Genomic DNA, 72,089 nt, shown 5'->3' on the forward strand with positions numbered 1-72,089 from the left:
TCAGGGTCTCAATGTTAACCTTAAGCTCTGCCTACAAAAATTCTGTCTATCCAATGAGAAACGTTATATTTTTCGTGGTGGGGCAATGTTTTTAAAGTTTGCAACGTAACAGAGACACGAAAAAGTCTCACGCTAAAACTTGCAGCTGGTGTGGTCCTTTTAGTGTTATTGTAAGATCTATACTGTTCTTCTGGAGGGCTCTATCTTTTAACATGGGCTGGGGGGTGGTCCTGACGTAACAGAGACGCGAAAAAGTCTCACGCTAAAACCTGCGGCTGGGGTGGTCCTAGCGGTTAGCTGGCGACGTGGGTGTCCGTCCCTTATCGTAGGACCTTCCAGCTTAACACGGTTCTGCTCTCGGCTTCTGTTCTCGTTTCTCCCCTCGGAACTGCATCTGTCTCACGGTGGGAAGGTATGACATGCATTTAGGCATTCTTGTGTTAGTCTGTGGTATTCCATTTGCTCACTCGTTACTCGTATTACTTTGGTTGATTTAATGTCACGATTTATTCGGAGCTATGTGACATACTACTGGATTTGCTTATCATGTCAGGGTTTTCATGGAAGGTGTTGGATTTGCCAGACACCTTACAAGCTGTGTTAAAAAAGTAGCCACAGAATAGACAGGTTACTGTTAGGGATTCTTGTGCGTGTGTTGTTTCATGAACTGAGTGAGGAATACATTAAAAAGTTAATTCTCTCAGTGCCTACACGATGTAAAGCTATGAGTAAAGTATGTGGAGGACCGACCAAGTATTAAGTGGTGACAGTAGATTCAAATGAAGTAAAGGTGTATGTAAAAACACTAAAAACTACTAGTATTACGCCGTAAAACTAATATTCAGTGTTTCTTCCGAGATTAACACTCGTAGTTCAACAGAAAAAAACAGATGAGAGGACGATTGCACTACTACCCGGATCCTTAAGAAAAAGTTGAAATTTAAATAACTAATTTTTTAGAAATCAGAGAATAAAATAAAATTGATGTACATTATTGTGTTTTGCTTCCTATAGAAACCGAGGGAAATCAAGACAAATTACCTAACTTATTGAATGATTATAACAAAAGTATTGAACTATAGAAGATGATGCAATAAATAATTCCACACTGCATGTATGTGAGTGCGACAGACTTGCCTGCTTAGAGATCTCAGTAAGTCTTCGATAACTGTAAAGGCTGATGCTGCCTCACTGCAAAGCTGAAAGCCTATCGAGTATCGCCCAGGTTTGTGACTGGATTCAGGATTTTCTAAAAGATAGAACTCAGTGCGTTGTTTTTAAAGGGACAATCGACGAATGTAAAGATAATTTCGCCGGCCGCGGTGGCCATGCGGTTCTAGGCGCTTCAGTCCGGAACCGCGAGACTGCTACGGTCGCAGGTTCGAATCCTGCCTCGGGCATGGATGTGTGTGATGTCCTTAGGTTAGTTAGGTTTAAGTAGTTCTAAGTTCTAGGGGACTGATGACCTCAGATGTCAAGTCCCATAGTGCTCAGAGCCATTTTTTTTAGAGATAATTTCTGGAGTACCCCAGCGGAGTTTTACGGGGCTATATACAGGGTACTTTAGACAGTGATTCCTTGGTAATGTTAGAAGAGATCTCTTCTACTGCAAGTTATTACCTTTCCATATTTTGAGAGGTGGTATTATGTACTAAAATTAAAGTGAAGTTCTCACAGCTCATAAAAAAAGTCCAATAACTATGGGCTCTAAAACGCATGCCTTAAGAGCTACAACCTGACTTCAAATAATTAATGCAAAAGAATGGCCCTGAATAAGAAGCAATCCTGACAATAACCGATACATTTCATTAAGCACTAACCTCATAAAAATCTTCATTACGCGAACTGGCTCAAATGGCTCTGAGCACTATGGGACTTAACTTCTGAGATTACGCGAACTAATGCAATACAGCGAGCGTCAATACTGCCTGCTAAATAAAAGATTCTAATTTAGTAAAGCCCCTACCTACTAATAGGCATGTGGTTAGCAAAGGAAAGATTTTGTTACAAACCAAATAATGTATTTTTTTACCTTAAGAATGTGTCATTCAGTTAAAACACGAATATAAATCGTCATTGACATCCAGTACAAAGATATATAATCATGAATAATTTTCAATTTCCAAGTCGGATACTCCCACATCGTTAGCCTAGGCCAACAGTTCAGACCTCTACCCTCCATCAATGCTAGCTTCTCACATTTAACATCCGTCACTGCTGGCTGTTCACCTCCAACTGCCCAACAGTACTTCCATCGCTGCTAGTGACTAACTTCCAACTGCCCAACACTACTGACGGTTAATTTCCAACATCGAGTCCAACCAGCCACAGAGTCTCTTACAAAGATTAGGTTATATTAGTGGTGTTTAACGTCCCGTCGACAACGAGGTCATTAGAGACGGAGCGCAAGCTCGGGTTAGGGAAGGATGGGGAAGGAAATCGGCCGTGCCCTTTCAAAGGAACTATCCCGGCATTTGCCTGAAACGATTGAGGGAAATCAAGGAAAACCTAAATCAGGATGGCCGGAGACGGGATTGAACCGTCGTCCTCCCGAATGTGAGTCCAGTGTGCTAACCACTGCGCCACCTCGCTCGGTCTCTCTTACAAAGTAAGCGCAGTCAGAGATCCAATGCAAAGCGCTGCCAAAACATAAGCAGCCCACTTACAATATGTACGTAAGCATCGTGTCTGATCACCTGCATCTATTCATGTCCACTGTGCATTCCGACGGACGTGCAATTCCAGCAGGACAACGCGATACCCCACACGTCCAGAATTGCTACAGAGTGGCTTCAGGAACGCTCTTACGAGTTTAAACACTTCCGCTGGCTACGAAACTTCCCATACATGATCATTATTGAGAATATACGGGATGCCTTGCAACGTGTTGTTCAGAGGAGCTCTCCACTCCTCGTACTCTTACGGATTTATGAACAGTCCTGTGGGAGTCATGGTGTCAATTCCTTTCAGACATTAGTCGAGTCCATGCCACATAGTGTTGCGGCACTTCTGCGTCCTCACGAGGGCCCTACACAATATTAGGCAGGTGTACCAGTTTCTTTGGATCTCCAGTGTAGTTTTCATGGGTAAAGTCTGGTCCCCTTATTGTGCTTTAACAAACGGTATAACTGTTGAGGGCTAAGAACACATTTTGCTACACTGTGTACCATACACAGTAGAGGAACAGCTCGGAGATATTTTATCAGTATGACTACGCTCCGTGTCGTAATGCAGCATGTGTATGACAATCCTTTGTGGAGTATAACATTCCTGAATGGGGCTGATCTGCCCAGTAGAACACCTTTGGAATGAGTTGGAATGCCGACTTCGCTCCAGATCCCAGCGTGCAACATGATTACCTTCTCTGGTGGTTTCGGCTCTTGAGGAATAATGGGTCGATATTCCTCCACAGACACTCAGACACCACATTGAACGTGTCGGCAGCAGAGTTCAAGCTGTCATGAAGATTAAAGGGCGGATAAACCTTACATTAATGTCCACTAACAGATGCCCAGATACTTTTGATCATGTAGTGTATGTATATCGTGGACCACGACATCTCAAATTAACAATCATTCTACGGTCGAGGAAACGCGTCATCTGCAAAAGGGAGCACTATATCAGTTGACTCTCACCGAGTCTCTTGCGAACCATTAACAGACAACAGACTCACAATGTCAATTACTCAAGGATAATTTTCAGTGGCAATTATTAACCATAACAGACGACAGAAAGTAAGGTGCTATAGCAGAACAGGGGTGAAATCACAGGGGTGCAGTATAGCCACGGATATGCGGGAGGGGTGCTAGGATTGTTTGACGAGAAGGGTTACTGATTGCGGTGCTGCGCCTTCCCTAGAGGCCTTTCAGATAAACGGCTCAGATATCAGTGTAGCTCCATTAAGAGGGTGCACGGCTGTAGGGGAACGCACGTCATTAGTGGACACAAAACGTCGACTCCAGCCGAGACGGCCGGCAGGGACGGGCCAAGGACATTCGTCGTCGATAAAGTTCGCTAGCGTGGCCTCCTTTTCATTTGGCAACAGGTGCGATGACTCCTTAAATGTATAGCTTCAGAAATTTCTGAAGCACGCTACGTCTACGGAGTAGAGGAACTCTCTGTATTCTCAGCTGGTTTCAGGTTCTTTGTCCTTTTGAGTCTCAGCTAGTTCTGATGATGGTCTTGAGATCAGTCCTCGCCGCTACTTTCTTAGGCAGATAACTCTTATACAGTGGTTAGTTATTTGCATTTATTATGATGTGGAAAGTATAAGTGTGCAAATTACTTTCCAAATGTAAAAATTCGTAACATTCTGACCCTTTACATGGTTGTCTTTCACATTATTCTAAAGCTACCTTTAATTTATTAAATACTGCGTTTTAGGAGGATCATTCAGATTAAAAGCTTAATTATTTACTACTAGAGAAATTAAATAAAGCAGAGAAACTACAGATATGCCGTTTCTCGACGTAATTCCCTTACGTATAACGCACGCGTACAGTCGTTTCGGAACTGCATCGATATCTCGTGAGAAGCATTAATTTGGTTGCTAGTGTTGCCACTCGTTGAGCGGGGTTGTCTTCTTTTCATTGCTTCTGATATGCTCGCCTCCAATTGCTTCTTTTAGTCATTTGAACACATGAAAGTCACTCGGTGCGATATCTAGTGATTAAGGTGGATGCTGGACACATTCATATGTCTTATCCATGGTTCTTGCTGTGTGTGATAGTATAGAGATGAGCAGGCGCTAGGTGAGAATGTGAGTCGGCGGGGGAGGGCGCCCAGACAGTCCGCGCTTTTGCGATAAACACTGGGTCCCAGTCGCGCAGTGGTTAACGTAATTGCACGTCCGGTACACACTTTTCGTTCGTCGCCGCTGATTCCGCATGAAGTCTCAATGCAACTGATATGATTAACTCCTTCCCTTTCCTTTTTTTCTTCTCCCTCCATCTTCAATTTATATAATATGTCTCTCTCTCTCTCACACACACACACACGTATTATACGCATTATAACACATTCATAAATATGGAATAAAAGGAATTATCAGGCAGGTAGGATTTCAGTTTGCAAAATGGTTCAAATGGCTCTGAGCACTATGGGACTTAACTTCTAAGGTCATCAGTCCCCTAGAACTTAGAACTACTTAAACCTAACTAACCTAAGGACATCACACACATCCATGCCCGAAGCAGGATTCGAACCTGCGACCGTAGCGGTCACGCGGTTCCAGACTGTAGCGCTTCAGTTTGCAGTTGACATTAATTTCATTATAGATTCTTTGCATCATTGATGCCTGTCGACTTTAAGCATGCGCAAGTGAAAAGTAAGTTTCCCTATTCTTCGCCGGCCGCGGTGGTCTAGCGGTTCAGGCGCTCAGTCCGGAACCGCGCGACTGCTACGGTCGCAGGTTCGAATCCTGCCTCGGGCATGGATGTGTGTGATGTCCTTAGGTTAATTAGGTTTAAGTAGTTCTAAATTCTAGGGGACTGATGACCACAGATGTTAAGTCCCATAGTGCTCAGAGCCATTTGAACCATTTGATTTGAACCCTATTCTTCAATGAGATCACAGACCAATAGCTATTGACTTTCAAAGACATGAGCGTAGTTTCATTTGCGCATCTATTATACAGGGTGTCCCACTCAAACCTCCCCAATTTCAAAGACCCAGAAAAAAAACACAGTAGATACGCACAATGACGAATGCACCACATTGTAGAGCATCTCAAATAATTTATTTATTTATCATCAATACACCTCGACATGTGAACCATTTGAAGCACGTAGAATATCGACTCTATATTCAATTTATTGCCAAGTTCTTTGTAACATTTCCTCTGTTATTGTTACAACAGCATTAGTGATAAGATGTCGCAACGTAGGAATATCGTCCACTTTGGTCGCATAAACGCTGTCCTTCACGAATCTCTAAATGAAAAAATCAAGCGGCGTAATGTCGGGTGAACGTGGTGGCCAGGCAATGGGCCCTCCGCATCCGATCCAACGATTGGGAAATTTCCTATCCAGGAACTTGCGAAATTCCGTTAACCAATGCGGCAGAACCTCATCTTGTTGAAAAATTTTGTTGGCTTGCAAGTCTTGTATCTGAGGGTACACAAGCTGCCCCTACATGTCCAGATACATTGACCCATTCACTGTTTGTTCCGCAAGGAAGAACGGTCCAACAATCCTGTCGTGCATTAGCCCGCACCAGACCTTTAGTTTAGGGCTATCACGAACATGACTGGACCATCAATTAACACCAGGATCAAAGAGCATAAGCGACATTGCAGGTTGGGGCAGGTGGAGAAATCGGCCGTGGCAGCGCACGCACTGAATGAGACCGACCACGTAATAAAATTCGCCGACACGGAAGTTCTGGCTGTAGAGAAGCACTATCACACGCGCTTGTTCAGAGAAGCTGTAGAAATACAAAAACACGCGAACAGTTTCAACAAGAAAGAGGAAAGCCTTAAGGTAAACGGACCCTGGCTTCCCGTACTGCAGCGAACGACCGTCGCAGGTAGCAAGAGGAGAACCGCACCGGAAATGACCGCGGAGAAGCCCTCGGACGTTGGCGCGCCAGGTACATATAGTCTGCGGCCGCGAGCTCGCCTCCAGTTCACCACCGGCAATGGAGGGTGAAGCTTCGACAATGCCACCCACTCGTGCTGGCGAAACGTCAGAAAAATCATTATATGATTGTAGTGTTGCTCACGCTGCTAAATATTGCATTTTCGGGCAACAACAAAGTTATATTATGTAGCAGGTGACATTAGAGCACAGTTAATAAAGTCATTTCATGAAATAATGGGTAAACTAGACACTCATCTTTTCGTGTTTCCCTCGCTGGTCTCGTGGTCTCGTTGTGAACTCATGGCTCAATCGTCGAAAATCTGGGTAGTGATTATTCCAAGCTTGGATGCAAATAGGCCTAGGTGTTATTCTGCGATATTCAAAAGTTTTATAGGCCATTCTTGAAGATTAAACTTTCGCAAGTTAGCACAATGGTGATATAAAAAAAATATTTAGTACTCCGAATTTAAGTTACACTTCTTTTTTATTACTTTTGTTGCAACATCACTTCACAATATAAAACATACTTGAAAATATGTACCTCACTGTTAAAGTTCACATTTCGTAAACTGACTACAATTTGCGTCTTTTCACCACGACGACCAAGACTTGACTCTCTAATAACCGCTTACGCGCACAAAAATCAGAGTTACAAGTACGTTAAAGATCATAGTGACAAAAGAAAGAATACACATAAGAATAATATCATTGTAATATATACATATCGATGTATCGAAGTACCTCTACATTATTGAAACGTAATCTGAATGTTGTCACAGAAATATGTTAACTATTTTACAGAAACGCTGTAGAATATTGCTGATATCGAGAGGTTGAGGTGAGGTGCCGTAATTCAAGTACTATTACAGACTGCATAAGCTATAAGAATAGCGTTCAAAAAAGTTCGCCGATTTGAAACTGCCTGTCAAATTAAAACTGTATTTCGGACCTTTCCCTTCCGTAGGCAAAAACTCCACTGACTGAGCTACCCAGGTACGACTCACGACCCACCCTGACAACATTACTCCCACTAGTACCTCTCTCCTACCTCCCAAACTTCACAGAAGTTCTCTCGCATACCTTGTGGGCCTAGCATGTCTGCAAGAAAGGATATCGTAATCTGCCAGAAAGTTTTTACACTAAATATTACTCGACCAACCACAACGACTCAATTCCAGCTTGCTTTTCGCCAAATGTTTGAGTGGAGCGAAAACAAGATTCCCTAGAAACTAAACAATGGATTTTTATCCGAATTTTCATCTGGACAAAAGTGATTTGAGATTGACCAGCGTAAAGTGTCCTTCTGCAAAGAAATAGCCATTATTTGAAAATAATCACGGCAATTAAGAAGAAGTGAATTAGTGATCTAAGGGGAAAGTTTTGCCCGAATTGTCACAGCCAAATGAAGCGTGGGAAATGGACAAATGAGGTATTCTACCTTGTGAACAAAATTAGAAATTAAAAAGAGAAAATAAACGGTCAAAAGCGTTGTGAAATAATTTGTCTAAAACTAAAAAATAAAATAGATTAGAAAAACATTTGGTGCACCTTTCAGTGACCTCAAGGCCACCAACAGTAAACCCCTTGGCCTACAAAATCCGCCAGACAAATATCCTCTAGTTTTCTTTAAAATTCTGACTTACACTTTGAGCCTGAAATTCCCAATCGGCACCTCATTTGCTGGAAATGATTTCGAGCATCATTCAAAGGTGCGTCATGCACTGAAGCGACAAAAGTCATAGGATACCTCCTAATATCCTGTCGGATCTCCTTCTTCCCGGCGTATTGCAGCATCTCGACGTGGCATGGACTCAACAAGTCTTTGGAAATCCCCTCCAGAAACAGTGAGTCGTGCCTTCTCTATAGCCGCCCATATTTGCGAAAGTGTTGCCGGTGCAGGATTTAGTGCACGAACCGACCTCTCGAGTAAGTCCCATAAATGTTCGATGGGATTCATGAGGGGAGACCTGGATGGCCAAATCATTCGCTCGAATTGTGCAGAGTGTCCTTCCAACCAACCGCGAACAATTGCGGCCTGGTGACATGGCGCATTGTCATTCATAAAAATTCCATCGTTGTTCGGGAACATGAAAACTATGAATAGGTGCAAACGGTGGAGGAGGAGGATATTAGTGTTTAACGTCCCGTCGACAACGAGGTCATTAGAGACGGAGCGCAAGCTCGGGTGAGGGAAGGATGGGGAAGGAAATCGGCCGTGCCCTTTCAAAAGGACCATCCCGGCATTTGCCTGAAGCGATTTAGGGAAATCACGGAAAACTTAAAACAGGATGGCCGGAGACGGGATTGAACCGTCTTCCTCCCGAATCCGAGTCCAGTGTGCTAACCACTGCGCCATCAAGCTCGGTGTGCAAACTCCAGACAGCCGAACTTAACCATTTCGAGCCAATGATCGCTTCTGTTGCACCAGAGGACCTAGTCCATTCCATGTAAACGCAGCCCACACTATTATGGAGCCACCACCTGCTTCTATAGTATCTCGTCGTCAACTTGACTCCATGGCTTCGTGGAGCCGCTGCCACACTCGAACCCTACCTATTGAAATCGGGACTCATCTAACCGGATCACGGTTCCAGAATGAGATTTTCACTCTGCAGCGGAGTGTGCGCCGATATGAAACTTCCTGGCAGATTAAAACTGTGTGCCGGACCGAGACTCAAACTCGGGATCTTTGCCTTCCGCGGGCAAGTGCTCTGTCCCGAGTTCGAGTCTCGGTCCGGCACACAGTTTTAATCTGCCTGGAAGTTTCAGATCACGGTTTTCCAGTCGTCTAGAGTCCAGCCGGTACGGTCGCGTGCCCAAGAGAGGCGCTGCAGGCGATTTCGTGCTGTTAGCAAAGGCACTCGCGTTGGTCGTTTGCTGCTATATCCTATTAACGCCAGATTTCGCCACACTGTCTTGCCAGATACGTTCGTCGTACCTCGCAAATCGATTTCTGCTGTTATTTCACGCAGTATTGCTTGTCTGTCAGCACTGACAACTCTACGTCAACGCCTCAGCTCTTGGTCGTTAAGTGAAGACCGTCGGCCGCTGCGCTGTCCGTGGTGAGATAATGGCCGAAATTTGGAACTCTCGGCACATTCTTGACACTGTGGATCTCGGAATACTCCATTCCCAAACAATACCCGAAATAAAATGTTCCACGCGTGTGTAGCTCCGGCTACCATTCCGCGTTAAAAGTCTGTTAATTTCCATCTTGAGGCCATAATCACGTCGGAATCACAAACGGAGTACAAACGGAAGCTGCGCCAATACACTGCTCTTTCATACCTTGTGTTCGCTACACTACCACCATCTGTATATGTGCATGTCGCTATGCTAAGTCTTTTCCCACGTCAATGTGTGATTCGTTTGATTTACAAACTTGGGCAAAAGTTGTACCCAACTTTGTTTTTCATACTCTTTTGTTTTTAGCGGCAGCAAACAAACAAATGGAAATATCCGTCTCATTTACCAATCGATAAACTGAGGTCGCAGTCACAAGGAGCGAGATTCCAAACTCCGTCTCGCGATTTAGATTTACGTTTTCCACGGCCTCCCTAGATAGGTCCATGTGAAAACCGGAATAGTCCTTTTCCGGGCTTGTCATAGGCGGGACGTTAAAGCCACATCTTCCTTTTTTGTCCCTTTTAGAGCGCTTCAAATTTTTTAGCATACGACTTAATTTCTAACAAATTTTCCTAAGCTCAGTGGTAGTGGACCACTGAGTGCTATGGCTCGTTTACCGCAGCATTTGATGAATGCATGCCCGAAAGAACAGGCGCGGTGGCGACTACAGTCGTTACGAAAAACGTTAAATGTACTCGCAGTTGCGAATATGGATAACATCAGCTGTATAATGGAATGTCTATAGTGACCAGGACGCGAATCTGGATTACCCGCTTATCGCGGGCAGTCGACCTGCCGTCGGCTGTCCGAGCATGACTCATGGCCATAGTCAAACTTACATATATCGTCAACCACGTGTCTACAACCTGTACTCGTACATCCATTATGTACACTACTGGACATTAAACTAGCTACACGACGAAGATGACGTGCTACAGATGCGAAATTTAACCACGAAGATGACGTGCTACAGATGCGAAATTTAACGACAGGAAGAAGATGCTCAGATATGCAAATGATTAGCTTTTCAGAGCATTCACACAAGGTTGGCGCCGGTGGCGACACATACAACGTGCTGACATGAGGAAAGTTTCCAACCGATTTCTCATACACAAACAGCAGTTGACCTGCGTTGCCTGGTGAAACGTTGTTGTGATGCCTCGTGTACGGAGGAGAATTTTGATAAAGGTCGAATTGTAGCCTATCGCGATTGCGGTTTATCGTATCGCGATATTGCTGCTCGTGTTGGTCGAGATCCAATGACTGTAAGCAGAATACGGAATCGGTGGGTTCAGAAGGGTAATACGGAACGCCGTGCTGGATCCCAACGCCCTCGTATCACTAGCAGTCGAGATGACAGGCATCTAATCCGCATGGCTGTAACGGATCGTGGAGCCACGTCTCGATCCCTGAGTCAACAGATGGGGACGTTTGCAAGACAGCAGCCATCTGCACGAATAGTTCGACGATGTTTGCAGCAGCATGGACTAGCAGCTCGGAGACCATGGCTGCGGTTACCCTTGACGCTGCATCACAGACAGGAGCGATTGCGATGGTGTGCTCAACGACGAACCTGGGTGCACTGATGGCAAAACGCCATTTTTTTCGGATGAATCCAGGTTCTGTTTACAGCATCATGATGGTCGCATCCGTGTTTGGCGACATCGCGGTGAACGAACATTCGAAGCGTGTATTCGTCATCGCCATACTGGCGTATCATCCGGCGTGATGGTATGGGGTGCCATTGGTTACACGTCTCAGTCACCTCTTGTTCGCATTGATGGCACTTTGAACAGTGGACGTTACATTTCAGATGTGTTACGACCCGTGGCTCTACCCTTCATTCGATGGCTGCGAAACCCTACATTTCAGCAATATAATGCACGACCGCGTGTTGCAGATCCTGTACGGGCCTTTCTGGATACAGAAAATGTTCGACTCCTGCTCTGACCAGCACATTCTTCAGATCTCTCACCAACTGAAAATAGATTAGAAAAACATTTGGTGCACCTTTCAGTGACCTCAAGGCCACCAACAGTAAACCCCTTGGCCTACAAATGGTGGCTGAGCAACTGGCTCGTCACAATACGCTAGTCACTACTCTTGATAACTGTGGTATCGTTTTGAAGCTGCAGGGGCAGCTGTACCTGTACACGCCATCCAAGCTCTATTTGACTCAATGCCCAGGCGTACCAAGGCCGTTATTACGGCCAGAGGTGGTTGTTCTGGGTACTGATTTCTCAGGATCTATGCACCCAAATTGCGTGAAAATGTAATCACATATCAGTTCTAGTATAATATATTTGTCCAATGAATACACGTTTATCATCTGCATTACTTCTTGGTGTAGCAATTTTAATGGCCACTAGTGTATATTCCAATACAGGTGAGACATTTTGCTTGAAAGTCACTTGCCCGGTATCGGCGTATAAATACAGTATTACAGTGCCTTTGTTATTCCGAATTACGACACAAAGTTCCTTCGAGCACTCGGATAGCCAGATGGTAAGGCGACCGCTCCCGATAAGCGGTAAAGCCGGGTTTGAGTCCCGATCGGCACAAATTTTTACTCTCGTCATCCCATTATACAGCTGATGGTTGTCCATATTCACAACTGCGATTATATTTAATGTATTCCACAAGGGCTGTAGTCGCTGCAGTGCCTGCTCCTCTGCACATGCAGGAATGTTCGAAGGACCTTTGCATCGTAATTCTGAATAAGACAGGCACTGCAATATCGTATATATCTACTAACGGTGAAGAGGCGACAACTTCGTATTTCGACGCCGTATGGTCTGCATGGATAAAATAATGAAGACCAGTTCTGCACCTTCTTTGTTGCCCTCTGTTGGCTCGATTTATTAAAGGACGACAGTAATTTTAGATAGCAGCTGCCACCCTGCTCGTAAATAGTTATTTACGGGCCCTAATAATTAGCTGCGCGCTCATAACAATACCACAACTTTATTACCAGCAAAGACCGTAAACTAACGTTATCTCTTCCTCGTTGTTGTAAGGCAGTTTTGTATTGCTCGACTGTCAGTACATATTCTGTCGTAATTCAGTTCTGTCGTCTCACAGCGAGAAAGACTTCATGATTTCAGTTTTACGTTTCCAGTAATTCTTGTTGAACGCTGCCCTTTTTTTTGTTCAAAAACTAACGCCTCTTAGCTCCAGTGTTCCGCTTCAGATGACGGAGATAGTGAAATAACTTTGAACTCGAACTTTTATTTCTCTTTCACATGCAAAAAATTAAAAAAAAAGGTAATGAAATGCGGGAATAATGCTATTACATCACAATCACTTTGCCTATTTTATTCAGACACCTACGGCTCTGTCTCCTAAAAGGCAACACCTGCATAATGGCAGAACTTATAACTCACTATCTTTCCCATTTTCGTTCTGGTAAATCCTTCCTGAGCAAATTCCACTCCGAAAACAAACCGTATGGCTACTATTCATTTTCTATTATTTTTTTTGTTTTGAGTCGGTATCTGAGTTACTTGCCAACGGCCTTACCGCAGTGGTAACACCGGTTCCCGTCAAATCCCCGAAGTTAAGCGCGTCGAGCTGGGCTAGCACTTGGTCTGCCGAGTGCTGTTGGCAAGCAGGCCGGCCGCGGTGGTCTCGCGGTTCTAGGCGCGCAGTCCGGAACCGCGCGACTGCTACGGTCGCGGGTTCGAATCCTGCCTCGGGCATGGATGTGTGTGATGTCCTTAGGTTAGTTAGGTTTAAGTAGTTCTAAGTTATAGGGGACTGATGACACAGCTGTTAAGTCCCATAGTGCTCAGAGCCATTTGAACCATTTTTTTGGCAAGCAGGATGCACTCAGCCCTTGTGAGGCAAACTGAGGAGCTACTTGATTGAGAAGTAGCGGTTCCGGTCTCGTAAACTGACATACGGCCGGGAGAATGGTATGCTGACCACATGCCCCTCCAGATCGGCATCCAGTGACGCCTGAGGGCTGCGGATGACATGGCGGCCGGTCGGAGCCGTTGGCCTTCCACGGCCTGTTCGATCGGAGTTAAGTTTAGTTATCTGAGTTACTTACAAGTATTTACGTTCAGTGGAGTTGCCTGTTGCCTATTGCTTCACCAGCCCATTTCCATTGATTCTTCTGTATTTAAGAAATCTTTTCCATCCCGAGCACAAGGGTTGGTGTAATGAGGGCAACTTATTGAGTCAAAAACAGTTAGTCGAACTGGAGTCCTTTAAATTAAAAATCAGACACATTAACACAATGTAAGTAATGGTTGCATTCTTATACGAGACACATTAAATCGTAGACAATCCCAAGATATACAGCGGACCATGCTGTGCTATTCCGACTAATCCCGTAAGATCGATTTATTTGGAGACCGTAATAATAGGACTTTTCCGTCTTCTGGAATCCATAAGTATTACAAAAAATGTCTGCATGTATGTTCCACATCTCCTCCTAAACCACTGGACCGTATTCAGCCAAATATGGTACACAAATCACTTATCATCTGGAAAGAATCGCTCTGGGTCTAAGATCAGCCTACCTATCGAATAGGTGGGGGTAGGAGTGAAACAGGAGAGTGGCCCAAGACGAGCGAATACCTAGATTTTGTTCATCTAGTACTTGAGAAAGAGAGCACTAAGTGACATGCAACAAACTTTACAAACAATTTCAAACCTTTGCGAAACATTTTCTCGCTGACAATCCTTGCAGAATGATGAAAAAATTTTATCGCTTAATAAATTTTCGTTGTTCATGCAGTAAACCTGCCTTATTAGGCATGACGTTTTAATTTGTTTCTTCTTTACTGTCAACTTTATTCGCTGCGCATTTTGCTGACAGTATTCAAATACACCTCTTAACGTACCTGCAAAATTATATCATTGTACGACATATAGTTCAGGAGATGCGAGGCCATAAACATTGAGCTGCGAGAAAATGAGAATACAGCGCGAAATTCGCTAGAGATACAATTAAATTACGCATACAAATGTGCGTAAAATACGTTAAATACGTGTGAAATACGTGGAACATTTCTATACATGGGCAAAGCCACGAGTAAAAAGTTTCCCCTAAATCCTTGGATTGAGTTCAACCAAATTTAGGACAGATGCTATGTATTATCTGGAAAAAAATATTGTGGGGGTAAGAACCAGCAACTTCCTATTCGAGTGATGACGTGGAGAGAGAAGGGGTGAGGAGAGGATGTACAGATACAGGGGAGGAAGAAAGAGAAGAGCACAGATGGAGAGGACGGGGGTGGGGGGCGAGTGTCAGGGAGAGGGGCAGGGGGACGGGAAAGGAAAGAGGAGGGGGTGGACAGAGGGAAGAGGAGGAAATGGACAGAGAAGGGAAAGAAGAGGAGAGAGAGGGAGAGGAAGAGATCAGCAGAGGGAGAAGGAGGCGGAAACAGAGAGAGAAGGAAGATGAGATGGTCAGAGAGAGGGGAGAGGAGGAGATGGTCAGAGAGAAGGGAGAGGAGGAGATCGGTAGAGAGAGGGGAGAGGAGATGGACAGAGAGATGGGAGAGGAGGAGGTAGATGGAGAAGGAGGGGAGGAATGAACAGGGAGAGGGGAGGAGGTAACTGACATAGGGGGAGGAGGAGACTGACAGAGAGACGGGAAGGACAAGATGGACTAACAGAAATGTTTCACAACAGGCTGATTTTATTGTGCACGCTTAAAATTTTGTTAAATTTCTACCAGGTTAGCCCAGAAGCCGGCCCCTGTGACCGAGCGGTTGTAGGCGCTTCAGTTCGGAACCGCGTTGCTGCTACGGTCGCAGCTTCGAATCCTGCCTCGGCCAGGTTTAAGTAGTTCTAAGTCTAGGGGACTGATGACCTCAGATGTTAAGTCCCATAGTGCTTAGAGTCATTTGAACCATGTGAGCTCAGAAACGAGCAAGTTAGCCACTGGACTGGTGTACCAGTCGTAATGTCAACAAGCTGAGCCGCCGTTGTAGCAGACCCGAAAAGGAACTGTGAGGAAACACGATGTAACCCTCACTGTCCCAAAGCCACAACAAAATCAAACATAGAAAGGGCCAAGCTCAGCGACCCAGAATGATTACTGAAATTATCACAGGGAATCAAGGAACGCTGATAAATGAAGACAAATGTGCTTGTACACTCAGAGCCACTATGTCATAGAAACGGTGAGAGGGAACAGTTTGTTCCATCTCATTACAATTAGTTTTTTGTTGCATTATACTGAATATACTTTCAACAATTTTTAGTTTAAATAGTGGGATATCTCGAGTGAAGAGGTGGACTACATGTTTATTTCAATTCATAATTACATAAATGCACTTCCTTTCCCTAATCCCACTACGTTGCCTTGGGTTGATTAAGTTTGGGGTTTGTATTAAGAGTTCGTCTGCTGGTAGTGCCAAGGCAGAGATGTGGTCACTCTGTAAATCGGTTAGTACCAACCTAAGCCTGGAGTAAAGACAGAGATGATGCACCTGTTTGCCAGGGGGTATTCCGGGGTTGGTAACAGGTCCCCCTCCACTCCATGTAAGGGAACGGCCGTTGAGGGCCGCCATGATAGTCACTCTTGGGGTAGCGGCTGAACTGAGCGGACGGAATCGAGGGCAATCTCCGTCTTTGCCGCCAACTTCATCGTGGGATGAGGTATTATGTTTTACACTGTTACTAATCCGCTCTTTTTCAGGATTGAAATAGTTAGCGTGTCGTTACGGCCATTCATTCATTTATTTTTTTTTTTAGAAATTTTGCCTTTACTATTAAAGTTTTCAGTTAGGGTTTCTTTTTCAGAGGCGAGCATGGGGGCTAGCGCATTTCATTTATAGTGCTGCAATCACTTGGTGCCTTCAGCACACGATAGCAGCAATAGCTCTGAAAAAGAATCGTATAGTTTCACTTATAGAAGCAGCGGTTTTTTTTTTTTTTTTTTTTTGGCAATGTTAAAGTAACCTGGGGCCTCACCCCTGGAGAGTTAACACGTGGTCGTAACGGCTGATGAGTTATTTGGATGACGATTCCGTGTGAAACCTGGTAGGAGATGCGTGTGTGACATACTTAAAGTTCTAAGCGTGTGACGTAAAATTTTTCTAGGCCATCCCATAAATTTTGTTCACGGTTCCTTTTTAACCCCCATTTGCAAGCAGTAAGTCCTAACTACTTTGATAAAGAATAGGTTGAGCATGTGGATGATTGTATAGTATGGAAAGCAAGAACGAACAGAGGGGTGAGTACAAAGAAATTAGCTGTTGGTATCGGTCACCCACGTGGTGCCGAATTGCACTACCAGCGAGCTACCAGTTCGTTATTGCAAATTAGTTAAGGTGAGGATGCTTACGTGTGCTGTTAACTGATTATCTGCGTGTGCCGTATTTCACAGGATGTTTTATTTAAGAATTTGCTTTCTTTTGTGAATATGGGAGATGTTTGTGTCTGCTTTGTTCCCCCGTTTTTCCGCCAAAGAGAATTTTTGTTATTCGGTCCTAGTAGTAATCTTGTGCGCGAATTTCGATCACTGTCCCAGCAGACGGACCACAAGGGCAGCAACGTAGTCCCATCCTCTTTCCCAGTGCTTAAGTAGAAACGAGATGCCTGTTAGTTTCAGCACCTTCAGTGCGAGACAAAACTAGAAGATATTTGACTTGACTTTGTTTCCTGCAGTTATTAAATTTGGAAAGTTTTGGGGAATATAGATAATAAAAGCCATATTAAGTTTGTAAAATTTCTGGGATCTAGACAATAAATGACCTAAAAACTGGTTGTCATGGATTTAGTGGTCATTACAAACCCCAGTCCTGTGTCGAGAGCAATGTCATGAATTTAATGATCATTAAAAACCCCAGTCCTGTGTAGAGAGCAATGTTACCAACAAAGTGGTGTCCTTATAGATCATGATAGAGCGTTGCCTTTACTGACTTGCAACGAAGTTGTTTGAGTCCTCCCCCGCGTTATCTGTTGCGCAATATTAACATAATAATCATCAGATCATTTAACTAAACGTCGGGCCATCCCCTTAAATTCCATCCTTCCGAGCAATGTATCAAGCGGGCAAGCACATGTCAATGAGGCGACTTGGCCACACACACGTCCGGCACGCTCTAGCAACGGGCTTGACCTATTAATTAGAGAGACCTATAACCACTCTGTCATGTTACAATTGTGTGCACGTTGGTAGAATCACAGTGAACGACAATTTGTCTATTGAGTTGCAGTGAAACCACAACACGCCAGCCTGCTACTCGCTTGCTGACTCCAAAGCCGAGAGGCTGCCAACATGGTGCATACCACAGTCGCGGTCCGTCACTGCTGCCTATTGGGTCATCAGGGGTCAGCGGCCAGCCCTCCTCCACTCCTGGTCATCGTTGATGATCTGCAAACTGGTGTCTTCGCACCGACCAGGCGAGCCGCTTCTGCACAACTTTCTGGCCGACTCATCAGCATCTGCTGCAGCTTTCGTCCATTCACGGTGGGTGAGTAGGGCCTAGTCTTCACGACAACCGGCATCCTGGTCTGTAGTCGGCAGTCTCCACCTGAGCTTACGACGAGCTGTCTACGAGAGCGCTGGGTGGGCAGGACCAACGCAAGCAACGGCATGGAGCCGTGGCACTGACCTACGGCGGCGACGTCACGACAAGCTGACGAGGTATCAGCGATGCTTCGCAGCACTTGCGTTCGCTCCCGGCTGCCTAACTGGAGCTCTGAAGACAGTTGAGGGGGGTAGGACGTCAAACGGGCCGACTTGGAGCACGAGAGTCACCACAGGACATTTTAATTTCTACTATCTATACTTTTACAAATATATTCATAAAACGTTGTCACCATGACCAGGAAGGATTGAGGACTCACCCTCATCGCAGTGGAAGTTCGAAAACGTAGCAAAATATCTTTTCTTTACATGTGAAATTTCATCATTTTTTCACTTATTACTGGCTACATTTGTTGCTATAGGTACATTTTTCTTCCTAAGTAAGAGAGATTCTTCGATGAATTTTTTATAGCATACAAACAGTAGTTACAGGTGTATGAAACTCTAGAATTTTTCCAATCTTTTAAGAAACCGTGGAAAAAATTGAGACAATTAAGTATAAAACTTGAATTTTTTCTAAACATTAAGTTTAAAATGTAACAATTCATTCTTTTTTTTCATAAATTAAATACCTTCTAGAGTTTCATACACCTGCAACTATGGTTTGTATGCTGTGCAAAAGTCATCGAACAATATCTCTTACTTAAGAAGAAAAGTGTACCTATAGCAACAAATGCAACCAGTAGTAAGTGAAAAAAGGATGAAATTTCACATGTAAAAAAAATGTGTTTTGTTTCGTTTTTGAGCTTCCACTCCTATGAGTATTAATACTGAATCCTTACTGGTCATGCTGTTATGTTTTATGAATTTATTTGTAAAAGTATAGACAGTGGAAATTAAAATGTCCTGTGGTGCCTCTCCTGCTCCAAGTCGGCCCGTTTGACGTCCTACCCCCTTAAACCTTTGTAAGCTCTTGTGGTGTCGTCCGAAGAGCGAAGTGCCAAAGAAAGGTTGGCACCTCGCAAAGCAACTACAAGAGAAGACAATCGCTGCAAGCTACAAAACGAATGAGCGATGTCGGCGTAGACACGCCCAGAAACGTTTCGCTACGCCGCAGCAGCCGCTCTTTTACTTACGTCCGACCACAGAACCGCACAGCCAGCGTCTGCGATCATTGACTAAGACAACATCGTCTTCTAGTAGGTCAGCTGTGTGCTCTATGTATTAGACACAACTATACGTAAAAGCTGCTGTTAAATGCACTCTGAGTGAGAGACTTGTATTTTGTCTGTGTCAAGTGATACGTTAATGTTCAGGCACAGTTGTAAATAATCATGGCGTTCCTATGGAAATGGATTGCACGAAGTTAAGTAATTCTTATTATCTGTGTTGTAATAAAGTGAACTAATATTTTATGTGCTATAGTTTCCACTCGGTCTCCTCTCAGAGTAAAGTAAGGAACCCACCAGTGCACCGACGAGAGTATTTTCGTCTGGTACAACAACTGTGCTCCACCAGTGAATGTTATTACATATATCACTGCGCCACTAGCGCCTCTAGACGTGCCCTGGACCACTCACACGCTACACTGCACCTCCTGATCACAACGCGAGCTCAGCACTCTGACGCAGCAGCAGTGGTGTCCGGGAGTGGCTGGCCTACAACAAAAGATGACAATAAATACATACCCGGGCAACACCGGGTACTCAGGTAGTTGCATATCAAAAGAGTTATAATGGTGAAGTAGGAGGCATTCAACTGCTCTTATAAAATGTCATTCACCTATGAATAAAAAATGAAAGTACCTTTAATTGGGTATGTCGAACTAGTAAACGTCCAGAATGAATTTTAACTCTGGAGTAGGGTGTGAAAAAGGTTTGTAATTCTCAGAAAAATTGGTGTATGATGTTGGGAAAGATGGGTAATACATATTACGTAGAGGAAACGAGAGGGGAAAAAAAGGAATGGAAGACCGAGAACGAAGTGTTCGGTTTAAAAAGGGGGTAACCCGGTATGCGTTTTCCGCTGTTTTTAAATCCGTATATCGAAGAAGTAGTGGAGGATGTACTGTATAATAAAGGCTCAGAAATGGCATTAAAGTCCAGGGTGAAAGGATATCAATACGATTCGACGACGACATTGCTATCTTCTGTGAAAGTGGGTTGGAAGGAGGGGGGGGGGGGGGGAGTACAGGACCTGTTGAACGGAGTTAACCCCTACAGAGCGCAGAATAAGTATTGAACGTAATCCAAAAAAGGCAACAGTAATGAGGAGTAGAAGAAATAAAACTAGGCACCGCGAAGTAGACAAAGTCAAGGTATTTTGCTGCTTTGAAAGCAAAATAAAACATGACGAGCGAAACAAGAAGGACATAAGAAGCAGACTAGCTCAGGTAAAAAGAGCATTCCTCGCAAACATAAGTGTACTAGTATCTAATATAGGCGTTAATTTCAGGAAGAAATTTCTAAGAATGTACGTCTGGAGCACACAATAATGGACAGTGGGGTAACGGGACAGCAAGAGAATCGAAGTATTTGAATTGTGATGTTTGAGAAAGGTAGTAAAAATTAAGTCGATTCAAAAGACTTGAGATTCTCCGCAGTATTGGCGAGAAAAGTACTGTATGGTACACAGTAGAAGAAGGAAGATAATAATACGACACTAGCTGAAACGCCTGAAATAGCTTCCATAGTAGCGGAGGGAGCAGTACAAGGCAAAAATTGTTGGGAAATACAGAGATGGGAATAGGTGCAACGAATAATGGAAGATGTGGGTGTAAGTTCTACTCTGAAATGAAAAGGTTGGCAGAGGAGAGAAATTTGTGTTGTTCCGCATGAATACAGCCAGACGACCGACACAAAATATTAATAATAGTGTTTATGTGGCTACAGACACGAAATACAGTCCTATCGGGTCAGTACGTCGAGAAATACGCAATTAAAGACCTGCAGCTGATGAAAACTTCACCCTGGAGCAGCAGCACCTTGGCGTGTAATCTCCAGCACGATTCCAAGATTTATGGTCGCTTTTCTACGAAGTCGGCCTTCCCGAGTCTGCGCGACCTTCCCCCACGTATCTGGCTTGCGTTCGTCACGGTCGTTCATACCGGCGGCATGTCTTCATCAGCAGGTATCCAGCACGCTGTCCTTGGAAGAGTACCTCTCATCGCCTGCTTTCTGCAGCTTCACAGCTAACAGCTATTTACTTGCCTTTCATTGTAAGAGATTTGTTTTCTGAGACGTTAGAAGCGACCATGAATTGTTATAGGATTCTTTGACATTCCCTACGAGTAAACTCTGTCAAGACGTTTGCATTTCCAGACGTGTGGCGCGGAAGCGAGCGCCCACTATGCTACACTCTGCCCTGATCGCGCGTAAAACATCGAATTCATCTCCTACTGAAGGCATGATTCAACCTCCTCTTCACAACCACAGTGGAATAGATGAGGCGTGATGATAGATTAACGACAGTAAGGGGTAGCACAACTCTAATTAACACTCTGAGTGTCATGGCCGTAATATTACGTTGTTTACGATGATGGAAACAATGCTATGTCCGTGATATTACGGGTGCAGCATCTTAGTGAGGATTGCTAATCCAGCAATATAACGGACGAGGTAGTCCACACTAAGAAGCTGTGACGTAATGTACTGTACAGACACATTAATTTGACCATTTGTCAAAAGCCTAAATAACCACCTTTCTCATGGCTGACAGCTGCGACACATACAAGAAGAGAGCAAATGAGCTTCTGGAATGTACCGACAGGAACGTGGAGCCATGCCGATTACAGTGCCGTGTACAGCTGCGCTAGGTTTCTCGATTAACGATCGCTGGCGCAAACAGCCGTAGCGAGGTGGTCTCAAAGATTCTCGATTGGGTTTAAATCCGGGAAGTTTGATGGGCAGAGGAGTACAGTAAGCTCATCCTGGAACCACGAACGTACACTGCGAGATGTGTGACACGATGCATTGTTCAACTGATAGGTGCCATCGTGCCGAGAAAAAACAAACTGCATGTAGAGATGGGCACGGTCCCCAAGGATAAATGTATACTTGTGTTGATGTACTATGCCTTCCAGAATGACGAGATCACCCAGGGAATACCACGAAAACATTCCCCAGATCACAACGCATGCAAGTTGTTTGCTTTCACACGTTTTACACCGAACACACTAACGGCCATCTTTCAGACTGAGGGTAAATAATTCATCCGAACGTCCAGATGCGGTATCGGCGTGCAAATTCCAGTCTTCGTTGGCGATTAACAGCAGTCAGCATAGATGCATGAACCGGGCACTTGCTGCAAAGGCCTGTACGCAACAACGTTCGATGAACGGTCGTTTAGGAGACCCTGCTGGTAGCCCCTTGGTTCATCTGGGCGGTCAGTTTCCCAACAGTTGCACGTCTATTCGCCCGTACACATCTCCGCAACGGTCATTCACCTGTGTCATTATGGCCCGTCGTGCATTACACTTGCCTCGGCGGCGGTTTTTGACAGCGCCTATTTGCCATGCATGGAATACTTTAACCACGGCGGCAAGCGAACATTTTCGTACATGCTTCCAGTGCGTGTGTATTTGAAGTTTACGGGCGCTAAACAGCGTGGTCGTCAGCGCCCAAACGCATAAAAACAGGAACACATGCAGAACATGCTTCCACCCTTGAGCAGAAAGCCAATAATCATGCCTTGTTGGAAGTCATATAAATCGCCCCGTTTTCTCAATACGACTACGACTGCATTGTTTTCCACGTTCCCCCGACACGCTTCATATCCCCTCTAGCGCTAGTGCTGCTATGTGCCGTCTGTGATTGGTTACTGCGCGTTGATGTCGAATGTAGGCGATGATCACATTAATGTGATTGTACCGCATATTAAAGGCAGCGTAATATTACGGAAACGGCACTCAAAGTGGCCCGATATATCCCATGAACACCACAACATTCAGCGAACACCAGTCACTGCAACACCAAGACCGACGTCGAGGACTACTACACCACTCCCTGACACAACCACTGACACACGTGACGCACCGCCCGGTTTCAAGAAAGAAGTAGTTACAAGAGCTGGACGGCATGTGAAATTCAATCTGCGCTATCGTTAGCATTAAAGGGGGGAGTCATGTAGTGACCTGTTTCTGACAATCGATTCCTACAAGTGTACAGTGCTTCATAAACATTCCGTGAAGTGTTAATTTACGTGCAGTGATATAGTTATTCTTTGACTTAGCTTTAGTTAGTTATTCCGTGCTGTTCATGTCTACACAATTCATTCATGTGTGTAGTGTTCAGTTATTGCTAAATATATGTAGGATAAAGGAACTGTTTTCTCCAACACCCACATATTCAATTTAATTTCTATAGTTTTAGGAAAGAATATAAATATGTTAATAATGAAGCTCACACGAAATAGGTGTGGGTACGAAGTAGTTATTACTGAACTGGGTGACAACGTCCGTTCAATAAATAAAAACCATAGATTTAAGCACTCAAATAACACGTACAAAATGAAGAAATAAACCATGCGACTGAGAGCGAGCAAGAGAGAGAATAATGGCGTATGGCAGTGGAACCTACGAAATTACCTTAGCGGCGGCATGGACGCATCGGTGATTAGAATCCGAGTGTAGTTACCAGTTCCCATAGTAATTCCAGACCATCTGATTGTCATAAGGAGCGAGAAACAACATCATTAACTGTTTCTCTGGCAACAGGCAATCTTTAATCGACCTCATGGCGCCTAAGGGTGGGATCATGCACGCTGCAGACGGACTGTACCAGGCACAGAAACAAGTCTTGACAGCAGAAGAACTCGGGTCCCATTGAAACGATGCTCTTCGGGAGGGTTTCGAAGAAAACGTCTGATTTTGGAGAGGGCTATACTTTTCAAAGCCAACCTAACAGCGCACATTTGCACAGTTTTGGGCAGGTTGCTAACTGACCTTAGTTTTCCAGCCACTGAGTTCTTCTAACGGCCAGCACCGCTTCTTTGGCGCCTCTTTGGCGTATTAATGTGCGAAGGACCGTTCAGTCTTAGCTCAAAGCGCTCCCTTACAATGGCAAAGGCCGTCCTGACGGAATTAACTATACCTCGATACCTGGACATCATTATTATCTCTTTTTTTCTCTCGTCTTCCCTCGCATCACACTGAAAATTGAAAATCATATTATAATTAAAATTAATTATTGCATATAAGAATATCACTTCAAGCCGCAATGGTTTTTTTATCTGTAATTAACTTAAATCTGATGCGCCGAGAGTAGTTTGACACCCATGAAGAGGGTGACACTACGACTGATACGACAGTCTTTGTTTTATACGATATTGCAGCGTATGTGTTATTCTGAATGACAAGGCAAAGTCTCTTTGGACAGGCATGTATGTCCAAAGGAACAGGCTCTGCGGCGACGACATCCATTATGAAATACCTTAATTAAATGTATTTGCAATTGCGAATATGGAGAACCATCAGCTGTATAGCGGAATGACAACAATGAAAATTTGTGCCGGACTGAGATTCGAACTAGGATAGCCAAATGGTAAGGCGACCGCTCGCGGTAAGCGGGAAATTCGGGTTCGACTCCCGGTCAGGCACAAATTTTCATTGTCGTCATTCCGTTCTATAGCTTATGGCTGTTCATATCCGCAGTTGAGAAGACATGTAAGGTAATCTTTTGTTTCTCTGTCGCTTCCTGTTGTATCGGCAGGGAGGACTCGAGCACTTGGCCTTCGCAGAAAATCCGGTACTGTTGGCGCTCACCCTTTGCATCTAACGTTCGGCTCAACAGCTTCAGCTTAGCACTGGCTTCTCTCCAACGCTTCAAGACCCCTTAGAGACCGACCCGCAACACTAGTTTGGCGGCATCGGGAGACTGAAACCAAGTGAAAATTTAACTCAGCTACAGAAGCAATTACTGACGACTTCACACCAAGAGTCTATTCTCCAAGCTTCAGCGATGACCTGTCAAGATCTGACTGTTCTTTGTGAACCAACTCGTTTGCCACAAGTAACAGTATCTGTTAAACCACTAATGTTGCTGTTGTTGTTGTTGTTGTTGTTGTTGTTGTGATGTACAGTTCGAGGACGCTACTCTGTCCTGTGCAAGGCTTCTTTTATCTCTGAACAAATACTGCAGCCTACATTCACTTTAATCCTCTTACCGTAATCGAGTCTTGGTCTACAGTTTCAACCCTACATGCTTTCCTCCATTACCAAAACGACGATTCTTGGATGCTTCAGGATGTTCCTATCAACCAATTCGTTCGCTTAGTCTGATTGTATATTAAATTTCTTATTTTTTCAGTTTGAATCAGTACCTCTTCATTAGTTACGCGATCTAGCCATCCAATCATCAGTTTTCTTCTGTAGCATCACTTTTCAAAAACTTCTAGTCTCTCGGTTTATCGTCCTCCTTTCGCTTCCGTACATGCTACACTCCACAGAAATATCCTCAGCAAGAATTTACCAGCACTTAAATTCATATTCATTGTTAGAAAAATGTCTCTTTTCCAGACAAGCTTTTCTTGCTTTTGCGAATCTCCATTTTATATCCTGCCCACTTCGATCATCAGTTATTTTCCTGTCCAAAAAGCAAAAACTATCCACTACATTTAGTGTCTCATTTTCTAATATAATTCCTTCAAAATTGTTTTATTTGGTTCTACTGCATTCCATTACTCTTTTGTTGTTGATGTTCACCTTATAAACTCTTTTCAGTACACTATCCGTTCCATTCAACTGATCTTCCAAGTTCCTCTCCGTCTCTTAACAGAATTACAGTGTCATCAGGCAACCACAAACTTTTATCTCTTCTCTCTGAACTTTAATTCCCTTTCCAAATTTCCCCATAATTTCCCTTACAGCTTGCTCAGCGTACAGACAGAATATCGAGGAAAGAAGCTGCAACCCTGTCTCAATCCCTCCTGCTACACTTTCTTGTCCTTCGGCTGTCATAACTTCAGTCTGTTTTCTGTACATGTAGTTAATTAGCCTTCGTTCCTTGAATTTTATCGCTGCTACCTCCAGAATTTCAAAGAGTTTAGTCCAGTGAACATTGTCAAAACTTTTCTCTGAATCCACAAGTACTATAATCTTCGCTTTCTGTCATGTTGTCTTCAGATTCATTTTCCATACATATATTATTTCCATTTTCAACTTCCCTTCTTTGATGAACGTAGGCTTGCCAAGTAAGCTCTTCATAGCTTTACAGCTCCTTCTCTTTCCTCCAAAAGTTTCATTCTTTTTCCTGTCTTTCTCCTAGTTATTATTACAAAGTGTGTACGAATACTTCGCTTACATAATTTTAGAGCATTTAGAGGAGACAACAAGAAAAACCTTTTTTTATGACAAAAATGTGTTAGGCGCACCTTCCCGTTACTAGCGGTCCGTGACGGTTTTGACGCTCGTGGTGTTCAGGGACGGTGTTAAAACTGTCGTATGATGAATATTGCTTTAGAGGTGTTGCTGAAAATGTCTTCCGTTTACATTAATGCAAAACTGGCATCTTCGTACTAATGAATGTCTACACCTTCGAAACAACCAGAAGTTTGATGAATAATGGTTGCAACTTCAGTTAAACGGGAAACTAGCTCTTATGGGGTGTCTGTCGATGTCTAGTACATCCCCCCCGCCCCCGTCCACAAAAAGAAAATCCGTCGGAGCTAGGTCGGGAGGATATTATGGCTACGGTACCGGCCCACGTTTTCCAATCCGGCAACTGGGTAAACTTTGTCTAAACGTTCTCAGACATCAGACGCAAAGCGTATTGAACTCCCATCATGCTGAAACCACAATCGTTACCTGACTGCCAGTTCTCCAGATTTTCCGATAATACTTCACTGAGAAACACAAAGTAATTTCCTCCCCCGGGCGTGTTAAGCAGAAGACACGGTCCAGTTAAACAGTCATGATCAATACCAGTCCACACATTGATGCTTAATCTCTGTTAATGGTGGAACACACGAATTCCCGTAGGACTTCACAACCTCCAGAAACGGCTTTTCTGACTGTTGAATATCCCTTCCCCTGTGAAAGCAGTTTCCCGTGTGTTTGATCGAAGGGAGCCTGTTTCACAAAGATAGCCGTCAAGCATCTGAAATGCGACACGATTTGGTACCTCCTCCCTGGGAATCGTTCTGCATACAGGTACCTAGTTGTTCGGTTGTTGCACTTTGCCTCTCGATAAATGAGATGAATGTCAGCTAACTCAATTACATTGTAATCAACCTTCAAGAACCTGTAAACATCAACAGATATTGTCATGTGAACACAACATAAACAGTAATAATGTGTGATTGCTAGAAGTAATGAAAAGTTACCTTTCCTAGAATTACGGAGTAATTATGTTGCATATCGAATTCCAGTGTCAATCTGTTGCATTCCAAGCAGTCCAAACAACTGTGAACATTGGTCTAAGGAATTTCCACCAACAAACCGTTCAGGGACCCCAACGGGGAGACTGTGCACCTCGAAATTTCTGTTCATCTCCTTTGACAACGCAAGAAATTCGTATACGTAGTTTTTTTCCACCATCTATGACACAAATAGTGATGATCCCATCATAATTACCTGTGAATCGTCTAAAACTATATAGCCCATGGCAGACTAATCGTACACACAAAGTCGTTGATGTACAGCAGCCCAGTAGAAATTGGAGATGGACTGCCTGCTAGGGCTCTAGCTGCCACTCTCATGGTACAACATACACAAGAGAGTGTGACGGAATTACATGCGGCGCCATTGGAAAACATATGGTGAGATTGGCGCTCGTCACTTTGAACAGATGCTATAAGTTTAAGTCGTTGCTGTAATGTGTATCTAGGCGCTCAGTCCGGAACCGCGGGACTGCTACGGTCGCAGGTTCGAATCCTGCCTCGGGCATGGATGTGTGTGATGTCCTTAGGTTAGTTAGGTTTAAGTAGTTCTAAGTTCTAGGGGACTGATGACCACATATGTTAAGTCCCATAGTGCTCAGAGCCATTTGAACCATTTGTAATGTGTAAGTTGTTTACCAAATGTGAGTAATCAACTAAATATTCATTTGCTATCATTTGTTCTTTGAAGCTCTTAGTTTAGGAGTCTCTGACATCAGTTTAATTTTGGTGTACAGGTTTGAGACGCTCTGTATCAAGCCAAGCCTCATCTCCGCCAGCTGGTTACATTTAGGGTTGTACTGAAGATTGTTTTTAATACACTGTTGGCAATTAAAATTGCAACACTTTGAAGGTGACATGCAACAGATGTCGAATAGGAATTCTTCGATACGCAACTGCACTGCACCATTTAGAAAAAAGCGTTTGAATGTCGTCCGCAAGCGATAATGTCGTTTTTCGGCGTGTGTTATAATATGATGTTAGGTCCCTAGCTTACTAAATTTTTGGTATTTGACGTGAGTGATGCAGTTCTCTTTTTATTCGATGTGTCATACTTCATACTTGGATATACACTCCTGGAAATTGAAATAAGAACACCGTGAATTCATTGTCCCAGGAAGGGGAAACTTTATTGACACATTCCTGGGGTCAGATACATCACATGATCACAATGACAGAACCACAGGTACATAGACACAGGCAACAGAGCATGCACAATGTCGGCACTAGTACAGTGTATATCCACCTTTCGCAGCAATGCAGGCTGCTATTCTCCCATGGAGACGATCGTAGAGATGCTGGATGTAGTCCTGTGGAACGGCTTGCCATGCCATTTCCACCTGGCGCCTCAGTTGGACCAGCGTTCGTGCTGGACGTGCAGACCGCGTGAGACGACGCTTCATCCAGTCCCAAACATGCTCAATGGGAGACACATCCGGAGATCTTGCTGGCCAGGGTAGTTGACTTACACCTTCTAGAGCACGTTGGGTGGCACGGGATACACGCGGACGTGCATTGTCGTGTTGGAACAGCAAGTTCCCTTGCCGGTCTAGGAATGGTAGAACGATGGGTTCGATGACGGTTTGGATGTACCGTGCACTATTCAGTGTCCCCTCGACGATCACCAGTGGTGTACGGCCAGTGTAGGAGATCGCTCCCCACACCATGATGCCGGGTGTTGGCCCTGTGTGCCTCGGTCGTATGCAGTCCTGATTGTGGCGCTCACCTGCACGGCGCCAAACACGCATACGACCATCATTGGCACCAAGGCAGAAGCGACTCTCATCGCTGAAGACGACACGTCTCCATTCGTCCCTCCATTCACGCCTGTCGCGACACCACTGGAGGCGGGCTGCACGATGTTGGGGCGTGAGCGGAAGACGCCCTAACGGTGTGCGGGACCGTAGCCCAGCTTCATGGAGACGGTTGCGAATGGTCCTCGCCGATACCCCAGGAGCAACAGTGTCCCTAATTTGCTGGGAAGTGGCGGTGCGGTCCCCTACGGCACTGCGTAGGATCCTACGGTCTTGACGTGCATCCGGGCGTCGCTGCGGTCCGGTCCCAGATCGACGGGCACGTGCACCTTCCGCCGACCACTGGCGACAACATCGATGTATTGTGGAGACCTCACGCCCCACGTGTTGAGCAATTCGGCGGTACGTCCACCCGGCCTCCCGCATGCCCACTATATGCCCTCGCTCAAAGTCCGTCAACTGCACATACGGTTCACGTCCACGCTGTCGCGGCATGCTACCAGTGTTAAAGACTGCGATGGAGCTCCGTATGCCACGGCAAACTGGCTGACACTGACGGCGGCAGTGCACAAATGCTGCGCAGCTAGCGCCATTCGACGGCCAACACCGCGGTTCCTGGTGTGTCCGCTGTGCCGTGCGTGTGATCATTGCTAGTACAGCCCTCTCGCAGTGTCCGGAGCAAGTATGGTGGGTCTGACAAACCGGTGTCAATGTGTTCTTTTTTCCATTTCCAGGAGTGCAGTTCAGACTGAAGTCTTTAATAGTCGATACTTTACGCCACAGAGCTGCTGAGTACAAGCAATGTAATCTTTCGTTGTCTGTAGTATTTTCATTGCCAAAGTAGCATTCCAGAGTACGGAATGAGAGAGTCTGGTGTTGGTCTCGGTGCTGAGCGGTTTGGGAATAACTAGCAGAACACAGAAACAGGTGCAGAAGGTGTTGGTTTCTGGAGATATGGTTTTGTAAAGACTGATTCTATAACTGTGAAGATATTCAGGTAATGTTGTCGTGGAATTGCTTGCTCACACATAATTTAGGATAAGTTCGAGAAAGGCAAAATTTTATATGATTTTTTTTATTGATTCGAGTCGATTAGCTCGATTGTCGAACTAGGATATTAAAGAAAATTTGAAACGTCCCCTTGGAAAAATTATAAATGACTGTGCTTAAGCTGACACACAATATTTTTAGCGCAACGCAATCTGACTTTCAGTAATCCCTACAAAAGAATGGCCCTGACTAACAATAACCTATACCTTTCATGAATTCTTACCTCACAAAAATCTTCGTTACTCGAACTACTGCAATATAGCGAGCGCCAATACTGCCAGCTAAATAAAAGATTCTAACTACTGAAGGCACTAACTACTGATAGGCATAGTTAGCAAATGAAAGATTTTGATAGAGAACAAACAATGTATTTACCTTAATAGTGACCAAAAGTCATAATACATATATCAGTTCATGACATCCAGTCTTACAAATTTACTGTCTCTGTCCAGATCATCCCACAGGACGGTCTGTATCCAACGTCTTTGTTAAAAATTTCTTACGTGAAGTTGGACACGTTAGTAAAGTCATTTCAGACAACGGGCCGCAATTCAGATCTGCTGTTTGGTCACGCATGCTTCGGAACCATAAAATCAAACCTGTTTTTATTTCATTGTACTCACCACATTGCAACCCGTCTGAATGGTTTATGAAAGAAATCAATAAGCTTTGCAGACTTTATTGTCACAGAAAGCATCAGCATTGGGGCAGATATTTACACTTATTTCAAAACGTGGTGAATGAAATGCCTCATGACTCCACTGCTTTACCACCTGTTCTTGTACTGAAGAATGAAGAACCACCGACAGAATCAGAGAGCTTGTACCTTTCCCGAATACACGTAAACTTCGACACAAAGACATAATTGATTTGGTTATTAAAAATATAAATTCTGCAGCAAACAACAGGAGAAAACTACACGGTAAAGCAAATGCAAAGAAATTTTATATTGGGCAGAATGTTCTCATTAAAGCTCATTCATTGTCACATAAGAAGAAACACTTGAGTCACAAATTCTTTCTGATTTACAATGGACCTTACAGAATCCTACGTATACCACATGATAATTGCGTTGAAGTTGAAACTCTGCGTACTAGGAAGAGTAAAGGATTGCACCACATTTCACATGTAAAACCGTTTTTTGAGAGATAATCTGTTTTTTTTAATTTAGTCTTTGCTATAAAATTTGTCACTTCACATTACTAGTACTCTTTGTCACACTTAGAAACTGTTATCAGGCAACAATGTTCTAAAGTTAACTATCCAGTCAAGAACCAAGGGGACGTTTCAAATTATCTGCTCACATGGCTTGGACTCAGAGTCATAGATTCATCACTCAATTGCCGTTTCATTAACGACGTAAATGGCTGAATTTTTTATAAGAAGTGAATTTTGTAAATATTATTGTAATCGTTAAAAGGCAATTTCATAATACTGTTTTAAATGCTATTCTCTTTTATATCATTCAGTAGGTTTAGTTCCTTCTACCGTCCCTTTACCAAAGTTTTGTTTTGTAATCGAGTGTCGCCGCATTCCACTTAACGGAACACAATTACTCAGCTTAAAGTGTAACGTGCTTAGCACAGCTGCTTTCTCTTGCATTGCGCTTGGGTGAGGTTTTCTTTAGCTGGTTTGCTGCTGCGCTGCATTCTAGCGTTCTCCAGTTTCGACCCGTACCGAGTTTCCTTTGCCACAAGGTAAGTTACGATGGTTGTTAGTGCAAGTTTAACTTCAATGTTAGGACACAGATTATCTACAGTCATGCACTGAATTTAAAATTTTCATCAGTCTCACTTCAGTTGAGGTCGCATTTCTTTTGTCAGACATTCTTACTCTTAGAGCGCAGTTTTACATGTTCACGTGTGTGTCATTGAGTTCGAAATTTTACTTAGTTTTGGTACGTAAATTTGCAGGCTATTTTGACAAAAACATTATAGGCATTTATTTTGTCAAAGTTCAGTTTATGATTTTATGCAGAATTTTTACTCTGTTAGTTTTGTGTGTTAGAACTGCAAGATGCGTCGTGTGACGTCACGCATTGTAGCACTGCTCACTGCACTGCACAATACATTCACACGACAGCTCCTTTAGTGTACAGTTTTAGGCTCTCTAATTATTTTAAGTAAAAGTTGACTGGAATACAGTTACGCAGTTTCAGGTGGATATTGCGACGCCTTTCACAGATAGCGTCTACCTAAGCAGTTTGTGACTGGGTTGAGGACTTTTTGTGTTAGGGAGGACGCAGCATGTTATCTTGGATGTAGTGTCATCGTCAGATGTAGAAGTAACTTCAGGTGTGTCCCAGGGAAGTGTTGCTGTTCGTGTTTTGTATTATTGACCTTGCAGACAATGTTAACAGTAACCTCAGACTTTTCGCAGATAATACAGTTGTCTACGGTCGTGAGGAGTGGCCGCGCCGTTTGAGGCTTCATGTCATGGATTGCGCGGCCCCTCCCGCCGGAGGTTCGAGTCCTCCCTCGGGCATGGGTGTGTGTGTTGTTCTTAGCATAAGTTAGTTTAAGCACTGTGTAAGTCTAGGGGCCGATGACCTAAGCAGTTTGGTCCCTTAGGAATACACACACATTTGAATATTTTTGATTTGAATTGTCTACAATAAAGCAGAGTGTGAAAGAAGTCAGATCTTAATAAAAATACAAAGTGATGCACAGAACGGCAACTTTCTTTAAATGTTAAGAAATGTAAAATTGTGCAATTTACAAAACAAATCATAGTATCCTATGAATACAGTATTAGTGGGTCACAGTTGGAATCAGTCAGCTTATACAAATAACAGGTTTTAGCATTGTGTAGGACATGAAATTGGAAGGGACACACAGGCTCATTCAGGGATAAAGCAGGTATCAGACTGCAGATTACTGGTAGATCACTAGCGAAATGCAGTCAGTCTGAAAAGGACATTACGTACAAATTACTGGTGCTAGCGTTCCTGGAATATTGCTCAAGATTGTGGAACTCCTTCGAAACAGTGCTAACAGAGGATGTTGAACGTATAAAGAGAAGGGCAGTACGAATGGTCGCACGTTTTCTTTGATCCGTGCGAGTGTGCCACATGTTGAAGGAACTGAGCTGCGCCACACTTGAAGACAGGCGTAAACTACCCAGGGAAACCCTACTTATGAAGTTTCAGGAACCGGCTTTAAATGATGACTCTAGAAATGTACTGCAACCCCCTACGTATCGCTTCCACAGAAATCTCGAGGACTGACTAGAACTAATTACAGCACGCCCAGGGGCATTTTAACACTTTTTCCGTGCTCCGTAAGCGATTGGAACGGGAAAGAAACTATAATAGTTTGGACAATTGGACGTACCGTCTGCCAAGCACTTCACAATGTCGGAAGAGTACAGATGCAGATGTAAATAAGTACTACTGGTCTTCCAAAAAAGCAACACCAAGAAGGACCGGAGATACTGATTTGGGAGATAACATACTGTACAAAGAACACGTGATTGAAAATACAGCCCCATGTGAAGTGAGGGAAATAACGGAATCAGTATTGAGTATTGCCCGCCATTGCTAGCTATAACCGCTGCTACACGCCTCGGCATTGAACCAAAGAGGCTCTGGATGTGTTACTTTACGCATGGCCAAGGCAGTAATGAGATCCGATGGGCGACAAGAAGGTCTCGAAAACTGCATGCCACGTATGGTCGCGCCGTATCCTGTTAGAATATGGCCGTCGGCAAACTCCGAAGGTATGGGAAGACAACACTCCAGAGGTGTAACGCTGGCTGGCCATTGTACCGGCTATGCGGCTAGGAGGGGGGGGGGGAGGTAGGGGGGGGGGGGTGCAAGAGTGGAATCCAATACCATCCCAAACCATAATACCAGATGCAAGACCAGTATGGCGATGCATAACGCAACAGTTCAACAATCTCTCGTCAGGTTGCCACCAACCTCTAATCCGACCATTGTGATGGTGCAGGTAGAATCGGGATTCGTTGTTAAAAACAACGTCGTTCCATTCGGTTGTCCATGTCCGCCGCTCATCGCGCGACTGCTGGTGCAAACAGCTGTGGCGTTGACTCACTGTTAAGCGCAGCAATGAACGCCTTGCGGACAGTCCACACTGCTAAAACGTCGAACGTTATGTGTTCACACTGCTTGTTGACACTGCCTGTTGCGCAACAGACCGCATTTGTTGTGATATGGTCCGTGAAGTGGCAGAGCGATCCATCACTGCCATGCCTGTCATCACGTGTCGTGGTGCAACGAGGTGGGTGCATTCCGTCCCTTCGGTCCCCCCTGCATCCAGCCGTTACAGATCCGTATCACAGTTGCTTGGTTCCGGCCAACACAACTACCGATTTCTCTTAAGGATAATCAGCAATCCCTATAGGCAACTATTCTTCCTCCGTCTAACTCCGAAACGTGCTCGGAAGACGCTCGCTGAGTCCTACGAGCTTACGCAAAACAACCGCACGAAAGAACAGCCGGCCGGTGTGGCCGTGCGGTTCTAGGCGCTTCAGTCTGGAATCGCTACGGTCGCAGGTTCGAATCCTGCCTCGAGCATAGATGTGTGTGATGTCCTTAGGTTAGATAGGTTTAAGTAGTTCTAAGTTCTAGGGGACTGATGACCACAGATGTTAAGTCCCATAGTGCTCAGAGCCATTTTTGAATGAAAGAACAGTTCCATTACCTCCCTCCACAAGACCGTTTGTTTACCCATAATACAGCGCTTGTAGATGGGACTACTGGCTCCCGTGATACGCGCATGCGCTGAATTGACATTCATGTGTATCTCTCGTCGCCGCAAATACATACTGCAGATTTCACCTGTTTTGGATGCAAAAATGAAATTTCGTTGCGGACGTCACATGACATCCGTTCAAGTTGGTTGTTGATCGTTTCACTCAGTTTTTTTCTTTTTTTTTTTTTTTATTACAGAGGCCAACCAGCTCTCTGACCGAACACGTTTTGCTACCGTGCCGACAATTTTTTTGTTACAGAGGGCAGCTATCCATCTGACCGAACACGCAAAGCTACCGTGCCGGCGTCCATCTGAGCCACCGAGGGCATAGAGGATTGCGCGACTCCAGGGACTATCTCGCGCACGCCTCCCGCGAGACCCACATTCTCACGTTGTATGTCCACACACTACATTCGTAGTGTCCCACCCCACGACACTCATTACTCGTGGAAGACATTGTTACCAAGTCCCGTAAGAGTTCGGGGAATATGTGTGCATCCTCACAGAAGAAGAAGGTCATGGCCGGTATTGTTAGAACTATATACTTACAAGGATATGGTGTCTGATCTTTCGGACATGTCCGAAAGTTATTTGTCCGATAGTTATTTGTCATCCTTCTTGGTGTTCCAGATTTAATGGAAAGCAGATAGTATACTGAATGTATCGATTTCCCGCCAGAAGTATTCAGATACATCTCAAATAAATTCTCCGCTTTTAACGCACCGCCACGTGCCTCCCTCGGGCATGGGCGTGTGTGTGTGTGTATGTTGTCCTTAGCGTAAGTTAGTTTGAGTTGGATTAAGTAGTGTGTAAGCCTAAGGACCGATGTCAACAGCAGTTTGGTTCCATAGGAACTTACCACAAGTTTCCAAATTTAATGCACCATTTGGAAAGTCTGCGAACACTATTTATGTACGCAATCGACTTGAGACGCATTTTTTACGGTATGTTTAGGGAGTTTACAAGTAACTACTAAGGTAACAGCGTTTCGTTCTTTCCCTGCCATCTTTCTCTTGTTCAGTTGAATTCATTACGTTGCGGCTCAGAGCGACATTTTCCTACACGGTGTGCTGTCTCGACTCGGTGGTGGGTGCTGAGAGCAGTCCGGCCGTATGGCATCGTTGTCGCCATAGCGAGCTCTGGGCCGGCGCGGCCCACCTGCCGCCTACGCCGCCGCGCCCCTGGTCGCCGGACACCCACCTCCGACGCCCTCGTCCGGCCTCCCATTCAACCGACGTCGCAGCCTTGTGCCAATTCTGCCAACACAAAACAACAACACAATCCGCACCCGGAGTGACCACCACAATGCTCGCGACTGTATTACATCGCGCGCTAATGTCACCCAAGTAATTATCGTTACATCGCGGAAGTTTTGTAACAAGTATGTGTGGAAAAGCCGAGTGCAGAATCGCGGTTTGATGTTGGTAGTCTTAGTGCACGGTTCGTATGTGAGCTAGGAACGTAGGGCAAAAGGTTTTTGGTTTAGCCCGGACCAGCGGCTGTTTGTACAGCTACTCGAACATTTATCGTACTGTAGCTATGTTACAGTATATCAAGCATCGGAACTGGCGCCCAGGCAAATTGTGCCAATCCATAATTCCTGCAGGCCGGTGTGGCTGAGCGGTTCTAGGCGCTTCAGTCGGGAACCGTGCGACCGCTACGGTCGCAGGTTCGAATCCTGCCTCGGGCATGGATGTGTGTGATGTCCTTAGGTTAGTTAGGTTTAAGTAGTTCTAAGTTCTAGGGGACTGATGACCTTAGATGTTAAGTCCCATAGTGCTCAGAGCCATTGAAGCATAATTCCTTTTGCAGAAGATTTTAATTGGGCTGAAGTTAATGCTCAGCTAATGCCACCATTTGTACGTGCACCATTCGGATTTTACGTGCAAGTCACCCTCAAAGAAGTCCAGACTGGAACGAGACTGATTGTTCAAATTTGGTCCACCGGTGTGTCGGACCGTGGTAGAAGACAAGCTTCAATCGTTTGAAAAAATCTTGTTTCCTTTGGATTATACATGCAAAAACACGTTTTTGTAGGACGTTTTTGAAACGCGCCATTTCTACAATTTATACTTGTACGAATCGGTTTGATATAGAAAACAGTCAAAGATGGAAGAATTAGTTTATTACATTTAATTCAATACTATTTTGAGGTTACCTGAACCAATTTTCAAATAATCCATACACACGAAATGGTACATTCCGTAACAGTACCCAAACCATGTTAAAATTGGACGTACATGCACATCAAAGTCAAGTTTTTCTACGAATATTGGCAGGACAAACATATTTACGAGTAATAACAAGTAGACACAAATTTATTTGCTAGTAGAGAGAGTTGTGGTGCACCTGTGACAGGAAGTATCGCACAGTTGGGATGCATACATCCTAAACTTTGGTTCAAAAATGACTCTGAGCACTATGGGACTTAACATCTATGGTCATCAGTCCCCTAGAACTTAGAACTACTTAAACCTAACTAACCTAAGGATCACACAACACCCAGCCATCACGAGGCAGAGAAAATCCCTGACCCCGCCGGGAATCGAACCCGGGATCCTAAACTTTAATGAAACGTTATGTCATATTGTAGGGCATGACAAATGCCATAATGACATGATGCAGTGTGTCATGTTGCTTTAACTTGTCACGATGCTTTATATTACATGTCAGGGATACTGCCACTAACAAAACATAAGCGCGAATACGTAAAGATGTTATTATTTAAATGTCTTTGAAGCTGCCAGATAAGTCGAAAAGCTAGTTGCCCTCTTTTACATCCCTAACTCTGCCCAGGACATATTTGCCTTTTTTGTGCTACGATAGAGCCATTTGTCATTCTGTGTATTTCTGTCCAATCTTGTATAAACAAAATACACAAAAGATATGTAAACTGGGAACACTGAAATTCGAATGAAACAATAAGTTTTGCTCGGAAATTCAATAAAATATTGAGTTGAAGCGTCACTGCAATGTTCCTCCATTGGCAGACGCTCCAATAGGGCCTTTGTGCGTCGCGGAGATGTTTAATGTCAGAATTCCCAGAACTTCCTTCCCTAAAAGAGGCAACCAATATATTGCTTCCTTTTTCACGTACACTATGTCAGCAAAAGCATTCTGACATCACTTTATAATGCGCAATTGACCGCTAGATGTGACAAGAATAGGACTCATGCGTATAAAAGTGGGCGGGGAGTACTGTGTTCCGAGTAGAGAAATAGTAACTGTAGAATAGCTCTGTTAGGAGGGCTCAGAGACTTCGAACGTGGACTAGTCATTATAAGCTATCTGAACAGCAGATACGTCACAGACGTATAACCCTACTAGAGCTGCCCTTGTCAATTCGTGGTGATGTGACTGTAAAGTGGAAAGGCGAGGGAACAACCAGAGCTAAACCAAGACCATACAGACCTCCTGTACTGAGGACAGGGACCGCCAACCACTTTGAAGTGTGTCTGAAAAAAACTGCATGAAATCGGAGGTAGGAGTCACTTGTGAGCTTGAAAGCGCTAATTGCAATCCAACTAGCACGATGAGTGTGCGTAGGGGGTGACAAAGAATGGGGTACAGTGATCAAGCGGTTCCTCATAAGCCACCCATTTCTGTAGTCATTACTAGGCGACTCTTGAGGTGTCGTAAATAGCGACACCACTGGAAAGTGGACGACTGGAAACGAATGATTTGCAGTGATGAGTCACGCTATATACTTTGGAAATCCGATGGAAGAGCTTGGTTTGGCTAATGTCCTGAGAATGTTACCTTTCACCGTATGTAGTGCCAACAGTGAAGTACGGACTACTTGCTGTCACTGTAAGAGGAGTGTGTTTCGTGGTTGTAGTGTGGTCTCCTTATTGCGCTAAAGAAAATGCTAAATGCGGAAGGGTATTAACATATTTTACAACACTTTATAGCGTGTACAGAAGAGCAACAGTTCGGAGACAATGCACCCTATCACAAAGGAACATTTGTAAGGCAATTATTTGTGGACAATAACATTCCTGAATGGGCTGGCCCGCATAGAGTACCAACCTGAATGCCACGGAACACTTACGGGATGAGTTATAATGTAATAATTTGCTTCAGAATCCAGTATTCAAGCATTCAACATCACTTCCGCCTCTGGTTTCGGCTCTTGAGGAAAAATGGTCTACCATTCCTCGGAAGACATTCAGACACCTCTTTGAAAGCGTCCCCAGCAGAGTTCAAGCCAACATAAAGGCGAAGGGCGGGCACATCCCGAATTAATATCCACTAACAGGTGTCTGGATACTTTTGATCAGACAGTGTATCTCGTGAAAAATTCGTGATCTGGCAAAAAGACAATGACGGTAAAATGAGATTTGCGTTCAGACCGAACCTGAAGGTAAAAACCAGCTATAAATAGTTGTCCTCTCAGAAATTATACCAGTAAATCCCGCCTCTACTCCCACTTCTTTAAACACTCGAACTCTTCTATACAAAACAGCTTCAGACGTCTGATTACTTTAAAAATGAGATAACGTGTTAAATATTTGACATCAAGCGAATAAAAGAAATATGATAGGAGACACAAACCCTAGTTATGTTTGTTTAAGTGATACCACTCGGTCAACACTTGGCGCTTGTACCTCGCAACGAGGTGAACTCATCCCGTTCTTCAACTCCACTATGAGCAAAAGCTACTTTTTCACACAGTTCATTGTTGACCATGTCATATTCTCAGGACTATGAACCGTATTTGCAGGTACATTCAGTAGCAGATGTGGCTAGTGTTTGTAAGGTGTATTGCGGATAGTTAGTAGCAAGCACGCCTTATCATGAAGCTTTATTGCATCAACGGCGAAAATGTAGTAAGCGATAAACCTTTGCCGGCCGATATGGCCGAGCGGTTCTAGGCGCTTCAGTCCGAAACCGCGCTGCTGCTACAGTCGCAGGTTCGAATCCTGCCTCGGACATGGATGTGTGTGATGTCCTTAGATTAGTTAGGTTTAAGTAGTTCTCAGTCTAGAGGACTGATGACCTCAGATGTTAAGTCCCATAGTGCTTACAGCCATTTGAATTTGATAAACCTTTATGAAACGTCCCCTTTGAACAATTTTACAAGCCTGTGCTTAACCTGACACACAATATTATTTAGCGCAACGCAATCTGACTTTCAATAACCCCTACAAAACAATGGCCCTGACTAACTTTAACCTATACCTTTTACAAATCACTTACCTCACAAAAATCTTCGCTACTCAAGCTACTGCAAAACAGCGAGCGCCACTACTGCCAGCTAAATAAAAGATTCAAACTACTGAAGGTACTAACTACTGATAGGGATGGTTAGCAAATGAAAGATATTAATAGAGAACAAACAATGTATTTACCTTAATATTCATAATTGACATTCAGTCTTACAGATTATCAAAACTCCGCCATCTCTCTCCCCACGTCCACCACTGCTGGCGGCTCACCTCCAACTGCCCAACGCTATCTGCTGTTCACATCCAGCTATAGCAGTTCATGACAACAATGGCAGGCAACAATGCAAACTAGCAACATACTGCACACAGCACAGCCAGTGATTTTCATACAGAGCGCTATGTAACGTTGCCAATAAGAAAACATAAACAGCAAACTTACATAAAGAAAACATAAACAGCCTACTTACATAGCCCCCATGCTCCCCACAAAAAATTTTACAAAATGTTTTTGGCCAGTGGCCAATACAGATTTGAAAAAATTTTTCATAATTACAATAACAAAGATATCAAATGCACACACTTATTGATACAATGTTGGTCAACAGCTAAAATTTTCTCACAGTCCATAAAGACAGTCCTGATCGTTCATCATAATAGTAATTACAGTTTTTTTCACAAAGTCTCATTAGTAAAAGAAATTGCACACAGAAGTAGTGGATTTCCATGCAGTCTTGAAGAAGTAGTGTTGTCCTTCCAACGGAAAGACAGTGCTGACTCTTGACATGCTGATAGGTAATGGGCCACAACAGAGCAAACCCACAGCAGAGTCAGTCGACGTTTCGAAGAATATTGGTAGGTAGGTCATCACAGAGTAGACCCACTGTAGTCCTGGTAGAGAGTATTGTATTGGTGGGCCATCAAAGATGCAGACCCACTGTAGTCCTTGTAGAGATGGCCAGCAGCCATCTGTTGTGACTGTGCAGGTGCACAATCACCATTGAAGAGTCTTGCGGATAATAGAGCAAGTCCATAACCACCACTTGTGCATTCACAAAGTTTTTGGGAATTGTCCTTAGAACCAGCAATGCTGTTATCCAGTCCCTTGCTGAATTATTAACACACGTGCAAACACTAACAGTCCCTACTTCTCACATATCGTCCATATACTATGACCAACAGAAATGTGTGCAGTGAAATGAATGCTTACAAGTTACTTAATTTGATTAACTGGCGTCAATTACAATTAATATGCTGAGAGGAAGGCATGGTAAAATTCTCCTTCACTGTGGCAATCGTGAATGACCGATCGCATTCTTACAGCTGGTTCATTCTCTAAGTAGCCACACATAAATTCTAATCTGTGCTCCAATGACCAGTTGGGAGGAAAACAATGAGAGAATTGATGGAGCCATGCTTGTGGATGAATGTCGTTGCCAGAATTCTTAAATGTTTTGAATTTACGTGTAGTAATGAACAGCTTATAGTCAAAATCATCGTGTCGGCGAGTAGCATGTCGGTCATTGTCACGTCGTTTCGGCGGTTCCATCTCAAAATTCGGTGTACCTTGCCAATTTCTTTCATAATTACCGAAATGCCCTGTGCTATTATTTTGTGGCTTTTCCGTATTTCTAAGTTCCTCTTCCCGTGTTGGAGCGCGAGTATCCTCTGAAATATATAATTCTTGTATTACCTGTGTCAACTGATCTTGTACTTCCCGGATTTCTCTTTTGTACTGTGTATTGATTTGATTTTGATTTTGTTTGAATTTTCTAATTTGTTCATACTCTTCTGTGTCAGTGAAGGCTATGGGTCTTGTGTCATTCAGATCATCATCTACCTTTGTAGATAAGTTAGTGACCTGATCCGAAAGTTCGGCTACTTTCTCTGATAATGAACTAATTTCCCCCATGTGTCTTTCTACTGTGTCCTTTAAGTTTTCCTGAGTTTTTGCAAGTTGCGTAACCGAATCGGTAGATGCAACTGAGTCCATTTTAGCTTGCAAGGTCTCATGATTTTCATGAACAATAGTTTGCAGCTCTTTTATGGCTGCTTCGTGATTCTGTGATGCATTTTCATGCCGCGAAAAAATAGGCTGAAAATGCTCACAAATTTGTGTTTTTACGTCATTACAGACTTTTTGGCATTTCGATTCAATGTTATGTAACTCAGTAGTTAGATCTTCACGTGTTTGTTCAAGTGTGGTGTCTAACTTCCGAAGATTTTGTTCCATTGTGTCTAACTTTTGAAGATTTTGTTCCACTGTGTCTAACTTTTTAAGATTTTGTTCCACTGTGTCTAACTTTTTAAGATTTTGTTCCACTGTGTCTAACTTTTTAAGATTTTGTTCCATTGTGTCTAACTTTTGAAGATTTTGTCCCATCTGTCTCTGATTTTGTTCCATTTGTTGCATTAGTTGTAATAACAATGCATTAGTGTCTGGAATCTGTTCCTCTACTCTTTTCGGCAGTGCATTTGCGCCGGCAACATTCACATTTTGACAAGCTGAAAATGTGTCTTGACTTATTTGAGAAAACGGTGAGGACGCAAAACCTGAATCTACAGTATTTGCAATATTGTGTCCTATCATTTCGGATTCCTGAGGCGAGCTGTTGCCGACCGACCGATCGATAATGCTTCCCTGTTCACTACCTGTTTGACTGTCTACGCCATTGTTTGACGTCCGCTCCATTTCCCTATGCACAGTTACCAAATTACTACTTTGAACATTAGTTAACTCATTACACAGTGGCGCTAACACATTGCTTTCGTCTTCACTGTCGTTTCTCAGTTTACTTTGGAGCCGAGTGTTACGTTTTTCACACGCCATTATTGTGACAATATTTCACACGATAACACAGAAAAACACAATTTGAAGAGCAAAAATAGGAGAACACATTAACATAGCACTGAAAATAATATCTAGTTAATTGCAGCTGCGAAATACTTGGTGCAAATCTACATGCATACCACAACTGTTTTACAGTACAACAATGAAAGACTGCAACTACAAAGGAGATTCTCTCTACAATTACGCGCTAGCTATAAACAAAAGCTACACTAAATACACAAACTACAAGAAAAAATCAGAAGATTCCAGTGAGGTATCCTAGGCTAAGGGTCGACATATGAAACGTCCCCTTTGAACAATTTTACAGGCCTGTGCTTAACCTGACACACAATATTATTTAGCGCAACGCAATCTGACTTTCAATAACCCCTACAAAACAATGGCCCTGACTAACTTTAACCTATACCTTTTACAAATCACTTACCTCACAAAAATCTTCGCTACTCAAGCTACTGCAAAACAGCGAGCGCCACTACTGCCAGCTAAATAAAAGATTCAAACTACTGAAGGTACTAACTACTGATAGGGATGGTTAGCAAATGAAAGATATTAATAGAGAACAAACAATGTATTTACCTTAATATTCATAATTGACATTCAGTCTTACAGATTATCAAAACTCCGCCATCTCTCTCCCCACGTCCACCACTGCTGGCGGCTCACCTCCAACTGCCCAACGCTATCTGCTGTTCACATCCAGCTATAGCAGTTCATGACAACAATGGCAGGCAACAATGCAAACTAGCAACATACTGCACACAGCACAGCCAGTGATTTTCATACAGAGCGCTATGTAACGTTGCCAATAAGAAAACATAAACAGCAAACTTACATAAAGAAAACATAAACAGCCTACTTACACCTTTTTCCTTTGATTATTTTGTGTGACTTGTCAATGAGAAAAAGTTTTGGGAAGCTTTGCAATCATGTCTAAAAATTTTTGGAAGTCGGTAAGTGCTCCCATTTTCAAATTCTGAATGAATGATGTCTGGGTAATTTGCGTGCTGTGATTTATGCTACCTCAAGACATATACAATGTTTCCATCTTTAATACTTGTCTAGCCGCGCGGAGTGGCCGCGCTGTTTGAGGCGTCATGTCACGGACTGCGCGTCCCCTCCCGCCGAAGGTTCGAGTCCTCCCTCGGGCATGGATGTGTGTGTTGTTCTTAGCATAAGTTAGTTTAAGTAGTGTGTAAGTCTAGGGACCGATGACCTCGCAGTTTGGTCCCTTAGGAATTCTCACGCATTTGAACATTTTTTGAATACTTGTCTTACAGCGTTAAACCTACAGCTTTGATTGTACCTGGTTATCAGTAGTTTACAACAGCATTTTATTTTTTTTAATTCGGTTAATAATTTTATAAAATACTGAAAGTAAAATTTTTCTAGCCCCTGGAAACGGTTGGACAGGCAGCCTGCGACTGGGTTAGGATGACCGTTTTTATACAGATAAAAGAAGGGATCGATTGACGGGACACGTCCTGAGGCATCGAGAAGTTATCAGTTTGCAATCAAAGTATCGAGGTGAAAACTGTAAAGGGAGAGATAAGGCTTGAATACAGTATGCAAGTTTTATAATTTTCATCATGACAACGACAACAGCAACCGTTACGAAATTGTCTCGAATGAAAACAGCCCACAGTTGCACTAAATTATGTTTATTTTAAACCTCGACCATCGTTTCAGCTAAAATAATATAGCCTTCTTCAGAAGTCATACACACTAATAAATGAAAAAAGTCTTACTCCAGCGGCTGCGCCAAGACCAATAAAATAACTTCAACAGACATAAGACATAAGCCTGTTTCGAAAAAAAGTAAAATTATATATGGCACCGTATGTTGTCCGCCACTGTCTCTGTTATACTATATAGTATGACAATATATATATATATATATATATATATATATATATATATATAGTATCTCTGTTATACTATATAGTATAACAGTATATATATACTATATATACAGTATATAGTATACAGGGTGAGTCGGGTAAGACGTAACACCCCCATTATTCCGGGGGCGATTGCATGTATCGACAAGCGGTGTTCGGCGAATTATAGCCGACTATGGGGCACATACTTTGGTACATGCACAATAATCACAACATTTATATTGACCGAGAGAATCAGGCAAGTACATGTTTTTCAAATGGGACGCTATACTTTTTGCTACCATTATTCGAACGCTCTGGAAAAGACGCGCATAATGATGTAACGCATGTTCCTATTTTGATTCAAACTTCGCTTAAAAGACGCTGAGAAATATTCTACGATTGGAGGTCGAGGCGGTCGGAAGCGGCTGCAGACTGTCAACACGCCTCGCGCGAGCCGCGGGCCGAGTTGCCGTGCTGTATGCAGCATGGACGGCCTACGCTACGTACGTAAATCCTCATCCACCCTCTTTTAAGCAAAGTTTGAATCACAATAGCAACATGCGTTACATGATTATACGCGTCTTTTCCAGAGCGTTCGAATGATGGTAAAAAAGTATAGCGTCCCATTTAAAAAACATGTACTTGCCTCATTGTCTCGGACAATATAAACGTTGTGATTATTGTGCATGTACCAACGTATATGCCCCATAGTCGGCTATGATTCGCCGAAAACCGCATGCCGATACGTGCAATCGCCCCCGGAATAAAGGGGGTGTTACGTCTTACGCGACTCACCCTGTATATATACTGTTATACTATATAGTACAACAGAGATAGTGGCGGAGGACATACGGTGCCATATGTAATTTTACTGATGTTCCAAACAGGCTTATGTCTGTTGAAGTAATTTGATTGAATGTGACGCAGCCGCTGGGCTAAGACATTTTACATTTATTAGTGTATGACATCTGAAGAAGGCTATATTATTATAGCTGAAACCATGGTCGAGGTTTAAAATAAACATAATTTAGTGCAACTGCGGGCTGCTTCTCATTCGAGGCAAGTTTTATAATTGTGCAGAGATGAGGCTTACGCAGGATAGCATACCATCGAGATCTGTACCACACCAGTCTTCGGACTAAAGACCACAACAATGACTATAAACTACGCTCCTGGAAAAACAGTTGGTGCACCTGGAAAGACAACGTCGGTTTTGGTCGAATGACCAGATGAACAGTAGGTGTGCTGATAATGGTCTCGACGCCGCCCGCCAACAGGTAGCGTCGTCTACCAGGGCGCCGTCTGTCTCTACCTTCTAATAGGGAATGCTCACAGCCTGAGGCCTAACGTGGTGGGATAGTGTGAAGCAAGCAGGCAACAATGACACAGAGACGCATTCGTGCTTCCTACAGCAAAATGAGGGAGCCTGAAAAGGGTCAGAGCGTGGCCTTCTGAGTGGCGGGATGGTCCTTTCGGAGAATTGCAAGTGCTGCTTCAGTTGTGCAACGATGCTGGTATCGTTGATCACGTGGACATCCTCACAACCGTAGACGAGGTTCTGGACGTCCACGCAGCACAGACGCCCTGCAGGATCGTCGTATTGTAAGGCCAGCAGTGGCAGAGCGTACAGCACACATAACAGCGCTTGTCAGCCCAGACTTGTCAACAAGAACTGTTGTGAACTATTTACTAGCAGAGGGACTGCAAGCATGCACACCTCTAGCCCGTCTTCCATTCACGCCACAGCATCGACCCGCACGGCTCGACTGGCCCCGTCAGAGGACTACCCACATGGAATGATGTGCTGTGGTCTTCAGCGATAAAAGCAGATTCTACCTGCACGCAATTGATGGTCGTTTGCACGTACAACTTAGAACTCGTGAGCACTGTCTCGCAGAGTGCATTCGCCCAAGACACACTGGCGCCACCCCATGCCTTATGGTCATTCATCTTTGATGTTTCTACAGGGACGCTAACCAGCGCTCAGTACGTGCAGAATATTGTTTTACTCATTCTTTTGCGTTCTAACAACAGAAAAGGTGATGTGTTGTTCCAACAGGACGCTACTCGCCCACAAACTGCCCGTAAAACTCAACGTGATCAGAAAAACGTGTTGCACTTCCGTGGCCAGCACCATCTCCAGGCTTGTCTCCAATCGAGCGCGTGTGGGATATGGTGGGCTGAGAAGTGACTCTTACCCCTCGTCAGCCGACAACTCTTACAGAACTACGTGAACGGGTCGAGCAGGCGTGGCATAACGTATCACAGCACAGTATTCGCCATCTGTATGATCGACTGGATCCCAGAGTCAGCGCCTGGATTGCCGTCCGCGGAGGCTACTCCACGAACTAGCACGGGTGTTCGAGAATAGGACGATACCCTGTACCTCTGAACCGCTTGTTCTTCAAATGGTTCAAATGGCTCTGAGCACTATGGGGCGTAACATCTGAGATCATCAGTCCCCTAGAGCTTATAACTACTGAAATCTCAGGACAGCACACACATCCATGCCCGAGGCAGGATTCGAACCTGCGACTGTGGCAGTCGCGCTGTTCCAGACTGAAGCGCTTAGAGCCGCTCGGCCACAACGGCCGGCCCGCTTGTTCTGTTGACCTGTAAATGTAATCATTTCATGTACTCCGTATGCACTGTTGCAGCAATAAATCTTGAGTGAATTGCAAAGCGCCTAAAGGAGTGCGCTAATATTTGTTTCCGGCAGTGTAGATTTGTACAGGTTGATCGCGGACACGAAAGTACACGAAAAACAGGTTCACAGAACACACAGTTGAAACAAAACCGTTCAAACCTTTAGGCCACTTGAGCAGGTTGGTCAGGAAACAGGGTTCCTCTGGTGAACAACGCTGCTGAACCTTTTTTTCCTATATATTATATTTATTAACAGAACCTTTATTTCAATAAAGGCCACGGCCTTGCCGCAGTGGATACACTGGTTCCCGTGAGTTCACCGAAGTTAAGCGCTGTGACCATCCAACCGCCACGCACTGTTGCCATTTTTAGGGGTGCAATCAGTCTCGTGATGCAAATTGAGGAGCTACTCGACCGAATAGTACCGGCTCCGGTCAAAGAAAACCATCGTAACGACCGGGAGAGCGGTGTGCTGACCACACGCCCCTCCTATCCGCATCCTCCACTGAGGATGACACGGTGGTCGGATGGTCCCGATGGGCCACTTGTGGCCTGAAGACGGAGTGCTTTTATTTCAATAAAGCATTCATTCCTTGGTACTTGAGATACACATTAATACAACTTCAGCTCAATAACAACATTCATGTAAAGGAAACAAACTGGACCAAATCCCAGTAATATTAACAATAATATAAAAGGAAATAAAGTAATCTTTAGCCTACGGCTACCTTTTCCTCTTTTCTTAATAAACATGGATGATTTCGTTTACATCCTTGTACATCAAAGCACATATAACATATTAACATTAAACAACTTTCATGGTACCTCTGTCCAGAATATGATATTACTGCCAGAAAATCAAGGCGTTGACCGCAAATTTTTACTGTCAACAAACATCCACAGACCACGTTGCGAGATAAGCATCAATCATCTCTTAAGTAATACCTTACATTAGAGTTTACAAAACACATAAACAGCAATCTAAGAATTATATATTGGCATTAATCAAAACTTCTAATTATTGACAAATAGTTCCAATAACATTAAAGAAATACAAAGCAGAAAAAAATCATTGTGAGAAGTTTTAATCCTGGAAAATTCTGGTACCACCATTACAGAACCGCAGCCAGAAAATGCACAATTCCATCGCCATGAGAATGGTCAAACCCACCCCAGGCCGTTCGCAATTACAAACAATCCCGTGCTAGCACGGGAACCAATGCACAGAGTATAATCAGGCTTCTACAACAAACAGCGAAGTGAAATTAGTTAACTGAAATGACATATATTTCCACACAAGCAGTTGTTATTGGCTACACTGTGCCCAGTGGACAATAATACACAGAACCAGAATAGTCTTATAATTATTTTTACAAATTTGGCGGCTAAATATGTCACGGCTGTTAAAACAACTTCTTTATGAATTTAAAAACTTAGCATAGAAATGTACCTTTGACCACTTGAACCGGCCGTAAAGTGAGATTAACACTGTCAGTTAGAGTCCCGGAATGTCCAGAAGGACACAAATCCAAAATTCTACGGCTGCAGCGAAGACACTATATCACATTTGTGATGAGCCGCAGCCCCAGAACAGTCGCCAAGAGTTCATTGTTCAGCTCACCATATTAACTATCGTTCAATGCTGGTACTGAACGCTCTGCCGCGCTGCTTAAAATAAACCTTCACCATGGGCCACGTATCCGCCAGTCGCCTACCAGCGATGTCCCTAGAAACGATGGTGGCCAAGCAAAACCGATTGGAACAAATCAGCAATCATATCTTGTGAATATTTCAAGGTTAAACCAAACACTTACAGTAAGATTTAACTATGGCAGAGGATCATAAACTCGTTCCTTTGAGAGAAGGAAATAATTAGCAGAAATAAACGTTAAGCATTTATCTGACGTAAAGGACTTACAACTTACAGCAACAACTGAAACTGCTCGAAACACTAATGCCGCTTTCAACGCCTCCATTGCAGCAGTATATAAAATGTTGTCACAGTCGCTTGCACCCCTTTCGTTACTTGTTCCAAACACCAATGACTTTATGTAACACCATAAAATCCACGGCAGACATCACAGGTTAGAAGCGCTGCCAACGTCGATGCAGAAGCGAGAGTAGTTTACAAAAGCGTCAGTTACCTCAACCGCTTACCCTAGATATTAGCTGTACTGCTTGAAATATCAGCTTCCGAAAGTTGCTTCCATAAGGATTGTCTGCCGTCTGTTAAATTTAAATCCTAAGGATTAGTAAAAACCTTTGTTAATATGTATGTGAATAATGATGCCACTTCAGGCGATTTGAACAAACTTCAAATACCAGAATATTATTCAAACGTTGCCAGTCATAATAATCGTCTCTGCACAATAACATGTCACCGGTTTTATTTACTAGCTTCTGCAACGTCCGACTGATTTCATCTGGGAACTACGCAATATAATAAAATTGATACATCGTTTTCGCTTTGGGCAGTCACTTTCTTTTTGTTAAAATAACAATGTCATTTTAATTTGATAGCAGAGACCTCACTGTAGGGCGGAGAGTTTGGTAGAGGTTAGGGACTCACTGTTTCCATTTTGGAAGGGAAGCCATGCGTGATGGAAAACCCAGCAATGAGCAAATGCTTGGTGGTGCAGAAAATGAGGTTAATACTCGTTGCAACCAAGGCCAACAACATCCTTCATGTATGTGGTTTTCATAATTGCAAGAGAGATTCTTCCTTTGCGGAAAAATTCCAGACTTCCACTAGACTTCCAGTGGAGTGAGTGGAACCTATCAGATGATATATTATCAACCGATAAAAGCCGGCCGTTGTGGCCGAGCGGTTCTAGGCGCTTCAGTCCGGAACCGCGCTGCTGCTACGGTCGCAGGTTCGAATCCTGCTTCGGGCATGGATGTGTAGGCTGTCCTTAGGTTAGTTTGGTTTAAGTAGTTCTAAGTCTAGGAGACTGATGACCTCAGATGTTAAGTCCCATAGTGCTCAGAGATATTTGAACCATTTTTGAACCAACAGATAGAAACAAAAGTTCAGCATGTCAAATTCCAACGAGAAAATTATATGGAGAAATATATTGGAACTAATTAGGATAAAATAGAAGGAAGAGGAATGATTTTGGTCACATGAATCATAATCAGCAACAAATGGGAAAAAGCTAGAACATAGTGCCTGCTGTAATTTCCCAATTGAAATACGGTATTGTAATGTTACATTACTTATTCCGTTCGAGTAGAGCAAACCGTTCTGGGAGGTCGATGCATATCTAGTAATTTTGACAGTGACCTCAGTGGATAGGTCTGTGGTGCTTCATCCATCCCCACCTCCAAATGTGGTGGGGTGCATATGGCGTAAGACGTCTGGGTGGTGAAAGGAGTCGACGATTCGGGGAACGTCGTGCCGTCATGTACCTTATTAGCGTCCTTCTCTTAGATGGTGCAATGGGAAGACGAAGGAAGTGGTGTTGAGCTGGGGCCTGTGCCGGAGGATGCCAAACTGTTACCGCCTCAGTGGACAGTAAATAAGGGGTGAGCGGATTTTCGTGCCACACTAAGCACGACCCATTTGCTTGTACGCTTCATGCGGTTCCAACTGACTGTGAGGACGACCAAGATTCAAAGTAGGAACTAGACTAAGGTGCAGGACCAAACAGTATTGTGCAGTGTCTTGTGAGGGTGGCTGCCAGACGTCAGATGTTGCTGTACCGGCAGCAGCATGTTCAGTACTGTGTGCTGCTGAAAGCCAAGTAAAATTTCACCTAGTGGTCGGTCCTGGACTGGTGTGTTCCTGTAGGCTAATCAGCACATCTTCCTTATTGGTAGTAGTGATGGCTTTCATCGCATGCATTTTGAATGTGCGCACAAAACGCTCAGCTTCACTGTTAGAGGTGGCATGAAGGGAGCAGAAAACATTTGTAGGATGCCATTGTTTCCGTAAAAGTCCACACTAACGATCGTCCCAGGTAGTAGACACCTTCGTAAGTTTTGAAAAAGAATGCGAAGATTAGGTAGATATGCTTCCATTGTTCTGTCGCCAAAGAGGATGTCGCCCAAACAGTGGATACCTCAGTTCAAGAGTCAACAAAGAATGAAACTAATTGCACTTCGACATGTGAACTGCAGGAACATGGACGTTTCAAATGCGCGTTGCAGTCAATGGTTTCTATTTCCAGGCACTTCTGGCTGAGGGTGACTGCCGGTGTACCAACTTCAATGTTCGTAGCAGGGGTTGCTGTATCAGCTCAGCTTGTGGCACCATCGACCAAGCAGGGCTGTTGATGTTGTTACTGTTGATGTCCATATTATTGCTGTTACTATTGATATAGTTGCAGTTGTAGCATTAATTTCTGCTGCCTAAGTTTGGGAAACTTTGGTGAATGCGTGCTGAATCGAGTCCTGTGACCTTTGACTCTGGACAGGATCCTATCCCCCTGGGCCGGCCGGGGTGGTCGAGCGGTTCTAGGCGCTACAGTCTGGAACCGTGCGACCGCTACGGTCGCAGGTTCGAATCCTGCCTCGGGCATGGATGTGTGTGATATCCCTAGGGTAGCTAGGTTTAAGTAGATCTAAGTTCTAGGTGACTGATGACCTTAGAAGCTAAGTCCCTTAGTGCTCCGAGCCATTTGAACCATTTTGAACCTATCCCCTTCGCCAATTTTGTCCATGGTCGTACGGTTCCTGTGCAACAATGCGTACAGCTTGTTTGATACACAGTTCAACAACAAGTTACAGTTCACAAAAACCTCACCAAATGTTAGTGAGCAAACTTGTTCATGGAAGAAACTGTAAGACTATAACTCCTTGCAAAGTCACTATCAGTACAGAAATTAATGGCCTTTATTGCAATCCGTAGCACAGACCAGCACTAGGCAGCCAGGTTCCAATAGCGAACCACGAGGATGATGTTATAGTCTTCACGCGGTGAATGATATCACTGTGAAGCTTCCAGCCGCGGCTTATAAGGCTTTGTGGCCTATAGGTGGCGGGTCCAGGTGCTTTGCCAGACGCACCACATAGACTAAGCTGCCGGGCACCACAACCTCTGACTTGATAACGCTGATATATTCCGTAGCAAAATCGACGACGTTATTCAGGCAGATACAAGAATGGCACAAAGAAAAAACTGAACTTAAAAATCAGTGTCACCCTTATGTGTCATACCATATATTGAGCACTTTTACGTGATCCTTTGATGATGAGGTATGCCTGTAACACCATATATTAAGCACTTTTACGTGATCCTCTGATGCGTGATCCTCTGATGATGAGGTATGTCTGTAACACGTAAGAAATAAATGTTGTGACTTGGCAAGACAGCCAAGCCACTATGATTGGTAGCCGAAAGGCACGCGTTAAACTCACGCAGGCTGGCTTGAGGTCTGGAACATTTAAGGAAGTTAGACTATAGCAAAAAAGGTCGTAGCTGTTGTAATACTCAACTTTAATCCATAATTCGTCAACATCGGTCTGACGGTACATGCATCACAAGATAAATAACAAATGATAATGGCGCCTTGCTAGGTCGTAGCAAATGACGTAGCTGAAGGCTATGCTATCGTCTCGGCAAATGAGAGCGTAATTTGTCAGTGAACCATCTCTAGCAAAGTCGGCTGTACCACTGGGGCGAGTGCTAGGAAGTGTCTCTAGACCTGCCGTGTGGCGGCGCTCGGTCTGCAATCACTGATAGTGGCGACACGCGGGTCCGACGTATACTAGCGGACCGCGGCCGATTTAAAGGCTACCACCTAGCAAGTGTGGTGTCTGGCGGTGACACCACAATAAACATTTTAACAACACGTTAACTGTTGTTATTAGTGACCAAATGATGTGGTGGGAAAAAATGAATGCTAATTAGGTTATGATCCGTCATACGAGAATACATGAGAATAGTTTCTTGTATAACATGCTTGTAAGAATTAAACGACCAAACCTGCCAACTTTCACTGCTTACCCGTAAAATTTTCGGAAATTACAGCATTTTGTGGTTTTACGGATGGACGGTGTCATTTTACGACTTCGCGAACAAAATGTCAACAATGCGTCTACGACCTGATAGCCATGCCGGCACGGTAGCTCAGCGTGTTCGGTCGGAGGGGTAAGCTACCCTCTGAAACAAAAAAAAAAAAAAAAACAAAAACAAAAAAAACTGAGCAAGCGGATCAACGAAGAACCTAAACGGGTGTCATCGGACGGCCGCCCCGAACAAATTCTACGAACAATATATAACAAAATGAGATCAAACACAAAAACAAAACAAAAAATGGTAAGGCGACATCTCGAGATAAGCGAGAAATTCGGTTTCGGGTCCCGGCCCGTCACGAATTTTCACCGTCGTCATTTCATTCTACAGCTGATGGTAGTCCTTATTCGCAACTGCGAATTCATTTGATGTGTTTCGTAACGGCTGTGGTCGCCGCAGTGCCTGTTCCCTTGGATAAGCGTCCGTGTCCAAAGGAGCTTTGCATCGTAATCAGAACAACACAGGCACTGTGATATTGTATTTATCTGCCGATACCGGGCGAGCGACTTTCAAATACAACGTCTGACCTGTACGGGAATATAAAATGGCTCTGAGCAAAAAAATGGTTCAAATGGCACTGAGCACTATGGGACTTAACATCTGTGGTCATCAGTCCCCTAGAACTTAGAACTACTTAAACCCAACTAACCTAAGGACATAACACACATCCATGCCCGAGGCAGTATTCGAAACTGTGACCGTAGCGGTCGCGCGGTTCCAGACTGTAGCGCCGAGAACCGCTCGGCCACTCCGGCCGGCACGGGAATATACGTAATGGATGTACGAGTTCAGGTAGTAGACACTTGGTTGACGACATGTGGACGTTTGGGTCTGGCCGTGAGTCATACACGGATAACAAAATGGTATGCCGGCACAGTAGCTCGGCGCGTTCGCTCAGAGGGTTTAGCTACCCTCTGTAATAAAAAAGTGAGTAAAGGATCAACGAACAACCTGAACGAGTGTCATAGAACGTCCGCCACGAACAAATTGAGAAATGAGAACAAAAAAAAAAAAATGGTAAGGCGACCGCTCACGATATGCGGGAAATCCGGGTTCGAGCCCCTGTCCTGCACAAATTTTCATTGTATTTATTCCATTCTACAGCTGATGGTAGTCGTTATTCGCAGTTGCGAATTCATTTGATGTAATTACATTCCTTTCATGTGTGCATGTGTGCTTTTTACAACGTGCTTATCCTTTGCTCACGAGGTTGACGTCGTGTTCATTTAATGGTTTAATACTTCGTGTGCTTTGACATGTTTCAATGAAGTGTTTGACTGCCTTGAGAGTATATGTTACAATTTTATGTAACGTGCAGTGATCCAAGTTCCTTTTGATGTTTCATTACATATCAAGAAATTTGTTCTCGGACATTTTGATAAGTTATATTCCTATTATAGGATCCATGAATAAATCCAACAAGAAACAGCACTTCCCGACACTTGAAGAATCGTATTCTGTTGATTTTCCGTGCATACTAAAATCAAGAAAGGGTGAAAAATTTGCCTTTTGCACAGCATGTGGATGTGATATTAATATAGAACACGGCGGAAGAGACGATTTAAGTACTGATGTGAAGTGCAGTAAACATGTAACTTATGTTAAATCGAAGGAAGATAACAAGAAAATGAGCACCTTTTTTGCCAAGTCAGGAATCGTTGACAGTGACATAATTAGGGCCGAGTGTCTATTTACTTTCTTTTTGGTGGAGCACATTGTGCCTTTAAGTGTGGCTGATCATGCTGGTTCTTTATTCAAGAAGATGTTTCCCACATCAGAAGTTACAAAGGAATATAGCTGTGGTCGCACGAAAACGACATGCATAGTAAATAAAATGGCAAAAAATGCATCATCTGATGTTGTTAAGTGCTTCAGAAAGGACCAGTTCCTCTGGCAATGGATGGAAGCAGTGATACGAATGCCAAGTTGTGTCCTGTTGTTACATTCTGTGATATTCCACGGGAAAAAGTAGCGAGCGCTGTGCTGTCCACACCAGCGTTAGACCGGGACTCAACAGGGCGAAACATAGGTAGCCTGATGTTATTACAGTTGAATTCTCATAACGTACCAATTGAAAAATGTATGGTTTTCTGCTCCAACAATGTTCCTGTTATGACAGGACACAAAAATGGTTTCAGCTGTTCTGAAGGAAGTTTAGCCAGGTATTCCGTCATAGGTTGAATTTTCCACGTGATTAACCCAGCAGCTGAAAAAGGTGGTGAAAGATTATCACCTAAAGTGGATGAGATCCTTGTTGATATACTTTTTTTTCTTAGAGAAGAGTTTCAAAAGAAAAGAGCGCCTTTAGAAATTTCAGAACTTTCACAATACAGAGGCAAAGAAAATTCTGAACATGTGTGTACTAGGTGGTTATCTTTAGGTAGATGTTTGGATGGACTGCTGAACCAGTGGGATCCTCCTCATTTTTTCTTCAAGGAGGAAGTGATATTATGCACCCAAAACATTTTCACCAGCTTGACATCTTTTAGAATACCTAGAGCTGAACAAAATGGATCCAAAGAGTATCAGAAAAAGAGAAATCTTGATTCTGCTACAAGACATGCCCCTAAAACAATAGCATAGTCTTCCAGATGTGACAAACCCATCCTAAAAAGTAAGACTTCTGCTATAACATGTGAGAGAAAATTGTTTATTTTCCTGTTCTCAAATTTGAACAAGGTCTTTTCCACTTCCCATCATGTGACTATTCCTGAATTTGACAAACCGAATGTCGCCCATTAGACTACTTCTCCACAAGTTCACTTTTTGTTTGAACTTCTAATGGATTCGGTAAAGCAGCTGTTCATCAGGTTTCTTAAGCCCAAAAGTGTCAAACGCTCCTCAGTGCTTCAAGTTAAAGACAACTTGATTCAAAATCAAAGAAGTGATGATGAGTTAGTATTTGGCATTCAGACTTCGAACGTAGTCAATGGCCTCCAACTTACAGATAAATCCCTTTTCTTTTCATCAGCCAGAAATTACTTTTGTACTGCCTACATCATTAACAAGCTTCCACTCAAACATGACGTGTTAAAGTATTCTCAGATTGCTTGGTTAGACAAAATTGAAGATGCACAGTTTCCTTCCTTTTTTGTTAAAGCTTCCAATCATGTTATACAGATGACGTGGTGAGTGAACTTCAGAGGCAGTTCACAGCTCTTCAAGTAGATGACACTTTGGCTGCAAATCAAGATGCTGCAATGATTCCAGTTGGGCACAAATATCACGAATTCGTGGAGCCGATGCACTTCTTAAGTATAACCGAATTTCTAGGGTAATGCTCTCTATTCTCACCAGGATGTGAACGCGTTTCAGCCTTGTGAAGAAAAATAGAACAGTTCAGATCGTCCATGGCCAGTGAAACTATTTCTGTTTTGAAGACCAGGAGTTGTGGTCCCTGTTATGACAAAAAAGTTTCTCAAGACTTTTTGTAGGAAACTGAAAAGGTCACAAATATGACTTTAAAGACGAACTAGCATGTGATTTGCAGTGTGTATTATATTATTTCTTGCCTGTGTTACGTTAAACAAGTTTTATTGTCTAAAGCGTTTTCCAATTATCGCATATTTGCTTAATTTATCAAGGACGTCTTGTTATGTATGCTCCAAACCAAATTTTCACCACGCCAGCGGCTGTTTAACATGGATTTCTTCTTGATCTTTATGTTCATCTACAAATAATTGGCCTATGATGTAAGCAGATGTCATTTCATTTACGTATCCTTTTTAAAGTATGAATGATTGTATTTTGTAGCCCAGAAGTATTATTATTTTCATCAAGCCGGGGTACGCCGAAAATCGTTAGAATTTTCTGTCGCGCGTTATTTTTACTGATAGCCTTTTTCAAAAATTGGCAGGTATGAATAAGGCACAGTCCATCTTATTTTGTCCGCATGATATGCGAATTTGTATCGGAAGGCTGACTGTGATGGGTCTTTGTCACCTGTTGTGTTTTGTTGATGCTGTACAGAAAAGAATGAAGGGAATGTAATCCTGTGCTGCAACATAATTATATATATATAATTATGTTGCAGCCAAGAAACAACGGTAGAATGTCTTACATCAAGAGAGTACAAATTCAGGTCAACCTGAAGATACTCCGCTCGAACTCTCGAAATCATATAAATAGGGCAGGGTGGCGTGGACCCTTCTCTTCAAGAATTTCTCAAAACTGTAACTAGAAGCCTTTGAGAAAAGTTTCTGTAATTCCGTCTTGTGTGATCAAATAGAACTGCGTCTGGTCGAAGACTTGCAGAAAATAGGTAGCAACAACCATAGTTTTATTTAATAATTTTATTTAACTGCCAGCTTCGGTGCCTCATTGGCACCATCTTCGTTGTGGTTAGAGGTTTGAAGGGTTCAAGTCTACCGAGAAGAAGTCTACGGAAACGAGCTGGATATGGTGGTCCCTATAATAACACAAACGACTGGATGAATTACCTAGTTTCGTGTATAGGAGCCTGAAGATGGTGACAATGAGGCACCGAAACTCGTACCTAAATAAAATCATGAAATAAAATTGTGGCTGTTGGTATATATTTTCTTCAATTTATAAAAAAAAATGGCTCTGGGCACTATGGGACTTAATATATGAGGGCATCAGTCCCCTAGAACTTAGAACTACTGAAACCTAAGTAACCTAAGGTCATCACACACATCCATGCCCGAGGCAGGATTCGAACCTGCGACCGCAGTGGTCGCGCGTTTCCAGACATAAGCTCCGAGAACCGCTCGGCCACTCCGGCCGGCCTTCAATTTATCAATATACTTCTTAAACACACGCGCATGCGATCGTTTGCTCTGTTCATTGTCATCAAAAGCATACGCACTTCTTTCACAGTTACACACATTTTTTTCGAAACATTGAAATACCATCGAGAGCTTTCGATTCCCAGCAAAATATTAAATCGTTTTATTTAATAATTGTAACGATTAAATACTTTCGTAATCAAAATAATTCGAAAGGAAATCACACAGTAAATGACGTGAATACTATTACTTGCCTCATTTGTATGTGGTGAATGGTTATGGAGTATTGGAAGTACCATGTAGCTAAAACACGCTGCATAAGATGTAACTCGTGACAAGAAACTATCATTCTCCAGAATGAGATTTTCACTCTGCAGCGGAGTGTGCGCTGATATGAAATTTCCTGGCAGATTAAAACTGTGTGCCGGACCGAGACTCGAACTCGGGACCTTTGCCTTTCGCAGACAAGTGCTATACCAACTTTTTTTTTGTTCGTTTTTGATCGTTGTATCTGCTCATGGCGGACGTCGCAAGACACCCGTTTCAGTTCGTCGTTGATCCATTAACTCAGTTTTTTTTTTTTTTTATTACAGAGAGCAGCTGACCCTCTGACCGAACACACTGAGTTACCGTGGCGGCAACCCATCTGAGCTACCCAAGTACGACTCCCGCCCCGTCCTTACAGCTTTACTTCCGCCAGCGCCCCGCCTCCTACCTTCCAAACTTCACAGTTGTGAGGACGGTTCGTGACTCGTGCTTAGGTAGCTCAGTTGGTAGAGCACTTGTCCGCTAAAGGCAAAGGTTCCGAGTTCGAGTCTCGGTCCGGAACACAGTTATAATATGCCAGGAAGTTTCAACTATCACTCTATTGGTTTCGAGTAGATCGAACACTGCCATGTTTTCGCAGTTTTTGAACAGTTCACAGTCATGTAATATGGCTGATTGTGACGACATATTTTGCAAATTCGTCAAAATGGCTCTGAGCACTATGGGACTTAACTTCTGAGGTCATCAGTCCCCTAGAACTACTTAAACCTAACTAACCTAAGGACATCACACACACCCATGCCCGAGGCAGGATTCGAATCTCGACCGCAGCAGTCGCTAGGTTCCAGACTGTAGCGCCTAGACCCGCTCGGCCACTCCACAAATTCGTCAACCTTTCTCGTTCAGTGAGGTTGCACAAATTTATGCGGTTATCAGTATGTGGTTGAGTAATACGGGTTTATGTGTTTTCTACGGCAAATAAATCAAAGTGAGGATACATATGGTCATCTTCGAACTCAAATCTCTACAAGTCGGTAATGGACTGCGTAGTGGGCGATTAACATCAAAATGGAAGTAAAAACAGCGCGTCGGATCAGCCAGGGATGACAGGTTTCCGCGCAGCCCTTAAGAGCTGCCGGCTGAGCCGTTTACGGTGGCTGCCAGCTGTCTCGCCGCTGATCAATGGGACAGCTTCCAGCGCCAGACAGCCGCGGCATAACTCAACCGGGAGAGCGCTTTACGCTTAACTCGTGTACCGCCTAGGTGACCGTAGCGACATCGCAGCAAACGATTGCTTGCGTAACTCACTGATTTCTGCACAATTTCACATCTAACATGGCAGCGCCCTTGTCTCTGGAGATAGCGTACACCACTACATGCCTCTCATACCTATGCCTAACACTGTTAATGAGAAGCAGACGCTTCGCCGTGAGCAGTGAACTTGGAATAGATATCCTGTGCAAAGGAAGGCAAGATGATCATAATGTGAACTTACGCTAATACGCCAAAGAATCTGGTATAGGTATGCCTATTCAAATACAGAGATATGTAAACAGGCAGAATACGGTGCTGCGGTCGGCAACGCCTATACAGGGTGTTCCAAAAAGATACGGCCAAACTTTCAGGAAACATTTCTCACACACAAATAAAGGAAAGATGTTATGTGGACATGTGTCCGGAAACGCGTAATTTCCATGTTAGAGCTCATTTTAGTTTCGTCAGTATGTACTGTACTTCCTCGATTCACCGCCAGTTGGCCCAATTGAAGAGTACTAGCATCAAGCACATCAGTACGTAGCATCAACAGTTTACTGTTCATCACGAACGTGGTTTTGCAGTCAGTGCAATGTTTACAAATGCGGAGTTGGCAGATGCCCATTTGATGTATGGATTAGCACGGGGCAATAGCCGTGGCGCGGTACGTTTGTATCGAGACAGATTTCCAGAACGAAGGTGTCCCGACAGGAAGACGTTCGAAGCAATTGATCGGCGTCTTAGGGAGCACGGAACATTCCAGCCTATGACTCGCGACTGGGGAAGACCTAGAACGACGAGGACACCTGCAATGGACGAGGCAATTCTTCGTGCAGTTGACGATAACCCTAATGTCAGCGTCAGAGAAGTTGCTGCTGTACAAGGTAACGTTGACCACGTCACTGTATGTAGAGTGCTACGGGAGAACCAGTTGTTTCCGTACCATGTACAGCGTGTGCAGGCACTATTAGCAGCTGATTGGCCTCCACGGGTACACTTCTGCGAATGGTTCATCCAACAATGTGTCAATCCTCATTTCAGTGCAAATGTTCTCTTCACGGATGAGGCTTCATTCCAACGTGATCAAATTGTAAATTTTCGCAGTCAACTTGTATGGGCTGACGAGAATCCGCACGCAATTGTCCAATCACGTCATCAACACAGATTTTCTGTGAACGTTTGGGCAGGCATTGTTGGTGATGTCTTGATTGGGCCCCATGTTCTTCCACCTACGCTCAATGGAGCACGTTATCATGATTTCATACGGGATACTCTACCTGTGCTGCTAGAACATGTGCGTTTACAAGTACGACACAACATGTGGTTCATGCACGATGGAGCTCCTGCACATTTCAGTCGAAGTGTTCGTACGCTTCTCAACAACAGATTCGGTGACCGATGGATTGGTAGAGGCGGACCAATTCCATGGCCTCCACGCTCTCCTGACCTCACCCCTCTTGACTTTCATTTATGGTGGCATTTGAACGCTCTTGTCGACGTAACCCCGGTACCAAATGTAGAGACTCTTCGTGTTCGTGTTGTGGACGGCTGTGATACAATACGCCATTCTCCAGGGCTGCATCAGCGCATCAGGGATTCCATGCGACGGAGGGTGGATGCATGTATCCTCGCTAACGGAGGACATTTTGAACATTTCCTGTAACAAAGTGTTTGAAGTCACGCTGGTACGTTCTGTTGCTGTGTGTTACCATTCCATGATTAATGTGATTTGAAGAGAAGTAATAAAATGAGCTCTAACATGGAAAGTAAGCGTTTCCGGACACATGTCCACATAACATATTTTCTTTCTTTGTGTGTGAGGAATGTTTCCTGAAAGTTTGGCCGTACCTTTTTGTAACACCCTGTATAAGGCAACAAGTGTCTGTCGCAATTGTTAAATCGCTTACTGCTGCTACAATGGCAGGTTATCAAAAATTTAAGTCAGTTTGAACGTTGTGTTATAGTCGGCGCACGAGCGATGGGACACAGCATCTCTGAGGTAGCGATGAAGTGGGGATTTGCCCGTACGACCAGTTCACGTGTGCCGTGAATATCAGGAATCCGGTAAAACACCAAATCTCCGAACATCGCTGCGGCCAGAAAAAGATCCTACAAGAACGACTGAAGAGAATCATTCAACGTGACAGAAGTGCAACCCTTCCGCTGATTGCTACAGATTTCAAAGCCGGGCCATCAACAAGTGTCAGCTTGCGTACCATTCAACGCAACATCATCGATATGGGCTTTCGGAGCCGAAGGCCAACTCGTACCCCTGATGACTGCATGACACAAAGCTTTATGCCTCCCTTGGGCCTTTCAACACCGACATGGGACTGCTGATGACTGGAAACATGTTGCCTGGTCGGACGAGTCTTGTTTTAAACTGTATCGAGCGGATGGACGTGTACGGGTTTGGAGACAACCTCGTTAATCCATGGACCCTGCAAGTCAGCAGGGAACTGTTCAAGCTGGTGGGAGCTGTGTAACGGTGTGGGACGCGTGCAGTTGGAGTGATATGGGACCCCTGATACGTCTACATATGACACCGACAGGTGACGTAAGCATCCTGCCTGGTCACCTGCATCCATTCATGACATTGGTGCATTCCGTCGTACTTGGGCAATTCCAGCAGGACAACGTGACACCCCACACGTCCAGAATTGCTACAGAGTTTCTCCAGGAACATTCTGAGTTTAAACGCTTCCGCTGGCCCCCAAACTCTCCAGACATGAACATTATTGAGCATATCTGGGATGCCTTGCAGCGTGCTGTTGAGAAGAGATCTCCACCCTCCTCGTACTATCACTGCAGGATTCATGGTGCCAGTTCCCTCCAGTACTACTTAGTCGAGTCCATGCCACGTCGTGCTGCGGCACTTCAGCGTGCTCGCGAGGGCCGTACACGATATTAGGCAGGTGTAGCAGTTTCTTTGGTTCTTCAGTGTATAAGAGTGTGGCTTCTGATATCACTGCAGGTAGCTACTGTTAAGAAATGAAAAATCGGATCCCTTCATGGTGTGTTTATTGAAATTAATTACCATGAAATTTACAGTGCGACACTGTTGATATTAATGAGCATAATTAACTCGAAAATTAGAGAAAATTAATGTCGTGACCTGCATGTAAATCTCACCTAGATCGTTTCAAAGAGCTGGCTGGTTAGACGTCCTACCAAATCTACTATTTCGTACCTACTTGTATGTTCTTGGGTGACTGACACTGTCATCTGCCTATCAGAACTAGAAGTTTATTGCACTGAGTTGGTCAGTGCCATAGAGAATTCCCCGATATTTTCTCTACTAAAAGTGAATCATTGTTACTAACATTTATAACTGAACTTCCGGTTATTCCTGATCTATATGTCAGCATGTAAGATGTTGTCTCACGTAGCGAACTGCCCTTCACGCCACTGAATTGCTACAAGCACCGTTTCACACGCTATACATACTGTCTCCAATCCTGGAAACAAGCTCCATAACATACTGTTCGAGAAAATATTGTGATGTCTGCAAGACAGGACCCAGTTACGACAAGGTACATCAGCACTGTACTTGCATCCGACCTCGTAGATTTGGTTTTTCTATGGGTTCCCAAAATCATTTAGGGCAAATGCCATATTGGTTCATATGAAGATCCGACATACGAATTCGTTGCTGAGTATTCTCCCATTTCGAATTACATCTCTAATGATCTCGTCATCGAAGGAAGGTTAAGTCATACTCGTTCTGTCTGACCAGAAGCTTACACAAGCTTCAAAAAAACAATTATAAGATGCCAAGATTTTTCCACCATATATTTAACATTCTTGTAGACTTGTGTTTACATTATATCGTATTTGCGAAGCACAATCGTACTATTAATAATTTCATTGGTTGTCACTGACTAGCACCACACCACATACTAACAATTTCTGTGGTGCTGCATGCCTGGCAGTTAATTAGGGATGAACGCTTAAAGAAAAGGCCAAATGGCCTTACGTTCCTCAGAACACGGTATCAGCTAAAAAGTGGCTGGGAAGCGTCTCCTTGTGTTCTGCAGGCGTAAACATTTACTGTCCTGAAAGAGAACAGAGCATGGCAGCAGTGGTTTATGATGCTAGCGGCAGCAAAATCCTCGTAGAAAGTATAATGCAGGCGAGAAGAAAAAAAATCAGTATAGCGCACCTGAAGAAAGAACGTTGGGGTTGGAAGAAGGCGAAAGGACATTCTTTTAGTGCAAAGGAATGTGAGGGGTCACAAACGATGGTCGCGAGCTGTCCTCCGAAGAATGTATTCACGGGATACGGGGGCCACAGTTCCCGCCAAAAAGCAGAGACGTATTTTTGTCTGGTGGAGTGCTAAGGATGAAGAAGGGAAAATGGAAGCTTGGAGAAAATCTTCTGAAAGGAGTATGAACTCGGGGAGATTGGCTGGCTGATTGATGACCAATGTAGTGGAAGGTAATGTTTTTGTACCGGCTGCTGGCATTCGCCGCCTGAGTACAAACATAGACGCCACGTCTCCAGCAGGGAGCAGCATGTGGCAAGAGAAGGCAATTCCTTCTGGGCATCCATTGAAGGCACATCGCCGGCGAGAGTCACAATGGAGAACCTAGCAGTTAAGTTTTGAGAAGTGTGACTTTTGACACAAAGAGCACATGAAGTCGTTTCTCTGTGAAAGATTTTTTATTGTACTTCCTCAAGTGACGATTCTTTAGCTCTCTGTGGAGTTTGACACACAATTGTTTCTTAATGTGAGAATATTTTAGACGAATTTCTGTTCGTAGCTAATGAGCGAAGAGAAATGTTGACTCATGTTCTTTCTTGTACGGAGGTTATGCCATCCTTAAGAGTTTGCGGACGGCATATTGCCCCACTGAATCTGCAGAGAACTGGGGGTACACCACGAACATCATCTGCACAGCAGCCAATGACCCATCGAGCAGATCACTGTTGCAGTATAACTGCTGTCCGTACCCCAATTGGTGATATGCGCATTCTGGTTCGGCGGATAGGGAAACATTCACGGCAAATGTTATGAGTTCCATTGTCTTGTCCACTGAGCTTTTTCTGTAAGCGTCATTCAGGGTGTAGGTCTTCTGTTTCTCACCGCTAATCAGTATCAGCCAACTTTGTGCCCGGCTAATACGGAAAAAAAACCAAACTCCGCCCAAACAGGTGATGAAGCGCCAACGGTACCGACCGGCCGCCGTCTCATCTTCAGCCCACAGGCATCACTGGATGCGGATATGGTGGGCACGGAGGCGCTATCTAAAGTCAAACATACATTCCGCCAATCTCTAAATGACATGTAGTGAAGAATCCGATATTGTATATTTCATATTTTTTTGCACTGTACATGCTTTTTGTTGAGAATAATCAAGTTACAGAATACCATTGCGATTCATTCTAGTAGCATCCCGATAAGAATGATTGCTTTCATGGGGTAAACTGAAGTAAAACCACAATAAGATACTTCGTTTTAGGGAAATCCCTGGGTTGATTTTAATTATTTGCAGGCGTGAGAATCCCATTGGGAGACAACATTAGGCAGCTATACATACACTAGCTTTATGCCACATAATAACCACTGTGGTTTACAACAAAAATATAAAAAAGACGCTTTTTATGTGAAACTGCGGCGATGCGCTATATCAACTGTATGTGCCGTATATTAGTGATTCACAATGAATCGTTCGTTCTGCAGCTGGCGCCACAAAATGAGCAGGGGTCACCTGACCTCCACGTCCCTTGCCCCCAGCCCAGGGACCAAGAAAAGTGAACAGAACATGGAATAGAGGTACAAAGAACATCAATCATTTATTTATTTACTTCCTTTTTTTGTAAATCAATATTAATACCACCGAGACTACCAGGAAGGCGACGTCGAGGATGAGGGAGTGGCAAGTTGCCAGATTTCGTGAGACTATCGGCACAATGTTTTGCAGAGAACATTCCGACAGACAGAAGATAACCGGTTCTATGAGTGGAAAAGGTGTGGATCAGTTTCTCATGGCACTACCACCCTAACTCTGAAGTGAGTTAGGAAAGACAGTAGAAAGGAAATTGGAGAAAAATTGTCTGCATTTCGGGCCGCAAGCTACTGCACAAAAGAGTTCATTAAGGAAGTGCCAAATCAAGAATATTTTTATCGCCTTCATAAAACAAGTAGTGAACCCCGTGTCCACGAATACACTTCACAGGGTTCGTTCTCGCTTTTGGGAAGTACCCCGCGTCCGGAAAGAGGAGCAGTTGAGTAGGTATCTGTGGAGGAGTCGTACAGATAATTAGGGCCAGCATCTGTCGCACCAAGAACCAAACACCTCTCGCCGGTCCGCACACCAGGCGATGCTCGTCCTTGTCCAAAACAGCACAGGCGACACAAAGCGAGGTGCCTGCGAGGTGAATCTCGTGAAGACGTCACCGGCATACTTGCTCCCCATTGACAGTAAGGTATCATGCGGACTGGACGTCAGTGTCTAGATAAGGAGTGCACACCGATCGCCAGAGGACTCGGCAGGAGACTTGGGGATGCTTTCCCTCAACGACTTTCAGTGACCTCTGCTACTGAAGGAAACCATCGATCGCCTTCGTGGATATCAAGTGCGTTGGCACTGCACGGACGTAGCGCAGTTCGAGGAAAAAGTGGCGGAATTAAAAGAAGGGTGGAGGGACGTTCCGAAAGCTGGATAGGCGCTGAGAGAGAGCTTAGTGCAATGGCCTCCGCCAATAGGCTGCTAAAGCACGTAGGACTACGGCGCCACATCACGTGGAGCTGACGAAAAGGGCTATCGCTCTGTCAGGCACATGATGCAAACCTAAACCACCCCTGCAGTGGGGGAGGGCAGGATCTCGTACCTTATCTTGAACAGCAAACTGTGTCAAACACATAAACCTAATGCCGCTAGCACGCAATGGCTTGTGGACGGCGGAGTAGGAAGTGCCTGTGCCACGTGGGGGATGCGTGACGCCAAATATACGTTTACATATTGTATCCTCTGCAGAAGATCAAGGGCTCGTAAACGGTGATGAAAGAGCCCAGCTCCTAGTAGAGACTGTAGGTTCCGGCAGTTTGGGCAATCGTGCGCCGCAGATCACTTGGGAAATCGAGCCCTAAGCATCAGATAGTAGCAACTACACACAATGGAGCAGCGCTGTCCGCAGGAAGCCCCGCACCTATAGTCATCACTCTCGATTTTCGGACATTAAGGCAGCTACCAGAATCCCATGCCAATGACTCCATGATCTCAGCACCACTACGAAGAAATATGATGAGATTGCCCGCGTAAGCAGTGCAACTGAATACATGACCACCAAGAGACATCGCAAGTAGTCGCTGACGGGGCCGCAGAGCAATAGTTCCACGGCGAAAGCTTACAACAGTACATATAGGAGGCAGTCTTGACGCACCGAACGGCGGATCAAGATGGAGGGATTAAGGCGGCCATTGTAGAGTACACGGATCGTAGCTCCACGAAGGAGACGCATTACTCTCCCGCCCCCCCCCCCCCCCTTCCCTCATAATAGTTTTACTTCTGTCAGTATCTCTTCTGCCGCCTTCCAAATTTCGCAGTATCTTTCCTGGCAGGAAGGATACTGCGGAAAGCATTGCTGCGAAAGTCAAGATTCCAGTGACACCAGAACGCTTGCACTGCAGCTGAATTTTATATCCCTTTATAAAAATAAGTACTGCATTTGAAGACGACCGTCTCTGTAATGCGCATTCCGAGTCAAAATTTGTACTATAGCAGCTGATCGGTACGTGTCGCATGCGTCCGTGCATTGTCTGTACTTGAAGACAAACAATAAAACTTTCTCCCTCTCACATCCACTACCTCTATAAGCAGTGACGTTCGTTACTGAGCTGGAAAACTACAGTCTCAAACTACAGTCTTAAGATGCTCTTAAAGTTAGTTGACTTTTTGGATGCGGCTGTTAGTTGCTAGATGTATATTATTATAAAATACGAGACATCCGTACCGAGCGAGGTGGCGCAGTGGTAGCACACTGGACTCGCATTCGGGAGGACGACGGTTCAATCCCGTCTCCAGCCATCCTGATTTAGGTTTTCCGTGATTTCCCTAAATCGTTTCAGGCAAATGCCGGGATGGTTCCTTTGAAAGGGCACGGCCGATTTCCTCCCCAATCGTTCCCTAACCCGAGCTTGCGCTCCGTCTCTAATGACCTCGTTGTCGACGGGACGTTAAACACTAACCTAACTAACGAGACATCCGTGCGCCTCACGAACACTTAATTCCAAATGTTTTTTATTCCAGTCTCTGATCACAATATCAATTCTTTTGCTAGATGTATATTATTATAAAATACGAGACATCCGTGCGCCTCACGAACATTTAATTCCAAATGTTTTTTATTCCAGTCTCTGATCACAATATCAATTCTTTAGACGATGACCGGTTTCAGTCCGTAATGACCATCCTCAGATCTAAAATATATAACTATATACATCTAGTGAGCAGTGTGTCTTTCAACATAAAACAGCAATATGTATCAAATATACTGTCATACAACCAGGGAAATGTACAGATAAAATATGGTATAACGTACCTTTTTTACACCATGCCCTAAAGTGATAAGGCCATAATGGCATCGTCAAAACATATAAATATAATCAGCACAGCATCGTCACGTGGATCTAAAATAAGGAGTAGAATAGGCCACATCGTCCACATACTGATTATTGCAACTGGCTACTGAAGTACAGTACCAACCAGAAACCTGTTTGCCTACATCCTCCCTAGATGTCGCTACTGTGGGCTTACTTAGATGTAGTCATCATTTACGCAAAAAACATAATCTGATAAAAACACATTAGGTATTAAAATTTATGACTATCATAGAAACCAATTGTGATACATTAAGAGATGAATACAGTTACCTACATAAAATTATTAAAAGGAAATATATGAAGAGAATAGGTCCGACCCTTTTTATGGTGAATTTAGGTCAACAATTAATATACGTAACCTATGAATTGCCTATGGAAGATAAAATGTCTATATGACAGCTGAGAGAGAGAGAGAGAGACAGCTCAATGATCAGCACCATCTGTTGGGTCGGCCGCTAGGATGTTATGTAGGCGCACACCGATCGTAAGAATTTAACCACTAGAGGGCTGTACGTAAATCGTGACATGTCTCCCACAGAAAACGTTTAAATAACATATAAGCAATCAATGAATAAAATTATATAGTTTGGCTATATATTCCATGAATGGGTAGGAGATAATCAGTTACAGGATTAGAGCGACTAATATACGCAAGTAAGGCAAATGCCTACTGTTCTCAACATAACTTCTCAAGCAAGGCTAGGTATAAATACGCGAGGCATTATTTGGTTATCGTCGAGTCGAGTTCGCGATGCCGACGAGCAAGGACGATGCGCGCGTGGCCGGGGCAGCCGCCTCGGACCCCCACTCTTTAGGTGGTGGTGCTCGGACGCGCAAGAGTCGGTCGGTCGGTCGGTCGGTCGGTCGGTCGGTCGGTCGGTTGGTTGGTTGGTTGGGCGGGCCCCGCCCGCCGGACGCTCCAGCGGCCGATCCACACAGGACGGATCCCAGGTTGACGACCCAGGCTACGGCACCGGTTAACGATAGGATAGAACGACGATCGACAGGCGCTATTCGACCGCAGAAGACTACACACCACACGACGAAACCGTATTCGGACGTCGGCCATACATCACATCACGACGGACGCAGCAATGAAGACGACCGCCAGGGCTACGCCAGAAGACTCGATATATGTCGGGAGGAGGACAAAGAAACGCTGAAGGACATTCAACGCCTTATCCGCTATTCACGGGAAACGCAAGAGCAGGATAACGACACCTGTCTGGCATCTCCATCTGTGGACTCAGATGTCGAATCACAGCACTCCCACCAAACGGTCGACGACGCGGAGATGGCAGCGGCCTTTCCAGCAGAAAACGACAACGACTCCCCACACGCAGAGGGGGACTTTACGCTCGTACTCAACAAACGGCGCAGAAGCAACGCATTAGCCAAGGACTTAGCCAACCCGGCTAAGAGACGAACGGAGACCATCCCCACAACGAACCGATTCGCCCCACTGACACCTCAAGCTGCGCCTCCATCAACCACCAACAAGCCGCAGGCACAAACTTCTAATGCCGCAGAAGCCGTGGACAGAGACAATAATGTGCTTCGCAAAGTGCCCCCAGTCACAATTTATTACACAAAGGATTACGTTCACCTCAACGAAACGCTCAACGGACTTCTAGAGGGCAACCTTAAAGCTATATACCAAAAGGACCGCATCAAATACCACTTTGAGTCCTTCGAAGACCAAAGGCGTGCAATAAAATTCTTCACGAACCACAGCTTCTCCTAATTTACGCATCAAGCACCAGACGACAGGGAACTGAAAGTAGTTGTCTAACGCCTTCCGGCGGAAGTTACCGGAGAACAACTTTACTATGCCCTCAAGGAAAAACGCTTCAAAGTGCTACAAGTCTACTAATTTAAGGAACGCGACGAGAAGACGAAACAATTGATACCGCAACCTGTGTACCGAGTCACCCTCCCATCCGGAAAAGACAGTGACAAGATATATGATGTCAAATACCTGCTCTACACACGAGTGATAATAGAAACCTATAATAGTAAAGAAGGACCAGTCCAGTGCCGACATTGCCAACGTTTCGAGCATACAGCGAACTACTGCAGCATGCCAGCACGCTGCGTCCGCTGCAGTAGATCCCATAAATCATCGAATTGTACCCATCCTAGGACGGCGCCCCCAAAGTGCGCCAATTGTGAACAAGAACATCCAGCGACCTTCCGTGGCTGCCCCAAATTTCAAGAACTCCTACGGAAATATACTAGAAGGACACCAAAGAAGTCGACCCCACAACGGCCTATAATTGTTAAGAACTCGGCCATGGCAGCGATTCCGGCCACCCAACAACAAGCGGCACCTCTCCCTATGGAAACAATCGCCTCTCGACCACAACCGGCACCCAGAGTGACTCTACGACAGACAAGATAACAGCGCTCGTACTCCGAAGCAATACGTGCCCATCCACCGACGCCAACACCAGCAGAGACATCATCTGCCTGGTCGACCACCTTTACACCAGCGTTAACAGATATTCTTCAACTACTCACCGCCCTCCAGCAGAAGCTGACGTCTATCCTCTCGCTTGTAGAAAGCGTACTGACAGCTTTTCAAACACCCTAAATGGATAGACGGCATCACACGAGGTATCTTAACTTCTGCATTTGGAATGCCAACGGCCTGAAACTGAAGAAAATAGAATTCACGGACTTCTTACATCGCCACAAGATAGACGTAGCATTTGTCTCCGAAACACATCTCCACGAGTCAACCGACCTCCGCTTGAGGAACATGCACATCTACCGGACGGACAGACGGGACCAACGGGGTGGAGGGACCGCAGTTCTGATCAAAAAATGTATTCGTCACCACCAAGAACGTTTACCCCAACTCCAGACTTTAGAGGCCACGGCAGTAACAATCCACACGACGCTCGGAAACATTACCTGTATTGCGGCTTACCTCAGCCCAAAGAAGCCTCTCCACCCAGAAGATCTTTACTCCGTTACAGAGGGTTACGACAAGATCCTCCTTGGAGGGGATCTTAATAGTAAACATGTTGCCTGGAATTCCGGTAAGACTAACCCAAAAGGACATATGTTGTTTGCACTGACTGAGAATTTACATGTTTCCGTCCATGGACCACGGGAACCGGCGAGGATACCTTACGTCCAGACACAAGACCCTGATGTCCTAGACATCGCCATAATCAAGAACATCAACCCGAATCTCCATCTGCGGACGCTGGATGATCTTTCGTCGGACCACAGACCGGTGTTAGGACTCATAGAGAGGGCTACTTTGCAACTCCCACTGCCGACGACAAGAACTTACGACTGGCAGCAGTTCCAAGCGTACCTCAACAACAATGTGCGACCAACCCAGGTTGTTACTACCAGAGAAGCGATTGATGTGGCAGTCGCAGTACTCACGAAGAAGATTAAAAATGCGAAACAACGAGCACTCACGGAGCACCTGCAACCAGAAGTCAATTATGACGAGTTTCCACCACCACTGCAGGAACTTAAGACAAGGCGCAATCGATTTCGGAAACGATGGGTCCGTTACCGCCATCCGGACGATAGACGGGAGACTCACAGACTA

Source organism: Schistocerca cancellata, chromosome 6 (assembly GCF_023864275.1).
Source record: "Schistocerca cancellata isolate TAMUIC-IGC-003103 chromosome 6, iqSchCanc2.1, whole genome shotgun sequence".
Classification (NCBI taxonomy): Eukaryota; Metazoa; Arthropoda; class Insecta; order Orthoptera; family Acrididae; genus Schistocerca; species Schistocerca cancellata.